General features: G+C 38.2%; 4 protein-coding genes and 1 long non-coding RNA gene across 13 annotated transcripts in view; 1 reads left to right on the top strand and 4 right to left on the bottom strand.

The window, feature by feature from the left end:
• ccr9a (chemokine (C-C motif) receptor 9a) overlaps positions 1–7 on the bottom strand; it is a 2,766-nt gene extending 2,759 nt beyond the window's left edge. Inside the window, exon 1 of the mRNA XM_051698867.1 lies at positions 1–7. This exon is cut by the window's left edge and continues 119 nt beyond it. The gene's annotated coding sequence lies outside the window, so the exon portion shown is untranslated.
• A 14,449-nt stretch (positions 8–14,456) lies between these two features.
• Positions 14,457–22,376, bottom strand: LOC127441010 (thread biopolymer filament subunit gamma-like). 5 transcript variants are annotated; one of them, XM_051698125.1, is made up of 9 exons: positions 19,937–20,623; positions 19,473–19,533; positions 19,258–19,353; positions 18,953–19,132; positions 18,725–18,850; positions 17,233–17,453; positions 16,718–16,755; positions 14,915–14,950; positions 14,460–14,745 (listed from the first exon to the last, which is right to left on the bottom strand). In XM_051698125.1, exons 1-9 carry the CDS (start codon positions 20,581–20,583, stop codon positions 14,702–14,704), a joined length of 1,449 nt encoding a protein of 482 aa, XP_051554085.1. In that variant the 5' UTR covers positions 20,584–20,623; the 3' UTR covers positions 14,460–14,701. The 5 variants fall into 5 exon arrangements, with proteins under 5 accessions (XP_051554087.1, XP_051554085.1, XP_051554086.1 ...); XM_051698126.1 differs by lacking the exons at positions 14,460–14,745; positions 14,915–14,950 and adding exons at positions 14,957–15,824; positions 22,286–22,376 and having other exon boundaries at positions 19,937–20,551; XM_051698127.1 differs by lacking the exon at positions 14,915–14,950 and having other exon boundaries at positions 14,457–14,745.
• A 2,424-nt stretch (positions 22,377–24,800) lies between these two features.
• On the top strand, positions 24,801–31,992 carry LOC127441428 (phakinin-like). Of its 2 annotated transcripts, none has more exons than XM_051698859.1 (8): positions 24,801–25,417; positions 27,998–28,080; positions 28,199–28,355; positions 28,665–28,826; positions 30,550–30,675; positions 30,858–31,093; positions 31,712–31,779; positions 31,932–31,992. In XM_051698859.1, the coding sequence occupies exons 1-8, from the start codon at positions 24,989–24,991 to the stop codon at positions 31,964–31,966; spliced, it is 1,296 nt and encodes a 431-aa protein (XP_051554819.1). In that variant the 5' UTR covers positions 24,801–24,988; the 3' UTR covers positions 31,967–31,992. The 2 variants fall into 2 exon arrangements, with proteins under 2 accessions (XP_051554819.1, XP_051554817.1); XM_051698857.1 differs by having other exon boundaries at positions 24,805–25,417; positions 30,547–30,675.
• Positions 31,993–32,143: 151 nt separating this feature from the next.
• LOC127441434 (uncharacterized) lies at positions 32,144–33,670 on the bottom strand. Its single transcript, XR_007897305.1, has 3 exons — positions 33,507–33,670; positions 32,963–33,040; positions 32,144–32,882 (listed from the first exon to the last, which is right to left on the bottom strand). It is a non-coding gene; the product is annotated as an uncharacterized LOC127441434 (long non-coding RNA).
• A 36-nt stretch (positions 33,671–33,706) lies between these two features.
• LOC127441424 (kelch-like protein 18) lies at positions 33,707–51,603 on the bottom strand. 4 transcript variants are annotated; one of them, XM_051698840.1, is made up of 11 exons: positions 51,281–51,423; positions 49,089–49,155; positions 48,836–48,966; positions 48,549–48,689; positions 46,342–46,540; positions 45,971–46,131; positions 42,282–42,418; positions 41,961–42,183; positions 41,633–41,737; positions 38,150–38,261; positions 34,002–36,303 (listed from the first exon to the last, which is right to left on the bottom strand). In XM_051698840.1, the coding sequence occupies exons 3-11, from the start codon at positions 48,898–48,900 to the stop codon at positions 35,917–35,919; spliced, it is 1,530 nt and encodes a 509-aa protein (XP_051554800.1). In that variant the 5' UTR covers positions 48,901–48,966; positions 49,089–49,155; positions 51,281–51,423; the 3' UTR covers positions 34,002–35,916. The 4 variants fall into 4 exon arrangements, with proteins under 4 accessions (XP_051554797.1, XP_051554800.1, XP_051554799.1 ...); XM_051698837.1 differs by lacking the exon at positions 49,089–49,155 and having other exon boundaries at positions 33,707–36,303; positions 51,281–51,600; XM_051698839.1 differs by lacking the exon at positions 51,281–51,423 and having other exon boundaries at positions 49,089–49,834.
• Between the last annotated feature and the right edge of the window lie 2,120 nt (positions 51,604–53,723).

The raw sequence follows: 53,723 nt of genomic DNA, 5'->3' as shown, positions 1-53,723 counted from the left end.
GCAGAAGCTTTTAAGGTTTGAGGTTTAACCACAGTGACGCACAAGAAGCAACTATTGAACTCGTCTACACTTTTTTCTTTCCCTTCATAGTAGTGTCACCTCCAAACACAACATCCAGATCAGAAATATTTATTAATATATCCATTTTGTATTTTGTACACAGTGTATTTTTATTGTATACAGTCTTCTTATTTTGTGTATACTGTATGTTGTATATTATTATTATTATTATTATTATTATTTTATTTTATTTATTTATTTATTTATTTATTGTATACAGTCTTCTTATTTTGTGAATACTGTATATTGTATATTATTAGGTGTATATTGTGTTGTGGAACAGATATGTAAACTGTGTTATGTGTATATCAGATGTTTATTGTAATTGTCATACTGCTATGTTGCTTGGAACCGCACCAAAGACGTTCACCCACTGTTGCACTTGTGTATATGGTTGAGTGACAATAAAGGGATTTGATTTGATTTGATATTTCGGCTGTCTCAGTTGTTTCTGTCTCTTCATGTAATCCCAGACTGACTCAGTGATGTTGAGATCCAGGCTCTGTGGGAGCCATACCATCTGTTGTAGGACTCTTCTATTCTATTCTATTCTATTCTATTTGCAAAAGGAATGTTTGGAAGTCTAAAATTGATATTTCCTGTTGACACATTAAAGCTGAAGATATAAATAACCATCTTAAGACAAATATTTTTGTGAAACATCTTATGTGCCTAAGACTTTTGCACAGTACTGTAGTTTTAGCTTAGCAGCACAGTGCAATTTGTATAATTTAGTGTGTGAAAGTGGTCTCTAGTTTCACCCAATCTATTATGCATTTTTATTTGTTGCTCTACTCAGCAAAAGTCCCAAAAATGAAAATTCTTCCAGAATTTACTCACCCTCAAACCTGTATGACTCTTTCTTTTAATAACATTTTGTCAACTGAGAGCAACTCAATTTAAAGCATCAAAAAGGACCCAAAAGTTTCATTAAAGTAGTCCATGCGACTGTCTGATGGCATACAACAGGTTGTAGTAAGAAACAACCTGAAATTAAATTTTTTATTTATTTATTTTTAAATATTGACATCTGTTGCACACTCTTAAGTGCTATTAGAGATGCTAGTTCACAGTGGGTTGCATGTTCACACAAGAATTTGAGTTGTTTTTAGCACTGAGAACAAGCTTCCAGTCATGAACACACAACGGATTCTTTAAAACATTTCCTTTTGTGTTACACATGAGGCACCTTCACCAACGGCACCTTCACCATCATGTCTCATGTGAGATGCTGTATTGTGTATGCAGAGTAAATGCTACATGCTATGTTTTCACCTTATGTTTTGGTATACCATACTTCCCTCTCTGGAATCCAGGAAAGAATTAAGGCATTTCATCTTAAAATAGATTCCATTGTGATTTAGCAGTCCTTGTTTCCTCACCTCTGATCGCCTTTTTCTGTTATCACCAACAGGCACTGTCAGCAGAAGGAGATAATTAGCTCACCATTTCAGCTGCAATGTCTAGATTCATCATATCATATCATCAAAGCAGTCTGTCAAACCCAAATGCAAGAAAATCATGTGTCACGGAGTCACAGAAAGAAAATGCTAACTTACAGTTGCATACAATGTTTCAGAACTTAAACATCTGTGTGGCTCATATTCCCATAAAGCAAATGTGTACCACGTTTATACAGGTCAGGAGGCTCTGTGTATGCCTAGCATATTTTAGCTTGAAGGACATTATTATAGTTCTTGCAAATACTTTAATTTCCTTATTTGCCCTTATTGAACTCTTGTTTTCAACTTAATGATGTAAGGTATTGTCATGATAAAATACAGGAAAAAACAAGGAAGCATCTGTATATCAGTATCATTATCTTCCCTTTTCACTGTTTTCTAAGGGTTGTTTGTCACTGTGGCCAGTCACATTGTAAGTGACATGACAGCATTCATAATCCTATCAGCATAAGAAAAACACAGATCATATGTTGACCCGAGGATTTCGGGCAATGACATACAAAGCAACTTCTGGGAAACAATTTTGAGTAACACAATAAAAATTAATGCACAACAACTTCTGATTCAGGCTAATATGGCCCCAAAAGCTTTGGTTACCGATAATTATTCTGTTAATGCAGCGTTCCAGATGAAGTCAGAGATGGGAATACCCAAGTTCAAATTTAACACTTCCAACCTCAATGTGTTCCAATCAATGGGTGCTTCTCGCTTCTGAAGTTGTGCATCCTCATTTCCTTTCCTTGCTTCCTAACTCCTCCCTCTTAGTAAACGAGGAAAGGATGCAAGTAAAGGAAACGAGAATGGAGGAATCTAAGCAAGACATGTTTGTAAAATGAGATGTCCTGCTCACTCACGCGCCGTCTCTGCGCAAATGCATTACATCGGAGTGCTCGCCGTTATGTACAAACTTTATAAACTGATATTTTCATAATAAAACCTAATAATTCAAGAATCACTGTTAAAGTATGTGACAGTTATGGTTTATTGAAACCACAAAGGTGAAACATTAATTAAAACTGTTGTGTCAGATGTGAAGGGGGAGGAGAATTTTTGTGTGTTTCAGGTACTTCGACAAAAAAGTCTTCCGCATTGGATGCTCCTTGGCTTCCTCACTCAAGCATCCTCTGGAAGCTTCCTCCATCCTCGATCCTTGCCTCCTCACGGTGTATTTACAGAACTGATACGTCCTTCATAATGGCGGACTTTGACAGAGTCACAGGCTTGAGGATGGAGGAGAGAGGAAATGTGGAAAAACTTTGAGAACTCAAAATGTTTTGTAAGGGTATTCATTGTGTATTGCATATTCATACATTTCGCGCAGTGAAAATGGTTCAAATTATTATTTTTTTGTTTCACAAAACCCAGCTGTGGTATGCTTGTTGGTCACCACCATCTTGGAAATGACTTCAAATGATGCTTCTCGCTGAGGTCACAGTTGATCTACCCCAACTTCACAAGTCTGATGTCCGACTTCAAGTGGTGTTCCAGACATTATTTTCTAAGTAGAAGGTGGGAAAATTCAGAGTTCCGAATTATCTGGAACGCACCATAATAAGGGGGTTATCTGAGATAAAGTGAGAAGCATTTAGCTGGTCATGTGATCTCAACATGGTGGCCCCCATGAGGTGAGCTGCTCCATTCAAAATAAATCAGCTTTTATTAGGTATTTTTATTAGGTACTTACTGATATGACTGGAGCCTTCATCTCATGTAAGTGTACATGATTTTAATCATAGGCATTATTATTATTTTTTAATTTTTTTCAAAAGTACTATTTTATTTCTTTTTGGGTAATTTTTCTTTAAATGAGGAGAAATATCACTGAATGCACCATTGGCTTTAATTTATGTTTCCACAGACATCAAAAACAACACTTAAATAAATTATTTCTTAGTTAAAAGTTGTCTACACATCAGCATTGCTTATATGGTTTATTATCATGTGTGAATCTTTGTGCCCCAGACATCCTGTTTATCTTTAATACTGTCTCACCAGACCTTTATTTTTCTCTTATTTTTATTAGCGCTATTACACCATATCCTGTGTTGACATTTCCCCTTTATGACACACCAAACACACTACAGCAGTGGTCCATAACTGGTTTCAAGACACATATTTTTACACTGGACATGGTGGTGATACAGCACACTCAAAAGATTAACTCTCGAGGTGGGCGCGCTAACGAGGAGGCTAAAGGCTACAGCCTCTAGCGTCAGTCGCTAGTGCACCTCTTGAGGCCAGGGGAGTGAGGTTTACACATACCGCACAGCTGTCACATACCAGCTAGCTCCAGTTACCTATGCTTCCCCTGGAAAACATTATCAGGAACCATGGAATTAGTTTTCACTGTTATGCTGACGACATTCAGCTTTATATTTCCTCAAGACCTGATAAAGTTTCACAATTTTCCAAGTCAGCAGAGTGTATCAATGATATCAAAGACTGGATGTCCATAAATTTCCTTCTGCTCAATTCTGACAAAACAGAGATACTAATTACTGGACCAAAAACCTCTAAACATAAGATGTTAGAATATAATTTCACTCTCGATGGATATACTGTTACGTCGTCTTCTACAGTTAAGAACTTGGGTGTTATGTTTGATAGCAATTTATCCTTTGAAAATCACATTTTCAATGCTTGTACAACAGCTTTCTTCCAGCTGTGTCACTGAGTGATGACTACTAATTGCAACCTGTGCCAACCAGACAGCAAGAGGCGCTTCGATGATCACTGACTGCATCACTTCAGTCTTCCATGATGGAAATCACTGAGGATGAACTGCTACCAACCAGGGGCGGACTGACCATTGGGAGAATCGGGACTTTTCCCGGTGGGCTGGCCACGAAATGGGGCCGAACGGGCGGTGATAAGCTGAAACGGGCTGCCGCATTATGCCGAACATGCCGCGACTGGCTGAAGAGGGCCGCAAAACGGCGCCGTGATATGCAGAAAAGGACAGCAACCAACTCTAACAGTAAGACATGGGATACTTCACTGTCCACTGCCCGCACCCTCCGTACCCTCTTTATATTCATCTTGAACAAAAACACAAAAAATAACACTTAATTTTAATATTTATTCTTCCTATCGATTTCCATGCAAAGCATGATGGGAACTAGAAATCTCCTGCCCAGTTTCAGTAAACCAAACCAAAAATTTTCATGTTGACCCAACACAAATAGATTAAAGTACACATTTTTCACTGAAACAACTCAGTTAATTTAAGTTCACTTAGTTACATACATTTTTGAGTAATATGAACAAGGGAAGATTTAGAATACCTAACAATAGTGAAATTATTTTATTTTTATTTTATTTTTTTAGTACACATTACTAAAATTGTACAAAGGTACTGTATGATGTACGAAAGGTAAACAAAAATGCCCTTAAAATCAAACACTGAAATATTTGTATTATATTAATGTTACCAAGAACTGCAAAGGCTGAGCAAAATGCAAAATTATTATAGACTGAATTAACAATTTTGACTGACATCATAGCATATGAAAATCAAAGGGATTCATTTCACTCAGTGTATTATTTTTATTTTATAGTCATATGTATATAATTTCTATAATTTGCATCATTTGCACTAATTTTTCTCCGCTGTCGCAAACTTATCAAGACATAGCATCTTCCCACTTTCAATAATTTAAAAAAATGCAAGAAACAATCAACAACTGTGTAGCTTAGCTTAAGATATACAAGGTAGCTTTTAGGCAGTACTGCTGGACAATGTTGCTGACAACAGACACAAGGCATGTAGTTTGGGTAATCTTGGGTCTGTCACCTGCATACCTGATTGCAACACTGATTGCACAATTCACAAACTGATCTTGTTTCTAGGCATGGCTTACATGGACAAGACCCAAAAGTTGTTCTGTCTATCATCTGTTTGGTTTAAAACTGCCCTATAGTTATAGCAGTTGTAAAAACGGAAGTAAGGTGTCTGTCAAAATGTGTGGTGGGCGTTCTCGCTTTCAACCATCTCTATAATTAAATTCAGTAGCCTTTATAGGTGCCTTTTACGCAAGCAAATCACAAAATGTTGTACATGCACGCACACATGTGCGCCCTCCCTGTAGTATGAGTTTTAGGCCTTCCTCAAATTGTGGTTTGAACCCTGATTGGGTACAACCTGAAAAACTGTCACGGGTGAACATGTTTCAAAACACAGTTACTACTTGATGAGGACAAGTGTCAAAGAGCCTCCATTTTTATTAGTTGCAGCTAATTGCAGTACAAAAATAATCACTAATGCTAAATGAATGATTTTTGAAGTGTTGTACCATTGTAAATACAAAACAGCAGATGCAATGCAGGCTTACTTTAAATCAGTGCAGACTGAAATTAAACTGCTTGATTTAGGTTTTGTCCCTCTTACGAAGTCAGTTTGCGTGACAAACCTGCATCATTTAGCAACAGTTATAAGGCCTTGAGATGAGCACAAACATTTGTCATTCTGTACCTTGTACGACTGAGAACATCCTGCGGTGAACATTTGCACGACATGCTTACACCACAAGGTCATATAAAGGAACAAAGCAGATAATGACACTACTCCCTCATAAGTGTCACTCTGTATATGGCATGTTTATCAACTCACTCCTACACATGAGAAGATATTTTGTTAAGCAAAAAATGAATTTTAATATTTTTACTTGACAGACATACTATAAAGTGACTCAAGAAATATTTTGAGCTGTAAACCCAGTATTTAGCGGCAAATGCTGGCTGGCACTCTTATTTTTTTAAGATTTACTCTAGTTTAGTTTTTCACTGTTCATAAAATAAGGTTAGGCTAAATGTACCAGTTAATCAGTTTGGAATTGTTTGTTTGTTTGTTTGAGTGCATACACTGGCACTAAACCCTTCTTAGTCACATGATATTTTTATCAGTGTCATGAGACCTGTGGCTTCACTGTGGTAAAGTAAAAAATTTGAATGTTAAAAAAAAAAGTGAGAAAAACAAATGATGGAAGTGTGATTGCACAAAGAGTGACTTCCTCAATTTTCTTCCTCAGCAGACTCTAGACAGCTCTGACAAATCTCCTAAAAACAATCATCTAAGAGAGACAATCAATTTTTAATTTTTTGTCTGTTGTATACAAGGAGAATATCATTGTCTAGAGAGGACAGAGTTAATTGATTAAGTAATGGATGTGATCTGAAGTAGGTGCAATTGTTTCAGTTTCAGGGGCCCTGCACATGTGTTTTTAATTTTCAAACATCCAGAGTTTTAATATTCTTGATTTTTATTTTTTTATTTATTATTATTTTTATTTTTTTGTGATCCAATTTTCATTCATTAAAGAAAATACACATCTCCCCACAACACAACCTCCCACAAGGTGACCACCAACCTGCAACCCAAACCCCAAAAACATCTTCATGTACATCAATCACTTCAATAGGTGACATATTAATTAAAGAAAACATTAAAAGTGAGGAAAACAAATAACTTAAAACAGGATAGCATATTGGAAACTAAAAAAGGTATTTTAAAACAAAACTAGCAGTGGTGGTAGGAAAGCATGGCACAAATAACAGAAATCCATAATAATATTCTTGAATATTGTGATATAACCCTCCTGTTATGCTTGGGTCATTTTTGACCCATTTAAGAGTTTAAAACAGTAAAAAACTAATCTTAATCTTCAATTTGGTCAAATTTCCTTTAGGATATCCTCAACAGTGACTAAATGAATATGTTAAAAATAATACTTTTTAGGTTTTTATAATATAATAATGATGTATAACTGAGTAATGTACAGATTTTGCTGTTTCGGAAGGAAATTGGTACTTTAATTCAAAGTTTAATTCAAAGCAAAGCTGTCATTGCTGCACGTGGAGGATTTTTTGAGGAAAAATCTTTGAAGTAGTTTAAGAAGTTCTGAAACAAAAATTCAAATTGTAATAGTAATTTTTCATGTTATTATAATTATAATTAATTATAATTTTATTTATTTATCACACATTATACATTTGCACATATACAGTGAAATTCTTTTTTTTCCCACATATCCCAGCTAAGCTGGGGTCAGAGTGCAGGGTCAGCCCTGATACAGCGCCCCTGGAGCAGATAGGGTCAAGGGCCTTGCTCAAGGGCCCAACAGTGGCATCTTGGCAGTGCTGGGGCTTGAACCCCCAACCTTCTGATCAGAGGTCTGATTAATGTCCTGACTATACATTGTGATCAGTTGAATGCCACTTTGGTGAATAAAAGTACCAATTTCTTTCCAAAAGAGCAAAATCTGTACATTATTCCAAACTTTTGGCTGCCATTGTATGTTTATATTTATGGAATGTCAAACTTTTTGTCTCCACCTTTTATGTTTGGGTCAAATCTGACCGGGGGTAAATAATGCTGGTTTTCAATGCAGCTGTGAAGCTTCTCTTGAGTGAAGAGTGTCACAATCTCTCTCTCTCTTTCTCTCTCTCTCTCTCTCTCTCTCTCTCTCTCTCTCTCTCTCTCTCTCTCTCAAGATTCAAGAAGCTTTATTGGCATGGTAAAAATAAGCTTTACATTGCCAAAGCATTAGTAAATATACATACATATGCACATTCTCTCAATCTATCTCTCTTTTCTCTCTCTCTCTCTCTCTCTCTCTCTCTCTCTCTCTCTCTCAAGATTCAAGAAGCTTTATTGGCATGGTAAAAATAAGCTTTACATTGCCAAAGCATTAGTAAATATACATACATATACACATTCTCTCAATCTATCTCTCTTTTCTCTCTCTCTCTCTCTCTCTCTCTCTCTCTCTCTCTCTCTCTCTTTCTTTAAGAGATAAAACATGTTAGTATTACTTTTACTTTATCAAATCAGAAAGATTTCACAGCAAAAATACATAATGGCAGCCATTTTAGAAATTATATTACAAGGTCTTCCAGAAGTACAGGAACTTTCACCTGGAAGCAGCAGACATAAAGTACAGTGCATACAACAGGGTTTTTCAGCAAAGTATATATCATGTTGATGATAAAGAGGCTTTAGAAAAGAATGTATCAAATATGAAATGCACAGCTTTATAGGGTTAACATTTGCCGATATTATACACATACCTACACATACTGCCAAAACTGTAGTGCAAACAGACACACACACACACACACACACACACACACACACACAATTAGTTGTTTCTGGTTATACCATGGAATTGTTGAATGCTTGATTCTGATTGGTTGACAGATGTTCTAATGTGTGCAATTATTTTTTAGTAAATGCACATCTATGAAGAATTTCCAGGTCTTGATCTGCATTACGGTTCCATATCACTTCACCAAATTACATCATGATGGCTCCGCGGATGGCCGCCTTGGTGTGGAGCGCTTCTATTGTTTCGTTGTTTTTGTTTGTTTGTCCTGTGTTTAGTAATCTTTTTTCAGTCAGTTTTACCAGAGACAAACTGCAGAACATTCAACAGCATACACCAGTCAATATTTTCCCAGATTTTGAATATTCGGACGTTTTGTTTGACATTCTAGTCGGAGGCGTGGCTGTGTTGTTTAAACGCGCTAAACAATGCAGGCGAGGGAGACGAGCAGGCGCGCTGGTCAGGCTCCGTCGGCGCGGCTTTCGAACAATGCTACCGAGCATTCATTTAGCAAATCTCCGCTCTCTCCCTAACAAAACTGATGAACTACATCTCCTCACCCACACAAACAAGGACTTTTCAAACTCTGCTTCCTTGTGCTTCACGGAAACCTGGCTGAGTGAAGCCATTCCGGACAGCACGTTAAACCTGCTGGGCTTTCAGCTGTTCAGAGCAGATCGCATCTCGAAGTTAACGGGGAAAACGAGAGGCGGTGGAACATGCTTTTACATATGCAAGGATCCTTTTTGTGGACTTCAGTTCGGCTTTCAACACCATCATCCCAGCTATACTCCAGGATAAATTACACCAACTCCATGTTCCCTTGTCTATCTGTCAGTGGATTACCAGCTTTCTGACGGACAGGCAGCAGCTTGTGAGACAGGGGAAACTCACTTCCAGCACCTGTACAATCAGCACTGGTGTCCCCCAGGGATGTGTGCTCTCCCCACTACTCTTCTCCCTCTACACCAATGACTGCATCGCCAAGGACCCCTCTGTCAAGCTCCTGAAGTTTACTGTCATCGGCCTCATCCGAGATAACGATGAGTCTGCATACAGAAGGGAGGTTAAACAGCTAGCTGTCTGGTGCAGTCAAAACAAACTTGAGTTGAACACGCTCAAAACGGTGGAGATGATTGTGGACTTTAGTAGGAACACCCCAACACTGACCCCCCTCACCATTCTAAACAGCACTGTGGCAGCAGTGGATTCATTCAGGTTCCTGGGCACTACCATCTCACAGGACCTGAAGTGGAAGACCCACATTGACTCCATTGTGAAAAAGGCCCAGCAGAGGTTGTACTTACTTCACCAGCTGAGGAAGTTCAACCTGCCACAGGCGCTGCTGATACAGTTCTACTCAGCAGTCATTGAGTCTGTCCTCTGCACTTCAATAACTGTCTGGTTTGGTTCAGCTACGAAATCAGACATCAGAAGACTACAAAGGACAGTTCGGACTGCTTAGAAGATTACTGGTTGTCCCCTGCCCCCCCAGCTAATCAGCCTGTCCAAGTGCGTTCTATGCCAGTGCTGTGTGGTTTGAACTCTCACTGCTGCTGTTTTGTTCCTGGTTGTTCTTGTTTGGTTTTGTTTTAGTTGTGGGGTCTTATTTCATTTGACTGTTTTATGGTTGTAAAATGTTCTGTTATGGTTATTGTCTTATTTTACCACTGTAAACCTGCGTGCTAATTTAGGACCCAGGCAATCGTGCGCCCGTGAGTTATTCCCTGGCTATGTGGCCTGGGCATGTTTGTGGCACTGTGCCATCAACTATTACTGAAACCGGTGACCCTCTCAGGTTTGAGTGGTTTTGTTATTTTCGTTTGTATATGTTTTGATTTGAATTATTGGTGTTCTTTAAGTGTTTCTTTTTTTTTCTTAAAGTTGTGACCCCTATCTGAGAATTATTTTGGATTTGGTTTACTGTTATTTTGTTTTGGTAATTTGTGTTTCCTGTGTTTCCAGGTGCCATGGGTCCAGAGTTGGAGGGCTAGCTGCTCCATATGGTGGTGGGTCCTTTGATGCACAGAGTGTGTTGTGCAACCTTTAGCAATTGACCCGATTGAAGTGCGTGTGTGAGAAATAGTGCACGTGTGGGTGCTTCATTGACATCTTAGAATCATCCAAGTCTTGCGCTAGCTTGCCCTGCTTCTGGTAACCCTGAGCCCTGTGATTTGTGTTTATTAAAGTCATTAGTGTCTCTTGTGTTAGCAGCCGCCACTGGTAGGTATGCTGGATGCTCCCTGGACTGTTTTATATTAAGTTTTAATATTTGTTCTAATAAATATGTTTTGTAGTATTTTATATCCACATCTCAAAGTCTCTTTGTAGGGAATTTGAACCTGTGTGTCCTTTTGGACATTTCCCTGGCATATTTACCAGGGTGGCGTCGTCAGCTTCCTTTTTTCTCATTTCCCTCACTTCAATCCTCCCCCCGTGCCCACCACACTTGTACACAATGACTGTTAACTGCGGGTTATGGGATGACCATGTATAAATAAGCTGGTATTAGGGGAGAGCGGGGCACAAACTAACACTTTTTGGTTTTCTTAAGTTTGTGTAAATGTACTTGGGGTTCGATTGTATTTTTTTTTTTCACATTAATTTCAGAAAGCCTGAAAGGTAATAATCTGCACCCTGAAGGGAGTGGTCAAAACTTTCGGCACATAGCCTTTCCTGGGTTTAAGAATGGCTTTTTATAAGCCTGGTCCAAACTCTAAGCAGGAGTCGCTGACCGACAGTGCTTCAAGGTTCCCAACATGTTTTACTGAAGCCAAAGCGAGAAGCAGTGCATTCTTTAATGAGAGTACACATAAACTCACTGAATCCAGTGGCTCAAACAGCGGGCCAGTGAGTGATTTTAGCACAAGCGGCAAGTCCAAAACTGGCACGGTCTCAACCGCCTTGTGCCACTGAAGAATTTCACAATCAGAGAGTGACTGCCTATTGATAGACCGCCCAGTGGGATATGTCCGGTTGCTATGGGTGGGCCATTCTGGAGCAACCAACAGTACTGCTTCCTCGTCCTCCCAGATTTTGCACAATATTTGAAGTGGATGGGACAGAATGCATAGTTGCGTCCTGCTAGCCATTTGTGAGCTACAGTGTCCAGGCCCAGTGGGGCATGAGTCAGGTCGTACCACATGCAACATTGTGTTGTCTCTGGTGATGCAAATAGATCTTTTTTGACTTCCCCGAATCGATCCTATATCATCAGAGCTGTCTGAGGACGAAATCTCCATTCTCCTTTTTATAATGCCCTGTCGTGAAAACAAATCTGTGCCGTGGTTCAGGTGACCTGGAACGTGTGTCGCACGTTTCGATAGATGTTTCTCGCACCAGAGGAGAAGCTGGTGTACCAGGTTCATCAATGGCCATGATCGAACTCCCCCATGGCGATTTATGTAAGCTACGACCGCCGTGTTGTTGGTTCTGATCAGAACAAGAAACCCCTGGACGGCTGGTCGGAAAGTCATTAATGCTAGAAAAACAGTGAGTAGTTCCAGATAATTTATGTGCCAGGTCGCTTGAGCACCTGTCCAGGTGCCAAAGGCTGAGCACTCATCGAGCAGGGCTCCCCAGCCCATGTTCCACGCATCCATCATGACCTTTTTGCGTCTGGACACTTGACAGAGTGCCATGCCCAGAGTGCATGTGGGCATTTTCCAAATGGTTAACGCGGCTAGACAGCGGCATGTCACCAAAAGACGAAAGCAGCCATGTCGCTATGAATGATGGGTTACCTTCAATCTGAGCCAGCACTGAAGTGGTCTCATCCGCAGTAGTCCCAGCGGGGTGACCGTTGTTGCAGAGGCCATAAGGCCCAGGGCTCATTGAAAAAATTTCAGTGGAAACATTTTTCCCAGCTTAAAAATGTTCAAACATTGGTGAATGGAATGAACGCCTTCTTCAGATAGGTGCGCCATCATAGATGCTGAGTTGAGATTTATGCCCAGGAATGAAATCTGTCAGCTGGGCGTTAACATGCTCTTCAACCAGTTGACTTTCAGTCACAAATGCTCCAAATGTGCAAGTAACAGGTCTGTGTTTGTAAGCTTGTTCTTCTGACTGTGCTAAGAGCAATCAGTTGTCGAGGTAATTCATAATGCAAATGCTGCTCAGCCTCAGCGGAGCGAGCGGCACATTGACACATTTACTGAATGTGCGAGGAGCTAGAGATAAGCCGAAAGGTAAGACTTTGAACTGGTAAGCAGTCCCCTCGAAGGCAATCTCAAGAATGGCCTGTGATGAGGGGCTATGTGTACGATCCATACAAACCAGTCCATAAGACAAATGTGAGACAGAATTTGTTTGAGTAATCATTTTGAACGATTTGATCATTTTGGTGACTAGAAAATAGCGTCTGTAGAATCCGCTGTGGGCATCGTCCACTGATACCATTTCTATCACATCTTTTGCAAGGAGATTTAATATCTCTGAGCTGAGAATCGGCACATCCTGCACCGTTACAGTGGAGGAAATAAGCATCCAACTGGAAATGCCGGAAGATGGCGCCACGTGTCCGCGTAATCGCCAGATGACACAGGAGCCTCTCTGTGTCTGGCTGCGCGCTGCTCGCCCTTGGGGAGTGGTCGCGATGCGTGTATTGTGCTGATGCATGAATTGGAAAAGAGCTCTATTGTGAATATGTTTGTGCCCTGAGCAGTTGCATCAGGGCTTGCATTCTTAATTGGTTCATGACACACTCTTGACACGAAGCCAACAACATTGGAAACATAAACACAATTTTCTTGTGTGAACAACTGAAGCTCTGCTGAGACAGATCTTGGCAGATCATGTAAAGGCTGTAGCGTTTGTTACATGCTTACAGAAAACGATCCAATACAGTCCAATAAATGAATAGTCCAAAGGACACTTTCCATTGAGGCCCACGGGCCATAGAATAATCCCAGCACTGTGATGCCGTGAAAGAGGCGAAGATGTCTCGTCCGCCCGCTGTTCACTGCTGTTTAGCGGTGAAGGTTAGTATCCGCTATCGCCGGAACACCACAGGGGGTAGACCAAACTCCGATCCACCCGCTCACACATGCGCACGCACACACACACAATATGTTGTTGCTCCAATAAGTGCTTAAGCGATGGCTTGGCTGTATCACAGCAAGGCTCTGAATCCATGGTGGAAGAAAGTAGTTCCACTCACAACACCATTTTAGGGATGAAAACCAGAAAATGTCTTGAGATAAAACCCTGAACGATGTCATAAGGTTTGGTAACCGTGTGGAATAATTGACTCCGCCCCATTGAATTACTGAAAAATAATACACAATGGTTGTGCAAGGCTGCACGTTGTGGCTGCATTACCACCCCGAGGTCTGCATTATTTTTCAATAATTCAACGGTCTGTCATTAGTTATTCCTTATTTGTTCAGCTGCACAATGTTGATTTGACAATGCTTTCAATGTATTTGTTGTTCTATAATATGTTCTTTTTTTTTGCAATATTCCTATGGTTGTATACAGTATGTTGCAGAATATAAACCATGATTCTTTTTTCTTTCAAACAAATAACATTTTTAAGTAATCTAAGTATTGACTTATTTTAAGTACTGTAAATCCAATTTACGGTAAACTTAGGATCACACAACTGACATATAGGTGGCGCTCTTTCCAGTTAAAAGGCTATGTAAACCTTTGTTCAGTGTGAAAACGTAGGTAAGCCTATGCCAGTTTTCATGTTCATAATTAATAGATTTTTGTGCTGTAATTCTACTGAAAATCTACTGTACTTTATACAGGTAATTTTTGACCCAAACATCACAGTGGTCATTGTTTTTAAACATAACAGAAGGGTTAAAATAAATGTATTATTATTATTTTTTTTTATTTTTTTTTATTTTTATTTTTTTTTGCAGAACTGTTATCTAAGCAGTATAACAATGATTGAATGCATTTGCCTGATTGCATTATTGAGAAAAATGACAAACAAATAGGAAATGAGTTATATCAAAAATGCAGCTTTATTGGAGGAACAGGTGATGGAACTCCATATTTTTGGGCTGGAGGTCTTGTGGGGGTCTGCTTTCATCAACCCTGCATTGCCTAGATGCCTCCCAGCATTCAAGAGGATTCAGCATCATCAGCATCAGAAATCACTGATGTTTCTGTAGGAAAGATGAGTGAGTTTATGCAAACAGTCACATGCTGGCCTGTTCATGACCGATAAATACAGCAAAGTCATCATTCAGTGTCTACAACACTTTTTGTTGGGGCAGCTTGAAGTGAGCAACAGTTCACTTCAAAACAAATGGTGGAAAATGATTGCTCACATACCTGTTGTAATAATTTCTTTGACATGTATTTGACCGGCTGTCAGTAGAGAAAAGGGAACGTACAGATACAAAGAGAGAGAAAAAAAAAGTAAAGAGTTGAGGATAGAAATTATTATTAATATTTTATTGGAATATTAATAGTCCATACTCTGTAAAAAGTGGTAACAAGCTATATTTACTGTGAGGAGCAATTTTTACCTGATATAACCCATAACATTTGTTTTGTTGGTTTCACCTAATGTATTCAGGTTGATTAAGTGATGTTAAATAATATGTTTTGACTTGAATAAAACCTGTTTATTTAGATGATACAACATGAAGCACACTTGTAGGTTAAAACATTTTTCAGTGTATGAATAAGGTTGACATAGAATGAATTAGGGTAATATGGGTCATGGGTAATGTAGGACACATAAGCTCTGTAGTGTATATTTCTTGCTTTTTCACTTGCACATTTATGAGAACATTATCATATTCTAGCTGGGCTGTCATGTGATAAAGTCTAATTTGTTGATCTAAAGTGTCAGGGTGACAATCAAAGTGTAAAATGTATTCGTTCCTTGAATTGTTTTAAAATTCCTCAAGCTCAATTTGAGCATGGCAATAGCAACACTTAAGGCCATGGGTTTGAAAACCAGGTAACACACATATACTAATAATAAGTATACCTTGAATGGGTTGTAAGTTGCTTTGAATGAAAGCATAGACCAAATGCATAAATGCTAAATGTCCCATATTAGCTTGATTTACCCTATTTGTCAACATTTAATAACCTGAAGGGGTTTCTGTCCTACACTGCCCTTGCATGTTTGAGTGAAACTTGCCTGTCAGGATGTATCTATTATGTATGTCCTTTAGGGCAGAGTTAAGGGGGGAGTCCTGGGGGGTGCTGGTGTGGGGCAAAGCCCTCCCTACAGGATGGAAAAGCGTAGATGTGAAAGGGGCCCCCCTCCCTATGCCCCTGGACTTTTGACGTGTATTATGTACAAAAGCTTCTTTTGAGTACATACACTGCTGCTTTTTCAGTGTCTTTAATATGTTGTGGATTTATACACATTGTTTTCTATATTAAACCACAAATCTCTACTTTTGCTGCACAAGCAAAAGGCAGATGTCAGCAGCTGTGCCACTGAATATGCTACAGATCATGTGCGTGGCATGAAAAAAAAGGAATCACGATCTTATCCGTTTGTTGAGCCAAAGGTAAGCTTCAGGTAAACTTATGAAGTTCAGCAAGCCAAAAACAAATTTCAGTACTGCCTGGAAAGCCAAGTCATGGTCTCTGGCTGTTCAGCAGTTAAATTCACTCTCACTCATGTTGATGTAAACCCTTATGACTTCCTTTCTTCTGTTCCATACAGTGAAAGTGAATGGTGACTGAGGCTCATATTGCATCTCCATTTGTGTTCCGCAGAAGAGAAAAGTCATGTGAGTTTGGGTGAACTGTCCCTTTAAGGTTAATAAAGTTTAATTTGTAGGGTGTGTTAAATATGTCAGATGCCATAGAGATCTTTCTGTCATATGCGTCACAGTCCTCAAATTCATATCTGTACTGTAACAAATACAGTATGTTGGTTTAAACAACCATGCAATGCTCAGTGTTATGATATGATAAACAGTTACTAAGTAAACCCTGAATGAGCGATAACCGTCCAACCACAGAAGGTAGTAAGGAAACTCCCTGATGACTGTCCCTGATGCTTGTGATACCAGCATTAATTTGGTTCCTTTCTATTTGTTAGTGACGCCAGCTTCCTGTTTCTGATTAATCAAAGACATTAAAACTTACAAAGAATGTTCTCACCTGAAAAAGTGTAGGATGTCTCTGTGAACTCAGGCATTCTGAAAGTCATAAAGTAAAAATTAGAAAACAGAATAAATGCTGCAAGCAATACAAATTCAAAGCCAATCCCTTAACATGTGATCTGTCCTAATAAAAATATTGCTTCTAACTGTATTCGGGTGGTTGACATGAAATTTCAAGAAGTTTCATTGTGGCTTGCTATAATCAATCTAAAACTATTTTAACATTTTCCCAAATTCCTCTTATATGAGCTCATATTAATTGAGCAGCAGCAAAAACATTTGTGCTTTTAAAATGCATCTGTCACACCGCATTTAAAAGTGAAGGGAATTTATTTATTTATTTATTTATTTTAAACATGAGAGAAATGGTGACCAGTTACAGGACTGTACATATACACTTCCCTAATACATATATGTTAATTATTACCGGAAATCCTGACGTCTAATTAAAAATAGTTAATGTAAACTACTCATAAAATTGTTATTCCTTTAAAATGCTTATGACATATTTACTTGAAGTCATCTCCTTCCAGCAGCTTTCTGTAGGTGGAGATCTCGACATCTAGGGCGAGTTTGATGTCCAGCAGCTCTTGGTAGGCCAGGATCTGTTTGTGGAGGTCTGCTTTAGCCACCTCTATGGCTGATGTCAGGCTAGCAATCTGTGCCTGGTACTCAGCAACACCCACACTGGACTGAGATTGGGCTTCTGCTAAGCTCTGCTCTAGAGTCATATTCTGAAATGGAAGAAATCATTTGCAGCCTGACATTTTTTTTTTTCTTGATTCCCTTGGTTGACTTCTACTTAAAACATTTGTCAACACTTACTCACCCTCAAGTTGTTCCAAACCCATATGATTTTATTTTTTTTTTTCCATTCAGAACACATAAGATGATGATGTGCAGTGTTAATCTCAGTTACCATTCAGTTTCATTGTATGGGGAAAAAAGATATAGTGAATAGTGACTGAGGCTGACATTCTGCGTAACATCTCTTTTTGTGTTCCGTGCAAGAAAAAGGTCATTCAGGTTTTGAATGACATGAGGGTGACACAAAGATGACACAATTTTTTATTTTTCATTTTGACTTCCAAACTTTTTATCAAACAGTACCTGTATTTCCATAGAATAATTGGACGAATGTACAGCACAGCTTCATAATAAGCATTATAAGGTTTACACAGTACCAAAAAAATCCCCCTAAATCTTCAGCACTCCTATAGTATCTCATGTTCTCAGACACAAAAGTTCTTGTAAATGATTAGGGTTAGAAAAAAAACTGTTAATCTGAAATGTATGAGTTGTTTGGGAAATTGGGCCTTTTGCAGTAGCTAAACTTCTCTTGTGGCATTGGGGCTTTTGCTACCAATATGAAATGACTGAGATCAGTAAACCACTTCCTGTGTCATCTGTTTCCTGTCTCAGACAGCTGTGATTTATTCATGATATGTTTATTGTATGCAGAGACAGGGCCGTAGCAAGGAATTCTGGGCCCCATGACTGTATATTGCTCTGGGCCCCTTACCTATTAAAAAAATGCAGTTCTGAATTTGTTGTGAGCCCCCCTGGACCTTTGGGCTCCTAGAATCGTTACCATCTTTCACCCCCACTAGCTACGGCCCTGCACAGAGAACCTGCACTGAAACGTTTCACACTGCTGACAACTCTAACTTTTTCTCAAGAGAACTACCTCCTTTGTGCTCAAAAGCACCTAAAAATAATCCATTCCTCAACATCAACAGCTGATTTACATAAAGTGCACTATTTGCATTGGCAAAAGTGTCTTGGTTTGGCAAACATCACTCATCCTTTGTTTTATATATATATATATATATATATATATGTGTGTGTGTGTGTGTGTGTGTGTGTGTATAGACTGTATATGTGTATACTGTATATGTATATACTATATATATATATATATATATATATATATATATATATATATATGTACAGTATGTATCAATGTGCTTTATGTAACAGGTCTAAAAACTAAACTAAAACTTACTGTAGCAACAAGCCCCTGCAGCTCTAAATTCAGTGTCTGCAGCTCTTTCCTGGCTGCTGTGATATCAGCTTTGACCGATAACACAGCCTCTGTGTTTTTGGCACTGGTTATCTGCATCTCGTCCATCTTAATTGAAAAGCAGATAGAACAAGATCTATTATCTGGAATCCCACTGATTGCAGCATAATCTACATTTTCAGAAAATGTGATCACTTCTTAAGTGCTGACCTTGAGTTTGTAGTATGCCTCAGCCTCCTCTCTGTGTTGCTGCACAGATTTCTCATATTTCATTCGCATCTTGTTGAGAGCTGTAGAGATGTCAAACGATTTGCCAGTGTCTACTTCGATCATTGAGACTGAAGTGTTCATTGTTGCTGTGCCCAGTTTAGATTGCAAAGATGACAGTTCCTACAGTGATAGACATAACAAAGTGGAACAAATGCCTACATTGAAAACTTTTGTAAAATCTTGATTTCAACTTTAAAATATAGAGATTAAAGTATAGACATTTTAGATTTAAGAATACATTTTACCTCCTCCTGTGTTTTGGTGACAAAGTTCAGTTCATTTTTCAGGCTAGAATATTTGGCATCCAAATCGATTCTTAGGTCAGAGGCCATTTCTATGTCCTAAAGAGGGATACATGAATGTGTGGTTAAAGTGTTGTTTTATTTACAGTAAATTTTAAGACAATAGCAGATAGTTTCGGTATAGAATACATCATGTGACAGAATGCTGTCCTTCTTACCTTTTTCATGGCAGCAATGTCAGACTCAAGTTGAAACTTCACTCCTTGTTCAAAGTCAAGCCTTTTTGAAAATCCAGAAAACAATTGATTATTTACTGACCTCATATTACATATTGGAAGAATTTTCATTGTTATTAAACAGCAATTTAATAAATGTTCTTATTTCATAAAGTTTAGATCGCAAAGCAGACAGTTCCTATATGGATCGATTCAACAAAGCGGAACAAGACATGTGAGTTCCTGTAGTTCAACAGGCCAAGATCATGAGTTTGATTCCCAGGCAACACACATACTGATAAATATGTTGCATACACTTTCAGTTGCTTTGGATAAAAGCATCTGCCAAATGCATTTAATCTTGTGATATATTGTCATGAGATTGAATGTGTTTATATCCATTCAGCATTAATGCCCTAAAAAAAAGGAAACACATGTTCCAATGTCATAAAACAGGACACACTCACTTAGCCTTCAGTTCATGGGCGGTGCCACAGACATTGTCCAGTTCAATCTCCAACTTGACAGTGTCAGTGGTGAGAGTTTCCAGTGTACTGTGATATTCACTTAACTGGGCCTCATACTCCACTGTAGTAGTCCCAGATGATTCTTGGGACATGTCTGTCCCACCAGTCAGCTGGGAAAGCTTGGCCTCCAGAGCTGCATTCTCCTGCTGTAGCACCCGTACTTTGGCCATGTACCCAGAGAAACGATAATTGAGCCCAGAAAGTGTGTGCTTCTCAGCCTCTCTGGAAAGTATCGGGGCCACAGCAACACCTGATGCAGAGCCAGCGGCGAGCGCAGAGCTTGTACTGAGCCCTCCTGCAGCAATGGTGCGACCCATAGTGAATGCAGGACTGGCAACCAGTGCTCCACCACCGCCACCCAGTAACAGTCCTGCACCAGCACCTGCACCAGTACCTCCACCAATGCCAAAGCCGAGACCTCCACCAAAGCCCATTCCTCTTCCCAGACCAAGCCCTGCACCTAAGTCAACACCACCTCCTAGCCCCAGACCCAGTCTAGCCATACCACCTACACCAACCCGAGCCAGGCCAAGACCTCCAAATCCCCCAGAGAGCCTGGAAGAAGACAAAGACAAAGACATAGACATGGTGAACAGCTATGGATGCTGAAGAATCACAGTCTGCAGACAAGAGAGTACAGGCAGGAGGGAGAGTTCAAGGCTCTCTGTATAAATAGGGTCCACTTAGAGGAGGGAGGGCAAAAAACACACTCTTTGGAGAAAGAATGAGTAGTATCTGGTTTCAGTGGAAAGGTATAGCATCGGTTGTCTGTTAAATCTTAAAATATTCTAACCTGAAGGCATAGTTTTCTGTAGGATGGGCAATTTCCAATCTAAATGCTGGTTTTGCACTGACAGCTGCATGATTAATTGCACCCCAATTTAGTTTCAGATGTATGTCATGGATATTCACTTTACTAACATTTGAATATTAAAAATCATATTCACCAACAGAATTTTATCTTGGAAAGATCAAAAACCTTAAAAGGGGTCGCTGACCCAAAAATATAAATTCTGTAATCATTGATTTGCACTCATGTTGTTCCAAATTGTATGACTTTCTGTGGAACACAAGGAGATGGTAGGCGTAATGTTAGCCTCAGTCAGCTTTCGCTTTCATTGTATTATTTTTTCATACAATAAAGGTAAACGGTGGCTGAGGTTAACATGATTTTTTAATTTTTTTTTATCACATTAAAGGGATAGTTCACATAAAAGGAAAATTTTGTCATCGTTCAGTCACCCTCATGTTGTTTCAAACCTGGATGTCTTTTTTTCTTCTTCGGTGGAACACAAAAGTATATGTAAGGCAGTTTTTTTCCATTCCATTCACTTTCATTCCATCTTTTTTCCATACAGTGAAAGTGAATGGTGTCTGAGGCTAACATTTTGCCTACCATCTTTATTGTCCCATGGAAAAATGAACGTCATATAGGTTTAGGACAACATGAGTGTTCATTTTGGGTAAACTATTCCTTTAAATAATGTCCAGCTGCAAAGAGAATTGTGATAAATCTACTGTACATTGTGGTTGTATTATCCAATACCAAGTGTCTTTTCCAGATTCATGTATTTAGTGTTGTGCAGAGTCCAGTTATAAGGGGTTCAAAAATGGGATTGTTCTACTGTTATGCAATCCTAATATAATCCTATTATGTAAGGTCAATGCTTGGTACCAGTGAGGCTAATATAAGGTGGAATCTGACAGACATCTGCTTGGGCTTGAAAATCTCAAGGGCAGACTCAGCTGATAGGTTTGTGCCTGTTCTTATGGCAGGTGAAGCATACCTCTATTTGCAAACTCATGGCATGCCCATGACATACAGTACTCATCCTCAGCAGTTGCAACATCTGTGATTGACATTCAAATTTAATCCAAATGAAACCTTGAATAGTATTATTTACTGTAAAATAAAATCATTCAACACCTTAATATAATCAGTAACACTTTACAATAAGGTTCCATTTGTTAACATTAGTTAACAACATTAGTTAACATGAACTAACAATTAACAATGCTTATTAAAGGAATGTTCCGCATTCAATACAAGTTAAGCTCAATCGACAGCATTTGTGGCATAATGTGGATTTGGATTACCACAAAAATTATTTTGACTCATTCCTCCTTTGAAAAAAGCAAAAATCGAGGTGACAGTGAGGCACTACCAATGGAAGTGAATGGGGGCCAGTTTCTGAACGTTAAAATACACACTTTTTCAAAGGTATAGCCACAAGACATAAATGATATGCAATTAAACATGATTTTAGTGTGATAAAATTGTTTACTAACCTTTTCTGTTTAAAGTTGTAGCTGATTTTACAACTTTGTTACCATGACGATGTAAACAACTTTACAGCTCAGATAATGCACAAGTTTTAACAGAAGTATTAATGCAAGTGTATTTATAAAATTAAAAGCTTTACAGTTCTGTTTAAACCCTCCTAAACTTGGCCACATTCACTTTCATTGTAAGTGCCTCACTGTAACCCAGATATTTGCTTTTTTTAAAGAAAAGGAGGAACTAGTCGAAATTAAGTTTTGTGGTAATCAACATTATGGCACAAATGCTGTTGATTGAGCTTAACTTAAGCCCGGAACATTCCCGGAACATTTATTAATCTTAGTTAATGTTACTTTCAACATATACTAATACATATTTAAAATCAAAGGTTCACAATGAACAATTGTATTTATATTAACTAACATTAACAAAGATTATTAAATTATGTAATACAATTTTTGTTCATGATACCTAATGTATATTACTAATGTTAATGAATGGAACCTTATTGTAAAGTGTTACCATATAATCTCTGGATGTAAGAACTCATGACAATATTAAAGATAATTTCAATGAAATTCATGAAAATCCCCATAAAAAATAGATGGGGGAAGGGAGGGAAAAGGGAAAATCACCCTGTTGTTCTGATATCAAAAGAGGAATTGCCTCTGATTCTGTGGAAAATAATGAAGGTCAGGAAATTCTAGCATACGTGCACTTTGCACTACTTCCTTGGTTGTTTATCCTACTTATTATTATGGTACTTGGAATGTACATCAAGAGACATAATCTAATGGGTAAAGTTAATCAGTATTGTTTTAGATCTATACTAGTACTTTTATTTACAAAACAGAAATAATTAGCAGAACTAGGGAGAGAAACAAGCTTGAAGACAAAAAGTACATGAAGATTTATGTGATATACGGTAACAGTCCAAAAGGCCCCTTTAAGCAAGCTATTCTAAGAACTCTGTGTTGCTTCTGAGTTACATACAAAAATGGTGGTGTTTTGTTTTTTATGCATTTGTTCCAGTTTCAGTTTCATACAGTAGATCTTGAAAGCCCCTAGATTTACATAAATGTGCTATACTGTCAGTGTAGAAAAGTTATGTTGAAATTTCTACTACATAAACAAGTTGACAAGACACAGACAGACAGACAGACAGACAGACAGATAGACAGATAGACAGATAGACAGATAGACAGATAGATGGTTGGACAGATGGAAGGACTGATAACTTTCAAAAAGCAATTTAACATATGAAACATAAAATCTTCTTACAATACAATTCTGCAACTGTAGGTTTTAACTTGGCCTTGAGCCTTTCCAGTGATCAGTGACAGCCAGTTATATGTAAATTAGTTTCTCACTGTGCCCTACAGGACCAGTTTCAGCAGATCTGTTCAAGTGGGGATAAAGAACAGGAGTAAACCCTCATCCAGATCACAACTTCATAATCTGACACACACACACACACACACACACACAAATTATCTTGTGTAGAACTAACTAGTAATGTGCAGTTACACTAACTGTAAAGTGTCTTGTTTTGCCTTGCACTGTCCCTGTTTAATACTTTAAATATGTACAGGAGATGATGGATGATGGAAGCTAACAACAGTTTAATAAATACAAAGACATTTGGAGAAAAAGGGCCTCTTTCATGGCTAATAAAATATAATGGGGTTCTAACTGTATGTAAGTATCAACAGTCTCCTAAAATTCTGTGAGACAATTACTGATACACAATAAGAGTATAGAGCTATAACAGTCATGTGTTATACTGTCCTGGATGTACTGGGAGGACTTCAGAAGCAGGAGACTGCAGTAAATGTCTCCATTTGAACTCCATTTAATCTCATTGCTGTCTAGAACAAATGAGATGTCCAATAGATCTCATTCATGTTTCTTCTTTCCTAGTTTAGTTTATTTTATTTATTTTTTTTAAATTTCAGAACATGCTTTTTCATTGACTTACTAACCATATCAATCTACGTTTTCTTTTTTAAACTGATGATGTTTGAGTCTCATGTGATAAAAGACACAGCCACAGAACACCTCATCACTTTCTCACTGGAAAGTAATATTTGATTTCCTAGTTTTCATGGCAGTTGACTATGTTTGACTGCAAACAAGAAGATGTGGCTTGGTAAAACATTTTTTATCAAAGGCAAAATTATGTTGTAAGGCACTTAACCTTTTTCCTTTTCTTTTTTTTTTTTTTTTTTTTTTGCAAGATGTGTCAGGTATACATGATGAGAGTTGCCATAACATTCTACATATCTCTCAGAAACACAATTGTGCCAGCTGTTCTCTTGGGGCATTGTGCTTATAGCATAGTTCAGTTACCTCACTGTCATTGTGAAAGCAAATAGCATACCATGGTCGTACATACAGAGAGGGGACACACTAGATTGGTCAGGTGCTCTATAGACATTTCCTGAGAAGCCCACTTTGCTGAGGCAGCCAAAAACTAACTAGCAATGATAAACAAAGAGCAGTAACCAGAATCACCCAGTCTCTGTCACAATGGTATGGAAACAACAGACCCAGGACAAAGACTCTGCTTTCCAGAAGGCTGTGCCTCCATAAAGAGGCATGCACCGGTAGCTGTTGCTGTTTAGCTGAGGGCTGGTCAAAGGATATTTGCACTTACATTGTGGCAATGTTTATGGGCAAGTAGTGGCACTTAAAAAAGCACTGGAACAGAAATGCCTTTGCCACGACGCCGATCCTCTTTCCTGGGCCAGGCGGCTACTGAGTGGCCAGGCAGTGTGGGCCGAACGAGTGCAGCAGGGACCGCCGCACCTCGTGGAGTGTTTGTAGGCATGGCTCCCACTGGAGGAACCAGCAGCCTGGGTGCACGTGTTTCTCGCAGAGCTCTGGGCATCAGCAGCGTGTTCTTGCAGGGACTTAGGACCACCAGTGTCCCTGTGGTGACCCAGCATGGAGACCGGGGCCACCCGTTTGGTTTTGATAGCCTCAACACATGCCTGCTGGAGTACCGTGACAAAGTTCATGCTCTGGAGCAACTTAATCAACAGCTGGAGGACCAGATCAGACATTGTCTTGATCGTAAAGCCGCTAGTGCTGGAACATGGAGTGGCCTGAAGCAAGATTGGGAGGATGTCTATATACAGGTGGGAGAGGATATTAGACAAGGTTGGGATCTCTTAAACATATATAGGCCTATAAGTAGCAAAATATAGAAGATACTGAAGGGCCATACCGAATGCTTTTTGTGTCCATCAGTGCTCCTTTTCCATTGTTTTTCTACAAGTATGTAAAAATGCACAAGACAGAAGTCTTTGCGCCATGTCCAGCTTTTTATTCGCGCAGGAGCACCGCATTTTTTAGACTGCATGTCAGGTTAAAAAAAATGTCAACTTTTAAAAATGCATTTCCAACTGCATTCTTTCATTTCCATGTAAACTTGCACTAGATGGACATCTTTGACCGTAGCTCCACATCCAGTTTTATTTTCAACGTCTTGCAAATGAGCACCGCATTTTTAGACTTCAGGTTAAAAAGAATGTCAACTCTTAAAAAGGTGTCACATTAAAAGTCACATTGTCTTTTTTTTTTTTTTTTTTTTTTTTTAATTTTGCTTCTCGGGTGATTTTATCTTGTTCAAAGGATGTTTAGAAATTTTTATTGGAAAACAGTCAACAATAGAGTTGTTCAATGAACTCGGAAGTCTATTTCGCCAGGGGTTCCCTCTGGAATTTCCTATGGGTTATTTTATAATGGGGTTTTTCAATTTATGAGTTAAATAAGGTCTATGGTAAACATTACTTGAAGATACTTGGATGTTTTGTTCTACAACATAAATTACACAATCAAATGTGAGTTACATACCTCAAATATCAGTTTGAACCCTCCATTTAAAAAATGAAATTTATTACATGGCACTCTGGAATACTTGATTCTGACTGGTCAATGGCGCCATCTAGCAGTCTGATATCTCTGACAAACAACCGCACATCCAGGGATTAAGACGCATTATATCCGTCATCCGGGTATACCGAGTCATCTTTCCTGCTTCTCTGATCACTGTGCCATTTCAACAAGTAAGCTAATAAAATTATTTCAACTCAAATCTATGCTTCATTTCCATTCATTTATTTATTTGGCAAGTGGCCTTGTAATAGGCTGGATAATGAGCTGTCAGACGGTAATTTTTCACAAAATAAACAGCAACAGAACTCTGATGCAAACCGGAGATGGATTTTAGCTGTTCAGTGATTTAATTCTTCTCACATAATTACATAATTTCAACACAAATCAATATTTTATGTCAATTTATATATGTATTTGCTTAGTAGCAATGTAATAATGATAATATAAAGTTAGATGTTTATCGCAAAATAAACCTATTCAGGGTGATACAAGACCCCTCCCTTATTTTGCGATAACAACTGGCTGACTGTACTTTATCCCTAAGGTACACTGCTAAAGAGTTAGTGCTAGATAAGGACTACAAATACCACAATCATGTGAGTCAACATGCCTGACCAAATGGAAAATCGTAGTAGTTCTTATCTAGCAACTTGTTAGCAGCCTACATAAAATAAAATAAATAAATAAAATAAAAAATAGGCTTCAAAATTCCTGTTGAGTATGACTGTGTGTAATATATGTCGTAGAACAAAACGTCTAAGTATCTTAAAGTACTGTTTCCACGGAACTTATACTCAAATCCAAAAAATGCCATCATAAGAACCCATTGGAAAACCCTGAGGGAACCCATGGCTCGAAAATGCTAATGATACGAGGTGAAACTGCGCACAACTGCAGTCAAACGTGAGAAATAAATCAAATTTATTGATCAGTTCCAGAGACAGCAAAGCAATGCTTAGACAAAGGCAGAATGGGACAACTTCGAGGAGTGCTTCAGAGGTAAGTATCAGTCTTTTCAAAAAAGAAAAAAACAGAGTTCAGGGAAATATTCAGTTTGTGCACAAGAGCAAAAGTCCACAAAAATTTGTTCCACTTGAGACAAAGGGTAATTTCTCAACAGGTTATAAACCAAAGCCACATCGAGAAAACAAAAGGGTATTCCTATGGCTAAATCCAAACTTTTTGGCAAAGTAATACACGAGGAAGAAATCCAAGCTGAAGCTCAAGGTGAGAACTCTCATGACTGAGCAATGAAGCCAGAGCAGAATGCTGCATAAATAGGCCCAGCAGATCAACTAATAGGTTGCAGGCGAGCTTTGCACTAATTACAAGAGTACTGAAGAGTTCTAGAGGTGAGGGAGCAAGGAGGCCCTCTAGTGGGGTCTGCTGATTCCTTCACCGGGTGTGACAGCTAATTCTCTTCTGGGTTTTTGGAGGACAACCTGAACAGCTCTATATATAGGAAAAACCCTTTCTCCCAGTTCCAAAAAAGTAAACATTTTGGGTAGCACTTTACAATAAGGTTCCATTTGTTAACATTAGTTAATGCATTAGGTATCATGAATTATGAACCAAACTATTTACAAAAAAAAATTTTTTTACAGCATTTATTAATCTTAGTTAATGTTAGTTAAAAAATGTATTAGTATATGTTTTAACATTTACCAAGATTAATAAATGCTGTAAAAGTATTGTTCATTGTTAGTTTGTGTTAACTAATATTGTTAGGTAATGTTAACTAATGGAACCTTATTGTAAAGTGTTACTAAAGTTTGTTTATACATTGGTGTGCAGGCTAACCTATTCCTGTCATCTGTCAGGTGAGTGAGGCAATCCTGGACAACGCTCAACTTATGCTCCAGACTGAAAATGTTCAAGCCCATTCAGAGGACTACAAAGACAGGTGTTACAAGAGTGTGTTTCAAGAAAAAAAAAAATAAAATTTGATCCTATCTAATGTTTTTCACACTGATAAACCTGTAAATGCTTGACGGAGTATCTTTCTGTGCATGATTGTGTAGGTATGAGAATGAACAGCCGTTCCGTAAGGCAGTGGAGGAAGAGATTAACTCACTCTACAAGGTCATCGATGATGCAAACTTGACCAGGATGGACCTGGAGAACCAGATTGAAAGCATGAAGAATGAACTGATGGATGTGGAGCAAAGTCACATAGAGGTGAGATTTGTAAATGGATAATGTTCAGTCAGCCGGTCATTCTTGCTAAATAAATGGTATCACTCTTACCAGATAAATAAATGGACATTGATTTGAGTATAAATTGCTTTATTATGTGTAAAGAAAAAGACCATGGAGTGTATAGATTAGATGTCATTATACAAAAAAATTTGACCGCAGAATGTTTCACTATCAGTAGTATTCTAGAGCACCATATATTACGTATGTTGTGTAGTATATTGACAACAGCTCACCAATAGCACTTTCTTTATAGAGAGTGTAAAATTATGTTCTTGTGCTTTTGTTCAGGATGTTAAAGTGCTTTATAAGCAGATAGCTGGGCGTGAGGTTGACGAACCTGATGCTCCCATGGAGACCAGTCTGGACCAGATTCTAGCTTTCATTCGCTCTCACTGGGAAAGGGTTGTTGAGAAGAACCGTGCTGAGACTGATGCTTACCTTGAGTGCAAGGTAAACCATAGTATGAGAATTGGTATCTCTCAGAAGGATCAATGCTCACTGATTAATAAAGGCCATGAAATACTCAACCAGGGGTCCATGAATGGGGGAGGGGGGCTGCCCTGCAGGGAAGATATATAAAACTTTTCGAGAAAAAATTTAAATGTACATGACATTTATAATTATTTGATTTTACATTTTTAGTAAATGTTCAATGTTAAAGTGATTGTTCACCCAAAAAATGAAAATTGCCATTATTTAGTCAACAAATGTCAAACTGCTCTTTTCCCAACAATAAAAGTGAATGGGGATACACATGGTCATCATTCACTTTGATTGTATGGAAAGAGCAGCTGGGACATTCTGCTGTGTAATTCTGCTATGTAAAAACCTAGTATTTTTCTAATGTTTTCCAGTATAAATATCTAAACATACTTAAAACAAGATAAATGCAAGATAAAGATATTAAGTCTTGTTTTCAGAGAAATAAAAAAAAAGAAAACAAATTGTTGGAAAACAAGTTTATTTTCATTTACCCCATTGGCAAATGCTTTTTTATTATTTGAGGCATAAATCTTACTAAATTATTATATTTCTCTTTAAAAAAATAGACTTCATATGTCTTTTTGCTTCTCAAGTATTGTTTGCTTGTTTGAAGGATGTTTAGATATGTTATCTGGAAAACAAGACAAAGTACTGAGTAAGAAAATTATTTTTTGCACTTTTTTTTGTGTTGCATGCTTGAATGAATGCATGACATTGAGTAAATGATGACAGATTTTATTTATTTATTTATTGAATTTTAAAGCTGAAGTGTAGGTTTAATATCTGCGACACTAGCACCTCCGAACGGAACTGCAAAAATGAACAGTGTTTTCAAAACTGCTTTCTCTATGTGCCCCATTCAGACTGATCTCAGAGTTAAAATTGGAAACAGAAGGATGACTTTTCTTTAGCTAAATTCGGTCAGTGCTTACCAAAATGTGAAACACTGCCCCCAGTGGTCAAAACAGTAAGTGTGTTTGGCCGTAAAAGTGGAGTAAAAATGTAATGTTAGAGGGAAAATATGCAACCTCCGAATCATGCTCATCACTGATTATGCAAATGCTATTACTTCCTGGTTTCAATGCAGGATTGGAACCTAGGTCTCTCACACTGCTGATGCGATGTGCTTACGGTCGCATCACAGAGGAAGATGAACACACTGAAGCTGATGCAAAAATGTTTTTAGGAGATGCAGCTTGGGGTGAATCAGCTTAATGTGGCAAATCCTAGGGTACCAGAATTTTCTGAAACAAAATGCAGACTACACGTGTGATAATGTTGCCCCATCTGTGGTTGATCAAACAAACAAATATTCTGGCCCCCAACTCATGCCAATGGTGAAGTCAATGTTGTTGTGTCGGTGTGGACAGGTTGCACAACACAAGGAGGAATTTTCATAGGGCTATAGAGACAGAGTTTTCTAGAAAATTAACCTACAAAATGTTTACTTGTAGTTGTCTGCATATTAAACTGGGAAAGTATTTCAACACACTTCAGCTTTCATGTTTTTAATTAAATGTATTTTAAATTGGTACCGAATTTGAAAATCTTTTATAGCTTTTATATATTGGGGGTCCCTGGTTTGGCTAAGAGACTAGGTTAAGGGGCCCTGAGTGTATAAAGGTTAAAATCCCCTGTATTGTAAGATGATAATCACCTGTGTGTGTGTGTGTTCGTGTGTGTGCAGCAGGCTGACAGTGTGAACAGTAAGCTCAGTCGTGAGGAGGAAGAACTCGAGCGCCTGAAGACAGACTGCAATGATGCCGGGTGCAAGATTCAGAGTCTACAGGCTGAGACTGAGTCTATTAGAGCTCTGGTAGGAAAACATAACGTTTTCTCATAGTGAAACACATGGTCATTCCTCAAAGTGTCACGGAAAAACCATAAAGCACATCAATTTTCAATTCGCTACAGTGCTTAAAGGTATCAGCTGACATTAAGCTATAAGACATTCACTGTTGATGTTGAAACACTCTCGTGACTCCATGTTCCTTGCAGAAACGAGGCCTGGAGAATGCCCTCAATGATGCCAAACACTGGCATGACATCGAGCTGCAAAATTTGGGCTCTGTTATTGGGAAGCTGGAAGCAGAGCTTGCTGAGGTCCGTGGGGACATTGAGCAGCAACGTCATGACTATGAAACTCTGCACAATAACAAGATGAAGCTGGAGGTGGAAATTGGAACATATCACGGAATCCTGGATGGAGAAGAGAGCAGATTCTATTCCTCAGCGTGAGTCTCATATTAAAGGTGAACTTATACATTTTTGCTTATGCTGAGCTGGCCGATTTGGAAGTCATCTTGGATTTATATTGACACCTAGTGACATGGATGCCTCATCATGCAAAAGTAATACTTTTTGGTTATCAATGCCATTGTAGAAATGTGCTATTCTCAGTCAGCCATGATACATTTTTTCCATGCCAATGTGTCTGAGAATCGAGTGGTTACCAAGATAAAATAAATGGTATTCCCCATGTGACCCCAAGAAGTAGCCCAGCTTCATGCAAAATAAAACAGTTTTTGTAAGGCCACTGATGTGAGTGTACATGATTTTAAAGATATTTTTCAAAATTACTACTCATTCCTTTAGGGGTTATAGTTTTTAATCAGGAAAAAACTACTGAATACACCTTTAAATTTAGGCTACACACAAGAGAAGAACATAAGGACAAAGAAACAACCTCAAATTGCCATTTATTCACTCACTGGATGCGCTTCCTCCTTCTTCAGAAGTCTTTAGTTACTAGAAACCATCCACAGTTTCAGTTTCTGCCCAGTATCTGTGAAATCAGGGACAGACCTCTGTGGATACAGTGTATATAACTACAATGTTGTGCTATCCTGTAGGTTCCCAGGTGTTTCTTCAGTACCTGAGGGACAGACTCAGCCTTCCACCTCTGAACCACAGACTGAAGGTGCATTTTCCATTGAATATTGTATCCAGTGAATATACTCTTGAATTATAGGATTGAGTTGTAAAATGAGACATTTATGTGAATAATAGATCCTATTGTCTTCCATTGCTGTGAGTAATAAAATATATATTTATTTTCATGTTTCCTATCAGGTTCTAATGCCCCTGATGCTCCAGAAGAAAGTTAGAGGGAATAAATGATTTTTTTAAAGCATTTTGAAAAAAGCTTTACTTTCATTTGTTTCTCTTCACTTAGACTACATAAAAGTTAAGAAATAAAGAAAACTATTTCTTATGGCATAATTTGAATACTGAATGTATTCTTAAATATATTTGCCTCCATTGTTTTTCATTGACTAGTTAGCTAAATAGTTTATATACAAAGATATATGACTTTTCTAAACAAGCCTCTATAATTCCATATGTTGATACTGTATGCCTATATATCCTGTTTTTAAGCTCACACAGGTACAAAAGCCATAAACTCCTGAACACGATAATTGCACCTTGTGGTTATAATGACACCTCTGTGAAACTGCCACTTAGACATTACTTCAAAATCCATGTAATTATTCTGAACTATCATGTCTTTGTTCAGGAAATCCACAAATAGCAACTTTACTGCATGGATGGCAAAAAAATGAGCAAAGCTATTTCAAAAGCCAATAACTGTGAAAAGGTGACATATTCTAATCTCGAGCAAACAGTTATGTGAGAAAAACATTCAACAGTTCTGCAGTTACATTTCTTAAAACTAGAATATAGAATAAAGTTTTAGGGGTAAAAAAAAAAAAAAGTTAGTCTTGCACAATTTTAAGAATTGGCAGTCTAGCACAGTACACAATAATGAAGTTGTATAAACAGATTTCTTGTATATACAGTACTGTATTTGATATACGAGTTATCTAACTTAGGGTTAGGCAACATAAGCATAAACAGATATATCTTTGGATTTGCAGACAGGAGATTTCATTGCAGTCATTGCTGTGATTTTGTTGGGTCCCCAATGACAGAGAAGCATCCAGCAAAGTAAGGGGACGGTTTCTTTGTATTAGCTGCGCTCCCTCTTTTCAGACGCGACCACAGGCTGCTGACCCTCACATGCTATGGAAAATCAGCACAGCTGTAATATTCAAGATATGATTAAATGGGTCTCAGCATTTCAATACAAACATGCTTCTCACCTCCAGGTTTGTTGGTGTTACACTGGCTGAAGGGAGTGGAACTAAAGGTGGATCTGAGGGCTGGATCAGTTTAAGTGTCTATAAGATAAACAACAAAGTCTCTGCATCTGTTATCACAATGTTATTCCTTTTACCAAATGTTTGCATTATTGGTAACATCCAAACGTAGGGTACTGTTTTACAGAAACTTCATATATTTATTGTTAAAGGGATTGAAACAATATGAGGGTGAGTTAATGATGACAGAATTTTTGGGTAAAATATTTAAGTTCATGTTAGCATAAAAAAAATATTTTCTAGAGTAAGGATGTTCCTGTAATATGGCTCAAGATACTAAAGTACACACTGAGTGAAAATGCATAACTACAAGTGGATCTTTCAGCATTGCAGTCTCATTATTAAATACCATTACCATCACAAAAACATAGCAGGACAAAGGGTTATAACTAATTACAATTCATAAAGAAGTTTCTGCAATGCATTCCTACTAGTAGGCCTATGCATACTGGCTCTCTGTGTTAATATACAAAGCTGTTATTTTTACCTTTTGACGTGTCTTCACGGGTAGAGCTACTGAGTAGTTTATCACAGAGATGAGCAGAAAGACCGCTAGCACTCTTTTCCTGTTCCCAGTCATCCTGCACTCACACACTGACAGCAAGCAAAGGTTTACTAAATCAAAATACCACCCAAACAATGGGTGTGACAAAAAGCTGTTTTGCGTCATAGGAAAAATGACAGCACCAGGCAGCACTGCATTCATAAAATTAATGTTTATTAAAGACATTTAAGAATCACGTGAAAAAGAATATTTTAGTCCCACACAAGAGATTTCAGTAAATGCCAGAAAAATTCCTTCAGGTTAAATGGAAATGTTTTTAAAGGTAACAGGGCAACTGACTCAATATTTGTCCCTGTTGAGCTCTCCCATCTCAATCGGAGGTAGCTGAAGAATATTTTAAAGACAAGATTTATCGATCCATATATATATATATATATATATATATATATATATATATATATATATATATATATATATATATATATATATATATATATATATATATATATACACACACACACAAATATATATATATATATATATATATATATATATATATATATATTAGATTTCCATAAAACGTAAACTTGATTCTCATTTCTGTGACAGATAAACTACTATGTGCAATTCTATAAAAAAGAGAAAATATTACAGCTATTAATAAATTAGAGACAAAAAATATTAAAAGTAGAAATACTGCACCACAATTGGATGTTAATACAAAATAAATCATGAAATTAAATCAGCAGAGATATGCAGTAATGGTAAAAAGAGAAGGAAAATATCTACGTGTTAAATTCACAGTCAGTAATCCCAAATTCAGATTTTTGTTATTTGAAATTAAAAGCATGTCTGAGAATAATCAAGAAAAATATTTGAAAACATACTGCTCCATACAGTCAACCCCTTAGTCAATAAACACTTCTTTTTTTGTTGCACAAAACACAAGGGAATGTTCCATTTAAGTCTCCTATCTGCACTTACACTTCCAAGAGGACATGATGCCACTATAGTGAAAAGTCCTGAAAGCACATATCTGATAAGCGTCCTCTTAAACCAATATCAAGTTCACTCTCCCTCTTTTCAGTATGTGTGCTGATTCTCACAAATACAAGACAAACATTTTTTTAAACAAAGAAAAAAATGAAAAGAAAAAAGACAGGATTAGATCCAACCATCCATTTCATAATCAGTCAAAACCTATAAGGAAAGAATATTGAGCTGGTGATCTGTTCTCCCAAAACCAAAAAGATCAAGTTGCAAAGTGAACCTGATCAAGAAATTCCATTTTTTTTTTTTTTTTTTAAAGTGAGAATTCAAATTAACCAATTGTTAAAAATCGTTCAAAATGTGATTCCATGTAAAGTGGAAATGGTTCATGGCACATCTAAATGTTCTGCACAGATACATGATAGGTCAGATGCTCACAATAGATTTCCATAATTTTCTGCAAAACATTATGAGCAATATCCCAAATCAAATGTTTAGTTTGGTACAATACAACAAAAATGACTTTGTAAGATCTTAATTATCCTTTTTAACCATCTACTTGATCACACTCTCCCAATTATAGCAGTGGTTAACTTTCAACTCTCTATTGATCTAAAATAAATTCCAGTTTTAAGGAATAACAAGGCAATCTACATACACAAATATTACTCAAGAACTAATGCTTTAACTTAGTAGTTTACCCAAAAATGAAAATTCTGTCATTAACTAACCCCCACGTTGTTCAGAAGTTGCATCACTTTCTTTTTCCCATAAGAAAGGGATATGTTAGACAGAATGACAGAATAAATCAGCATTTACTTTCATTGTATGGGGGGGAAGATGCAATGAAAAGTGACCAAGGGTGCTTAAGTGATGACAGAATTTTCATTTCTGCATTAACTATCCCTTTAATGGGTCCATGATTACAGGCTGCCGAAGTCATCAGTTTATATTTTGAGAGACAGTCGCACTACTACAGTGCGAAATATGTCAGACAAGAAAATGTCTTTCTCCAGTTAGCACATTTCTGTTTGTTTCCTATTACATTCTATTTTTTACTACCAAATGTTCTTTGTTATTTAGCAGAAGTGCAGGCCAAATATTGGAGCTTGTACCTTCATGATGCTTGTGAAAGTACTAGCATGACCTCGCATGTATAAATTTAACATTTGGTTGTCAAAAGAACAAAACAGGATTTTATTATTTCACCATCAAATGTGTACTGGCATATCTGCACTAGGCTTTTCTTTAAATGAAAGCCTGAATTATAGTACCTCTGCTGCAATCATATGAAGGACATGACATTATGATTATTAATGCATCTCGTTAGATCACCCAGTACAAAAACCTTGTTTTTTTTTAATAAGCAAAAATGTCTTTTGGTCTGAGGGAGACTGTGGCATTAAGCAGGTTGCAGGGGTATACAGCCAACCCCTACTCCACCTTCATGGCACACCATTTGTGTCATAAACGTCCAACGGTTGGTTTCTAGGTCAAACATCTCCAAAGAGCTGAGATTGGACTGTCCGTCATAACCTCCCACTGCATAGAGTCGACCACAGTTTGCTACCAGAGAAACACGGCTGCGCCGAGTGTTCATGGCCACTAGGTGGCTCCACTGATCAGCTACTGAGCTGTATACCTCTGCCCCACTGAGAAAGGCAGAGCCATCATAACCTCCTGCCACATAGAGATTGCTGCCCAAGGTTGCAGCGCCATGCCTACAGCGTTTGTTCATCATGGGAGCAACAGGGTGCCACAAGGCTGTATGCTGGTTGTAGTACTCCATCTAGTGGCAGAAACATTCAATAAAAACAGTTTGAGAAATTAATTTTGCAATATTATATATATATATATATATATATATATATATATATATATATATATATATATACAGGTGCATCTCAATAAATTAGAATGTCGTGGAAAAGTTCATTTATTTCAGTAATTCAACTCAAATTGTGAAACTCGTGTATTAAATAAATTCAATGCACACAGATTGATGTAGTTTAAGTCTTTGGTTCTTTTAATTGTGATGATTTTGGCTCACATTTAACAAAAACCCACCAATTCACTATCTCAAAAAATTAGAATATGGTGGCATGCCAATCAGCTAATCAACTCAAAACACCTGCAAAGCTTTCCTGAGCCTTCAAAATGGTCTCTCAGTTTGGTTCACTAGGCTACACAATCATGGGGAAGACTGCTGATCTGACAGTTGTCCAGAAGACAATCATTGACACCCTTCACAAGGAGGGTAAGCCACAAACATTCATTGCCAAAGAAGCTGGCTGTTCAGAGTGCTGTATCCAAGCATGTTAACAGAAAGTTGAGTGGAAGGAAAAAGTGTGGAAGAAAAAGATGCACAACCAATCGAGAGAACCGCAGCCTTATGATTGTCAAGCAAAATCGATTCAAGAATTTGGGTGAACTTCACAAGGAATGGACTGAGGCTGGGGTCAAGGCATCAAGAGCCACCACACACAGACATGTCAAGGAATTTGGCTACAGTTGTCGTATTCCTCTTGTTAAGCCACTCCTGAACCACAGACAATGTCAGAGGCGTCTTACCTGGGCTAAGGAGAAGAAGAACTGGACTGTTGCCCAGTGGTCCAAAGTCCTCTTTTCAGATGAGAGCAAGTTTTGTATTTCATTTGGAAACCAAGGTCCTAGAGTCTGGAGGAAGGGTGGAGAAGCTCATAGCCCAAGTTGCTTGAAGTCCAGTGTTAAGTTTCCACAGTCTGTGATGATTTGGGGTGCAATGTCATCTGCTGGTGTTGGTCCATTGTGTTTTTTGAAAACCAATGTCACTGCACCCGTTTACCAAGAAATTTTGGAGCACTTCATGCTTCCTTCTACTGACCAGCTTTTTAAAGTTGCTGATTTCATTTTCCAGCAGGATTTGGCACCTGCCCACACTGCCAAAAGCACCAAAAGTTGGTTAAATGACCATGGTGTTGGTGTGCTTGACTAGCCAGCAAACTCACCAGACCTGGACCCCATAGAGAATCTATGGGGTATTGTCAAGAGGAAAATGAGAAACAAGAGACCAAAAAATGCAGATGAGCTGAAGGCCACTGTCAAAGAAACCTGGGCTTCCATACCACCTCGGTAGTGCCACAAACTGATCACCTCCATGCCACGCCAAATTGAGGCAGTAATTAAAGCAAAAGGAGCCCCTACCAAGTATTGAGTACATATACAGTAAATTAACATACTTTCTAGAAGGCCAACAATTCACTAAAAGTGTTTTTTTTTTATTGGTCTTATGATGTATTCTAATTTTTTGAGATAGTGAATTGGTGGGTTTTTGTTAAATGTGAGCCAAAATCATCACAATTAAAAGAATCAAAGACTTAAACTACTTCAGTCTGTGTGCATTGAATTTATTTAATACACGAGTTTCACAATTTGAGTTGAATTACTGAAATAAATGAACTTTTCCACGACATTCTAATTTATTGAGATGCACGTGTATATATATATATATATATATATATATATATATTGCAAAATTAAAGTATTCATTGGCATTCAAAACTAAAAATGATTCTATAAACTGAACACAAAATAATACATTCAAAAACAATAGACGCTTATAGAAATGTAGTCTGAGATGAATGATGCATACTAACTGTGTTGAAGATCTGTAGACCATCATGACCACCTGATACAAATATTCTGCCTTCAAATACAGTAACACCAGCAGCACTGCGGCTTGCACTCATTTCTGTAACTATCATCCATCTGACAACAAAGAGATGCACATATGCAGCAATATTTAGATGAGCCAAATCACTACAGCTTTAATGAAGTGGTTATGAACTTTTTTTTCCTCCCCAATTTGGCATGCCCAATTCCCAATGCGCTCTAGGTCCCCGTGGTGGCAAAGTGACTCTCCTCAATCCGGGTGGCAGAAGACAATCTCAGTTGCTTACGCGTCAGAGACCGTCAATCCGCGCATCTTATCACATGGCTTGTTGAGTGCATTACCGCGGAGACGTAGCGCTTGTGGAGGCTCATGCTATTCTCTGCGGCATCCATGCTCAACTCACCACACGCCCCACCGAGAGCGAGAACCACATTATAGCGACCACGAGGAGGTTAACCCAACGTGACCCTACCCACCCTAGCAACCGGGCTAACTGGTTGCTTAGGAAGCCTGATTGGAGTCACTCAGCATGCCCTGGATTCCAACCTTCGACTCCAGGTGTGGTAGTCAGTGTCTTTACTTGCGGAGCTACCCAGGCCCCAGGTTATGACATTTTTTTAAGTGCAAGTAACTATTGAGCAAGAGCATATGGGTTTCTACAACTTTAGGCACTTTCATGTCCTTTGGTTGATTTTCATTAAAACAAACAGATTTCTTTTTCTTTTTGCTATATGAAGGTGACATTAAATCTTATATGGAAACATTTGACCAGGCCATCATCATTTCTTTTTGGTACTTTTCAAATGCCTTTTATGTGCAGATTTTACTGTTATAGTCTTGTCCCAGACCCACACTTGCAATATTAAACAATAAAAATCCATGATAAAAATACAAATTATTACAAGTTTAAAACTAAGATAATCTAAAGAGAAATAAACCATTTCAAAATTTGTTTGAATACATTTTTAAATTTACAAAAAAATTAAAAATTATGACTGTCCCACAGTCATTAAAAATGTCACTTCCACTATGGAATTCTATTAAACACAATACAGAATTTGAGATGTGGGGGGAATATTCATGACATTCCAAAAATTACATAAATCTCCAGTGAACATACACTGTTGGATATTGGTAGTTGAACAATAAATAAATAAAAAAAATTGTTAAAGTGTGAAAACATTTTAACAAGACTTAACTTTCTAGAATTCCACAGTGCTAAAAGTGTCAGAAGTTGAAGAAACACACATATATACTGGTTTTTCATATTTAGGCACATAAAAACATTATAGTTTTGTCAGGACACAAAGTTTATTGACAGTACATGGCTGGCAACAATTCCTTTTTCTTTGCACTGCAGACAGGCAAAACTAGTGATGTTTCGTTCGTGATCGAATCTGTCTTTCTGAACGAATCTTTCAAGTGGACGAATCGTTCTCGTTCACCTCCATACACTGACTCGTATTTTACGCTCACTGACGTCTTTCCATTACGAAGCCAATAAGCTCTAGTTTGAAGCACAAGACTGCATTGGTGGCTCTTCATGCCTGTAAAGACTGACTAAAGTGCAAGCCAATAGCATTCCAGTGTGGGCTGTGAAGGAGTATATCATTGGCTTGGCCCACTGAACGAATACGCCCTTCACTGAACAAGTACTAGTTAGTCATGTGAGTCTGAACGAGCTGAGAGGTGTTGTTTATGAACAAACTGAACATACAGGTAAACTACTTTGTGAAAGGGGATCTGCTGAACGACAAAACAAAAGGAAGTATGTCGTTCGTTCAGTTCAGCATGTGAATCAATCACGTTCAACAAGGAGAGAAAAGGATGAAATGCACTTAAGACATAATCCCCAATTTATCAATGAGTAAAAATATTATACCATACAGATAAAAGGACATCAATTATGGATGGAAATGTTGTGCTTTGATGCACAGTGTAAGATATTTAGGCTTTTCTTGAACTTTTTCTCTTGGTAAAAATATATCCCAGCATTTGACAAAATATAGGGAAAATAAGACCTGCCATTTGTGGTGAAAACGATTGTGGCGTTTAAACTCTCTTTTTAAAGTGTCTTTGTACATTTGTAGACATGCAAATTCCATTTGTGTTGCTTTGTCCTGCTTTTAAAGACCGACTAAAGCGTGAGCCAATAGCGTTCGAGAGCGGGCTGTGAAGAAGAATATCACTGGTTGGAAAAACTGAACGAATAAACCCCTTCACTGAACTAGTCAGTCATGTCGTTCATGTACAAACTGAATGTACTGGTAAACTCGTTCGAGAACAAACTGAATGAATCAGTCATCTCTTTCATGACGATCTGCTGAGTGGATGAACGAGAGAGAAGGAGCTGCATGTCATTCGTACGTTTCATCAATCTCGTTCAACAAGAAAAGGGGCTGGATAAATTATGAATAAAGTAAGTGATGACTACACATTAGAGTGACATACGGATGTTATTGAAACTCATAAATATTTTTTAGGCTAGTACTGTTGTCTTTTAAAAAAAATTTGTTTATAGCTTGATAAAAAGTCATACTCAGTAGTTCAGAATATGATAGATATGCTTTACTGACACTTTTGGGGAAACAATAATGATGCTTAAATACTGCAGTGCTGAAGTCTCTTAGTAGATTTGTAGACACGCAAATTTTAATAAAGTATAATTAGACATGTTCTGGTCGTGAATGACTGCTTTTGGTTTAATGCAATTACTTAAAAGATGATCATTTGGGGGGCCTGGTTAGCTCAGCGAGTAAAGACGCTGACTACCACCCCTGGAGTTGTGAGTTCGAATCCAGGGCGTGCTGAGTGACTCCAGCCAGGTCTCCTAAGCAACCAAAGTGGCCCGGTTGCTAGGGAGGGAAGAGTCACATGGGTTAACCTCCTCAGGGTCGCTAAAATGTAGTTCTCGCTCTCAGTGGGGCGCGTGGCGAGTTGTGCGTGGATGCCGTCTCCACGGTAACACGCTCAACAAGCCACGTGATAAGATGCACAGGTTGACGGTCTCAGACGTGGAGGCAACTGAGATTCATCCTCCGCTACCCGGATTGAGGTGAGTCATTATGCCACCATGAGGACTTAGAGCGTACTGGGAATTGGGCATTCCAAATTGGGGAGAAAAAAAAAAGACGATCATTTGGTGCCATCTGCAGGCACAAAGGCATAACTTGAAGAAATAGTCAATGAACGAATCTGAATGAATCTTTTTGGTGAATGGAATCAAAAGAATTGAGTCACTGAAATGAAACAAAATCACTGTCACTAAAAACTAACCCATTACAATAATTGCTAGTGCTGATGATTATCGATCCTATGTAATAACTGCTATGCCCCTGGTATAAACAAAATATGAACAGAAACCTAAAAGCATAGTTTAATAGTCAGCAAGACACTTTGGCTCTAGCAAACTGGGCATATTACATTGACCCTAACATGTTCCTGATCTAAAGAATTTCTGATTTACCTGTCAGTCTCTGGAGAATAGCACTCAACTGAATTTAGAGAGGATTTCCCATCATATCCACCACAAACATATATATGTCCATCAACCACAGCTGTTCCCATTGCACTAATGCAGATAGAAGAGAGGGAGAAAAAGACCAAAAGCAATTGGCACATCAGGTATACTACAGTATGTGTGCAGTACATCACATTTAACTAAAACTTTGTGCAGACCCTCAAAGGTCAAGTAATTTTATGATCAACAATAAAATATATAGGTTATATACATTTCCCTCAGGTGAACTAGGACAGAATAATGCATTTATTATGACAAATTAACAATTTCTCACCTGCGTTGAGTGTTCATGCTTGAAACTTTGGTCCACGTGTCAGTTTCTGGGTTGTAAACTTCTACAGTTCTAAGCCGTGATTGACCATCGTAACCACCAATAGCATAAAGCAGTCCATTCACAACAGCAACACCCACTCGACTTCGGGCTGTGCTCATAGGTTGACATCGCTCCCAACAGTTTCCAATGGGATCAAATACCTCCACAACATTTAATGAGTCACCTGTGAATAAAACATTGACTTAACCACTCACTGCAACATTCCTCACTTCACAATAATATCACAAGGTCTCTAAAAGGAAATAATGAGGAAGAAGTCACCAGCACTGTTGAGGCCCCCAACTGCATAGATTAGGCCTGCAATGGAAGTGCAACACCTCTGTCGGGTTTTGTAGGCTGGGAGGTGGGGTCGTCGCTCCGGCATGAGATGGTAATCTTTCGCCTCATCGACAAGGTCCCTGTTGGGAGTGAAATTCAAATGCAAGTTCACATTTCAATTCAAAGACATCTCTAGAATTAACATTTTCCAAATTATCATGTATCTTGATTCTTGACAAAGCCAACATACTGTTATTCTACAGACTTGGTTTAGGGCTTTTTCAAAATCCATAAACCAAGATCAAAATTTCCTAGAGCTTTCAAGCTACATCCACCAAACTTGGCACAGACCTTCAGACTGTTCTGACTCAGGTAGCTATGGCTTTTCTTACTGCTCGGAATAATGTTTTTTACACGGTAGGCAATCAAATATCCCCAAAATCCCACTGACTCGCATTGACAAAATGTTCAAATCTATCCACCTATCCATCCATCCACCTATCTATCATCTATACATCCATCAATCCCTTGCTCACTTTCTTTTCTCTCTATCTGTCTGTCTGTCTGTCTGTCTGTCTGTCTCTTCTTTGTCCAGCCTAGGTGGTGTCCCGCTTGGTCGCAGGGTCAGCTTTTCTACATTGTTGCCTCCATTTCGCACGGTCTGCTGCATCCACTTTGGTGACATTGGCTGCACGCATGTCTTCCTTGTGTTATTCTGGCCACTGAGTCTTCACTACTTCATAGCACATGTCCGTACCACCTCAGGCGTGCTTCCTGCATCTTTTCTCGAATTGGGGCAACACCAAAGGTCTTCCGTATGTGGATGTTTGTAACTCGATCAAGCTTTGTCAGCCCAATTGACAACCTAAGTATCTGCATTTCCATGGCGCTCAAGACTTGTTCATGTTTCTTGGTTATTGGTCAACATTCTGCTCCTTATAATGCCACTGGTCTGATGACAGTTCTATAGCTCTTGGATTTCAGATGTGTTGGGATCTCGCGGTCACAGAGGATTCCAGTAGTTTGGCGCCATTTTACCCATGTTGCATTCGCTCGCATTCGTGCATCTCGTATTGTGTCACCATCAACTGTGACATAGAATCCAAGGTATTTAAATTCTGTTAACTTGTTAAGTTGTTGTCCATCTACATAGATGGTGCCATCTGTCTGGTCTCCACATTCGAGATACTCTGTGTATGTATGTCTGTCTGTCTATTATACATATATTTTTTAAAGCTAACTTTCAAAGTAACAAATTTCCCTATCTTGTTAACATTAATCATTAAATATGAACCAAACAGAATGTGTAATTAACAGTTTTCCCAAACTCAATAACTATTTATAATTTTGTTCCATAACCTGTCCAATCGTTTTGTGATTACTGGTTTTGTGATTAAGATTTTTAGAAATCACTTTGATTCTGATCGATTCGCTAATAATTCATTCAGACCAATCTGATAACAAATTGGACATCAAATTGGCTCATCAATACTATTTTACTTGACATAAGCGCAATCTAGCTGATGAAATACTTTAGATCTCAGAATAGTTACTCAAATTTAAAATATTCACAACAAAAATGTCCACTTTTTCATGAGTTTGAGATTTGTATAAAATTTTAATGACTTCTCCAATCCTGGAAAACAATTTTTTTATTTCCCTGATATTTGCAGGTTTTTCATAACACTGTGCAGGGTAAGATTAACCACCAGGCTGATTGGGCCATTGCCCAGGAGCCTCTAAACCCAGGGGGCCTCAAGCTAAAATAAATTATTTATTTATTTTGAGATATCTTTTATAAATCCACGTAAATGTCAGCCTTATGTGAAATACCATTTGTTCGGTCGAATGCATGCAGGACTACAGCAACACGAGCACAGGCACTCGAGTGCGCACTCAAGGAATCTGTGTCACACAGGTGCAGCGCGTTCATTTTAAGGACTAAAGAACAGCATCTGATTTACAAAATGCTCTAAACACAAAGATAAGGTGCCGTTTAACCTGGCTATGTACAAAGATGATGGTTTAAATTCATATAAGCGACAGAATTAGTGCAATAGTATGGAGGCCTTAAAACATTTTAAGTCCTGCATGCATTTAATGTTTAATGATAAAGCGAAAGATGCCTTAATACCCTAAATATGTGCATGGTAACCTTTTGTAATATTTGGTTAACCCCGAGAGTTCACAAATGGTTTCTGTTAATTGTCAGGAGTCGGGACTCGGGGAAAAAGAAAGTTTATTGCCTTGGGTGCGTCAAACACAATCTCAGATTAGCAGGGAATAAAGTGCACAATGAGCTATGAGCCTAAATTGCACAATACATAGATCTTCAAATGATGAAATCACATGTGGTGGTGGGGGCGTGGTTGAGCGCCGGCTTGTGAATGGAGAGCGAGATCGGGAGATGAGAACGGCAAGGATCATCACCTGGCAATGATTGTCTCTAACTGCTGTGTGTCACTGCATTGAGAGTTGGAGACGGATTTAAGAGCGAGCCAGACGCCAGTGAGGGGAGAGAGAGCCCAGTTGAGAAGATGCAAGTGTGTTAGCCGCTGCCACTGTTCTTTTCTACTGAAGCACCTTGAGTCTGTGTGCGTATGAAGCTGAACCGTTGTGCTCTGAAGCAAATTAGTTTTTGAGCTTAATAAAAAGACATTCCTGTGTTGGAATCACCGTCTCCCGCTTCCTCATTCCCTGAACCACAAGAAACCTGTCTGTTACATCACATTAAAGTCGAACAAAAATAATCTCTGTCACTGCCTACAACAGAGTAGGCCTATTCTTAATCAATGGAAAATGCATAATTCTGCCTGGGCAAGTTCACTTTCCATGAGGCAGCAAACATTACAGTTTATAGGACTTCTTCAGGATGCTTTGATTTTTTAGATGATTTAGCATTTAACTTTAAATTATTGTCTGCACACCAGAGCAAAAGGGGGAAAAAGCATTGGTTCACCATTTATCAAGCGCTGAAACTTTGCAAGGTGAAAAACAATCAGGAATCATATGTAACAGTCACATTAAGTCCCCATTGCAATCTGTAATTCATCAGAATGTCAATTGTGACACCAGCACTGATGCAGCGCAGCAAATGGTGAAATAAAAAGCAGGTGTCTCGAGATGCATTAATCAATATTAAAGTTATTTTTAAGTTAACGGTATCTAAAAAACGGCCCTGCGTGGTACACTGAAAAAAGTGAGTTGTGGCACAATAGAAAACCAATTTAAAAACAGCGCAGACGCACGTGAACAGCCCGTAACTCGCCCAAAACCAGTAGGTTTATCAGGTACTTTCAGACTCAGATCAGGTTGAAAACATCTATACATGTGCAGAATAAACGAATAGTGATTTGGAATTTGAATACAGGTGCTGTGCACATCCCTATAAATAACGCATGATTTTGGATCGGTTGATAATTAAAGTACAAACAATTGGACGTGTAAGATATTGCTCCAAACATTTCTTCCGTCTGTTTGAAAAATCCAACCAAATCTGCCAAGCGTCGTCATGTAGCGCATAACAGTGAACGTAGTCATGCTATGGGGTGCTTCCACAGTGTACCGGCCCATGGGCCTCTCAGTTCTTAATCCATCCTTGACACTGTGGGAGCCCTGAATTAATTAATATTATGTTGAAAAGGTTTGAGGGAATCTATTTATGGGGCATATGTTATATGAAATAAACTGGCCTGCATTTGTGGCAGCAGCGCACAAGTTCATCCTGTTGAACGCAGTCAGCCAGGAACTGAGGTCGACACAGAGGCAACCGTGTTTTAGACAGCAACTCCGGTAACCGTGGCTCTCGATCTTCACGTGCATGTCTCACCCAAGCAAGCACAGCCTCAAACACCTACAACCAACAAACAAGAACAATATCATGTTTTCCTTGTCTAGTGTCATGGTGCAATGGAAATATGCTGTCCCATAAAGGAAAACAGTCAAATACCTTAATCAACTACAAAATTTAAATGTCTACTTCCATTTAGTTTTTCTTTGAACATGTAGGCAATTTTCTAGAAACCACCTCATGTGTATTACTGTGTTGTATGACATCTCTGACCTGCTCCTCTGCTTGGACGTTAAGCTCATCGCAGTCCACAAGCTCAAGCACCTCTTCTGGCCGAAGTGCCAGGAACTCTTCTGACACAGACACCTCCACAAAGTGTTGGTGAACAAAGCTGTTGGCTGCATCATAAAGAGTGGTGCACATCATAGTCTCTGCAAACTGTCGTACACCAAGGCAATTCTTTGGATGTAACCTGTAAATACAGAGTATGTCCAAGACAATGAACCTTCAATTTGTGTGAATCAGTTGTGTATCACTCCAGCACTCCACTGGTGTGCCATAACTTTGGCTTGGCCTGGCACAGTTATTCCTAACCACAATTATTTTGCAGGTAAATCCAAGCCAAGTAATAAAATAAATTGTGCACTGTGACTCTCTGAAGTTTTGTCGCAGTCAACCAATCAGATTAGGACAGGCAATTTTTGTTTACAGCTCTTGCAATAGTATGCCAAAGAAAGAGATAATGCTGGTTAAAGGTGCTAATTCCACAAATGTAAAGGTAAAAAAGAAAAAAAAAAGAAAAGAAAAACAATAATCTAGGCACCCATCACCCCACTGAGTTTGCCAAACATGCTGAAATGGACAACCACAGCTCCTTCCTGTTAACAGCGTGTCTAAATATAAATGTGACAGAATAGCACAATGCAATATAGAGCCAAAAAAATACACCCTGTCAATACAGTTAAAATCCAGCAATTAAAGAAATGCTGCAACAACAAAAAAAATTGACCAGTTTTGTTACATTCTGATTGTTATGTTCAGCCCTGGACAATATTTGTTTGCAAAGCTGAATAATTTGTTTAAAACTGGACTAGCCAGCAGATCAATCAATCATCGCATCTGAAATGTTTCTCTGGTCATCCTAAAATAATGGGATCCTGAAAACCCAAGGCCTGCAAAGAGTTTGCAGAGCAAATAAGTTAAATACAAACTTGAACTATGCCGAAGAGTAGGTTATTGACACTTTTGAAAAACATCTTATTGATCTGATTCCGCATGATGAAGTCATATGGGTGGAGGAACGCATACACATAGTGCTCCCAAAACTGTGTTGCACTATCCCTCCCAGACAAGTTATTTACAGTGTTTTGTCTGTGTTTTAAACCGTGAATACTTTATTAATAAAAGAATCACAGTGGCTACGATTTATCCGGAAGTGACGGTTTTGTTCTTTTGAATATATGGGATGGAAACGTGGCTTTATTCGCATTGTTTTTGCGATATTATGTATTTTTGCAGAAATTAAATTCGCAAATTAGGATGGAAACTAATGTGAATGCAGCTGAAAGTTGACTAAACAGCATGTTCTCCTTGGCCTATGGGTTAAGGTTTAGTAACAAAATGGACATAGGTGCTAGTATACTGGACATCCAAAAAGTTTGATTTATTAATTTCTAATCCAACTGCAGACCAGGCCAGACCAAGAGGAGCAGTCTAATTTTAAAAGGCTAGTTCACACAAAAATGAAAATTCTCTCATCATTTACTCACCCTCATGCCATCCCAGATGTGTATGACTTTCTTTCTTCTGCAGAACACACACTAAGATATTTAGAAGAATATCTCAGTTGTGTAGGTCCATTCAATGCAAGTGAATGGTGGCCAGGCCTTTGAAGCTCCAAAAAGCAGATTAAGTCAGCATAATCATAATCCATCAAACTTTAGTGGTTAAATCAATGTCTTCTGAAGTGATCCAGTTGGTTTTGAGTAAGAACAGACCAAAATGTAAATCCTTTTTCACTGTACATCTTAACAGCAATCTCCATGGTGCTCATGATTTCAAGCTCGATTATTCTTCCTATAGCGCCATCTAGCACTCTGCACATGCGTCAAGCACTAGGAAGTGAAATCGAGCTTGAAATCATGATTGTGCCTAGATACTGATATTTTAGTCTGTTCTCACCCAAAACCAACTGGATCACTTCAGAAGACATTGATTAAACCACTGGAGTCTTATGGATTACCTTCATGCTGACTTAATCTCCTTTTTAGAGATTCAACAGCCTGGCCAACATTCACTTGCATTGTATGGACCTACAGAGCTAAGACATTCTTCTGAAAATCATAATTAGTGTTCTGCAAAAGAAAGAAAGTCACAAACATCTGGGATGGCATGGCGGTGAGTAAATGATGCAAGAATTTTCATTTTTGTGTGAACTATCCCTTTAATAAAACTGAATTACACTGAATAAGTATCTGTACCTTTGTTGTAGAAAGGAGCAGCAGGCATCTTTGACATTTTGAAGCTGCAGGAAACTGGCCCCTATCAGGAGAGCCTGGACGTTCTGTTGGTCTATGGCTAAGTGTCCATTGTAAGCAAAATTTATTAGTGCTTCAAGTGCACTGTGAACAAAGGCAAAATAGGTCATACTGGTCGGCAAAATAGGTCATACTGGTCATCAAAATATTTATATCTTACACAGGACTTACAAACAACACAAAAGGCCACATCTTGATATAAAGCGTCCCTCTGTGTTTTGGACATTTACCTGGAGTCCATGCCCTGCATGACGATCTCATCCTGTTTGCATTCAACCATGTCATTGGTGAACATTGCATGGAAATATGGGATTGAAGCAGCGAGAACTATCCTATGCGCACTGAATTTATGCTCTCCTACCTGCATATACACAGACAGATACACAATCAGATCATCTCATAAACACCATATATAAAAAATGCCTTGGATCAAGTCCTTAAAATGTTTCATCTGACATTCAGTCATAAAGTTGGAGTAACTACCTAGATACTTTTTTGTGTGCCAAATCAAATTATCCCTCTGTCCAAATGGACATTGTGTATCACCATTCTGAAGGGGAAAAAGTAGCACAGAATCATATAATTCATGCACAAGGGCAAAACTGCAACAGTGAGCCAGCCATCAGGAAAACCTGATATATAGGCTACTAATAATATTACCTAATCCTCAGCAATACAAATAATTAGAAGTATCTGTGGCATAAGCCAGCTGTCATTCAGCGCAGACACTCAGGTCAGGTAAAAGAGATAAAGAGGATTATTGTTATCTGTGACCCACATAAAGGGCTGATGATGCAAAAGTGCAAGCACAGCAGCAGAGCAGAGAGTGAACACAAGTTTCAGATAAGACATAATGCTGCTTTATACATGATACTGTATGTGCTATCACTACATTTTCACTGAAAGACAAGGAGCAAGTCATCAAATAAAAAAAATTATACAACAAATCAGAACGTGAAGTTTGAAAGTGGAATGAAGGGGAGTCATTTCAATACAATGTTACAAGTTCTGGTATTAAAGAGCATGGTATGTGAATCTAAAGGGGTTCTGATTCCCTTAGTGTACAGACAGACACTACTGTGAGCACTAAGCTTAGTGTCTGTATCTGAATGTATAAACATGTTAATGAACTACTAACAAACAGCAAGATGAACTCCCTTAATTAGCTAATATTAAAGGGATAGTTCACCCAAAAATGAGAATTCTCTCATCATTTACACACCCTCGTGCCATCCCAAATTTGTATGACTTTCTTCTGCTGAACACAAACAAAGATTTTTAGAAAAATATATCTGCTCCTACAATGCAAGTGAATGGTAGCCAAAACTTTGAAGCTCCAAAAAGTAGATAAAGGCAGCATAAAAGTAATCCATTAAACTCCAGTGGTTTAACCCATCATCTGAAGTGATCCAATTGGGTTTGGGTGAGAACAGACCAAAATGCAACTCCTTTTTCAACGTAAAACCTTTTTCACAGTATATCTTGCTATTGCAGTCTCTAAGCCCAATCATTATTTCAAGCTCAATTACACTTCCTAGCGCTTGATGCATATGCAGAGCGCTAGATGGTGCTAGGAAGTGTAATCGAGCTTGAAATCATGATTGCCAAGGAGACTGCTGTCAAGATGTACAGTGAAAGAGGAGTTACGCTTTGGTCTGTTTCTCACCCAGAACCAATTGGATCGCTTCAGAAGACATGAATTAAACCACTGGAGTCGTATTGATTCATTTTATGCTGCCTTTATGTGATCTGTGGAGATTCAAAGTTTTAGTTACCATTCACTTGCAGAGTATGGACCTACAGAGCTGAGACGTTCTTCTAAACATCTTGGTTTGTGTTCTGTAGAAGAATGAAAGCCATAAACATCTGGGATAGCATGAGGGCAAGTAAATGATGAGAGAGTTTTCTTTTTTGGGTGAACTATCACTTTAATTCTACCCTTGCCAAGAAACAATTACTGGTGGTCCTAAGGTACAGTTATGGTATCAGATGGGAATACCATGGTACTTTGATATGCTACTCAAAAGTACTTCCAGAAATCCCATGGTATGTCCATGAATACCATGGTACAACCATTGTACATGTCAAAATAAACATGATAGTACAATGGTGCATAAGTATGTAAGGATAAAAAAACAACAACTTTGTATTAAGTCAGTCAATCCAGTACCAGACCAAGAAAGAAGGGAACAAGCTCAGCTCAAGAATGACTGGTTCATACAGGTGTTTCTATTCAACAACTCATCTTAACAACATCAAGCATTAGAAAAGTTCACGGCCAAATCTTTGTTGTTTCCAGTATATCTACAGGTAAATGTAAACTGTAACAATAACAACAGCACGTTGTTATCCTCTTAAGTGATTTTGTACTTTAAACTACAGCACTACTCTATACATCATTTTCTGTGCTGCTGAGAATGATGTTAGCTCTACATCGCTAACTAACACAAGGTTGACAATACGCCTTCAAACCTCAAGCAAAGAGTACAGTTATCAATTTCGTGAGCTGTCTGCAATGAGAGACAATGGAAAACATCGAAGTGCACGACTGACAACCTTTAACAGCTTCTGCTAACAGTGTCTGTACTTCACTAGCCTCTCCCATGCTGACAGCCCATTGCTACTTGGTTAGCATTTCACTAGAAAATTCACTCTATCAAAGGAACCAACAGTACTTTTAGGGTAACATCGCAGAGTTTCCCTTGTCGCCGGATCTCCTCCATTACTGCATATCCATGAGCGGGTAAATCGGCGACAGAAAAATGCATCAAATCTTCTAATTCTTCAAAAATCATGTCACCCATCGTCATTGATGGACTGGAAACGATACTTTTTGTCCAAACGTCGATGCCGTAGCTGGAGCTGTACATTGAGTGCCCTCCACCGGCTGTATCAGATCCTGATCATGCGGCGGTCAAATACTGTTTAAATCAGATTTATATGGATGTACTAGTCTTAGTCGTGTGACGCACATACATCATAGCTTAGTTTGAGTGTGTCTTGAAGAAATGACGTTAGAACTATCTCTTTGAAACAGTTTTTGATGCCTATCTAGGGGACCAGACTGAACACTTGTCGTTCGGGATTACCATGTGACACATTTTTATGAACATTTATTACTGATATAACGCAAAAGACAGCGTTATGGTCTTTAGAATTGATTATTTTATCAATTACAAATACAGTAGGCCTCTAACCTTGTGCATGAACCCATTTAACAGCAAATTCTTCTTTTAACATCCAAAATATTTGCCATTTTTATTCAATGAAATCTGCAATTCACTTAGGTTTGCTTATGTGTCGGCCTGCTGTATCTGGCTATCTGTGCTGCCTAGCCTATGATCTATTAAAATTATAAGTCTAAGGTTTTGTCTCGTCAGGCAATGAAAACGAGGTTGGGTTTGATTTAGAATTGTCATAAAGTTTTTTCTGGGTAAATACAAGTTAAGCTCAATCGACAGCGTTTGTGGCATTATGTTGATTAACACAAAAATGTATTATTAATAATTAATTTTGCCTTGTCCCTCCTTTTCTTTAAGAAAAAAAAAGAAAAAAGGGGGTTAATAGTGAGGCATTTACAATGGAAGTGAATGGGGCCAATTCATAAACGTTTAAATACTTGCTGTTTCAAAAGTATAGCCACGAGACATTAACAATATGCATGTTAACATGATTTTAGTGTAAATAGCTTACTAACCTTTTCTGTGTAAAGTTTTAGCCAATTTTACAACTTCATTGTCATGACAATGTAATGTCAACAAACCCTAAAACTACTGTAAAAATTATGATTTAAACAACTTTACAGCTCAAATAATACACTAGTTTTACATGGAGAATTAATGTAAGCACTTATATAAAATTATAAGCTTCACATTTCTGTCTTTAATCCCTCTTAAAATTGGCCCCATTCACTTCCATTGCAAGTGCCTCACTGTAACCTTTTTTTTTTATTATTTATTTATTTATTTTTTTTAAGAAAATGACTGATGAGTCTAAATACATTTTTGTGGTAATCAACATCATGCCACAAGTGCTGTTGATTGATCTTAACTTGTAGTGAACCTGGAATATTACTTTAAGATCGTTTTCTTCTGATGGAACAATAAAAAAATATATATGTGTAATTCCTTTTTGAACACGGGTTTTAATCATCAATTTCATCTTTTCTGAATCTGAAATAAATACTAAATGAAATGTACTTTTGCTGTGGCTCATTCAGGTTTGTGGGCTAGCAGCAGTAATAATGTTACTAGAATTTAGTGACCTTTTGCAATAACTGCTCTGTGTCATAATCAGTAAGGAAATATAGGGTCAGAAAATATTCACTCATTTGTGCCTACCAAAAAAACCTGAGAATTAAAAAAGACATAATGCTTACTAGACTAGACTGAATGTGTTTTTAAATAAGGGCATAATGAGACTATGACGGCATAGTGTGATGCAAGAGCTACCTCATATTCTGGAAAATGCAAAAGTCAGAGCAGATCTTTCCACTGGACCATCCTTTTGCAATTCATTGGAAAAAAACACCCCCAGGAAAATCTTCTGTAAGCTTTGTTAGACTCCAGGATTAAGTCACTCTGCCTTGTAGCCTACCCTCATTGTGTTTGTGTGTGTGTGTGTGTGTGTGTGTGTCACAGTGTGGCTGAGTGGCCTTAACAGAGGTTTGTGTTACAGGAAGCTGATTGTGAAACTGTATTGTAAACTCTATAGTTATAAGTACTGAAATATCTCCTGTTCATGTATTACAGGTGCACTCAGTAATTTTTATGTATGTTGCTTTGGACTTACATTGACACCTAGTGGCGTGGATGCAGCAACATTCAAAATCAATAGTTTTCAGTTTTAGATGCCATTGTAGAAATTCACTATTCACAGTCAGCCATGATTAATTTAATCCATGTGTGAAAGTATCCAAAAAAAGGGCGGTTACTGAAATTAAGCGAGAAGTATTCGGCTGGTCATGTGATCCTAACATGGCAGCCCCCATGAGGGGACCCGCATGTAGAATAAAACAGCTTTTATAAGGTTTCTGATATACTGGATTCTTTATGTCATGTGAGTGATCATGACTTTATACATATATTTCAAAATTGCAAATCATTTCTTTAGGAGTAA

Source organism: Myxocyprinus asiaticus, chromosome 5 (assembly GCF_019703515.2).
Source record: "Myxocyprinus asiaticus isolate MX2 ecotype Aquarium Trade chromosome 5, UBuf_Myxa_2, whole genome shotgun sequence".
Classification (NCBI taxonomy): domain Eukaryota; kingdom Metazoa; phylum Chordata; class Actinopteri; order Cypriniformes; family Catostomidae; genus Myxocyprinus; species Myxocyprinus asiaticus.
The sequence above is the reverse complement of the archived record's forward strand: the minus strand, read 5'-3'. Positions and strand labels throughout refer to the sequence as shown.

Bases quoted from the DNA above. Each gene is read 5' to 3' on its own strand.
- LOC127441010 (XM_051698124.1), bottom strand. From the start codon at position 20,583: ATGTCTATGTCTTTGTCTTTGTCTTCTTCCAGGCTCTCTGGGGGATTT. The intron at 18,851-18,952 runs GTCAGCACTTAA...TTTTCAATTAAG, and splicing joins AGGCATACTACAAACTCAAG to ATGGACGAGATGCAGATAAC. The intron at 16,756-17,232 runs GTAAATATGTCA...TATGACTTTCAG, and splicing joins CTGGAAGGAGATGACTTCAA to AATGCCTGAGTTCACAGAGA.
- LOC127441428 (XM_051698857.1), top strand. From the start codon at position 24,989: ATGCCTTTGCCACGACGCCGATCCTCTTTCCTGGGCCAGGCGGCTACT. The intron at 28,081-28,198 runs GTGTTACAAGAG...ATGATTGTGTAG, and splicing joins TCAGAGGACTACAAAGACAG to GTATGAGAATGAACAGCCGT. The intron at 31,094-31,711 runs GTGAGTCTCATA...GCTATCCTGTAG, and splicing joins AGCAGATTCTATTCCTCAGC to GTTCCCAGGTGTTTCTTCAG.
- LOC127441424 (XM_051698837.1), bottom strand. From the start codon at position 51,475: ATGTACAGCTCCAGCTACGGCATCGACGTTTGGACAAAAAGTATCGTT. The intron at 42,184-42,281 runs GTGACTTCTTCC...TTTTATTCACAG, and splicing joins TGGGGGCCTCAACAGTGCTG to GTGACTCATTAAATGTTGTG. The intron at 38,262-41,632 runs GTAAATCAGAAA...CTTTGTTGTCAG, and splicing joins TATTCTCCAGAGACTGACAG to ATGGATGATAGTTACAGAAA.